Source organism: Manacus vitellinus, unplaced genomic scaffold, assembly GCF_001715985.3.
Source record: "Manacus vitellinus isolate BGI_N305 unplaced genomic scaffold, ASM171598v3 scaffold_1_pilon, whole genome shotgun sequence".
Taxonomy (NCBI): domain Eukaryota; kingdom Metazoa; phylum Chordata; class Aves; order Passeriformes; family Pipridae; genus Manacus; species Manacus vitellinus.
The window spans coordinates 43,368,621-43,424,505 of NW_021939396.1; the positions used below are offsets into that span (position 1 = coordinate 43,368,621).

The 55,885-nt window shown below is 37.9% G+C and overlaps 3 protein-coding genes across 5 annotated transcripts; 1 reads left to right on the forward strand and 2 right to left on the reverse strand.

Moving 5' to 3' along the window:
• Positions 1-2,435: 2,435 nt before the first annotated feature.
• B4GALT6 (beta-1,4-galactosyltransferase 6) lies at positions 2,436-34,205 on the forward strand. 3 transcript variants are annotated; one of them, XM_029959234.1, is made up of 9 exons: positions 2,436-2,504; positions 3,392-3,508; positions 3,861-3,974; positions 9,858-9,982; positions 10,533-10,649; positions 11,456-11,643; positions 13,890-14,012; positions 15,020-15,121; positions 34,041-34,205. In XM_029959234.1, the coding sequence occupies exons 2-9, from the start codon at positions 3,409-3,411 to the stop codon at positions 34,093-34,095; spliced, it is 924 nt and encodes a 307-aa protein (XP_029815094.1). In that variant the 5' UTR covers positions 2,436-2,504; positions 3,392-3,408; the 3' UTR covers positions 34,096-34,205. The 3 variants fall into 3 exon arrangements, with proteins under 3 accessions (XP_029815094.1, XP_029815095.1, XP_029815093.1); XM_029959235.1 differs by lacking the exon at positions 34,041-34,205 and adding an exon at positions 32,151-32,186 and having other exon boundaries at positions 2,437-2,504; XM_029959233.1 differs by lacking the exon at positions 34,041-34,205 and adding an exon at positions 16,368-19,980 and having other exon boundaries at positions 2,438-2,504.
• TTR (transthyretin) lies at positions 20,872-27,509 on the reverse strand. The gene is made up of 4 exons (XM_008927758.3): positions 27,356-27,509; positions 25,510-25,640; positions 22,880-23,015; positions 20,872-21,252 (listed from the first exon to the last, which is right to left on the reverse strand). The coding sequence occupies exons 1-4, from the start codon at positions 27,425-27,427 to the stop codon at positions 21,145-21,147; spliced, it is 447 nt and encodes a 148-aa protein (XP_008926006.1). The 5' UTR covers positions 27,428-27,509; the 3' UTR covers positions 20,872-21,144.
• LOC103761181 (transthyretin) lies at positions 30,516-37,962 on the reverse strand. Its single transcript, XM_008927756.3, has 4 exons — positions 37,784-37,962; positions 36,869-37,008; positions 32,546-32,681; positions 30,516-30,798 (listed from the first exon to the last, which is right to left on the reverse strand). Exons 1-4 carry the CDS (start codon positions 37,850-37,852, stop codon positions 30,691-30,693), a joined length of 453 nt encoding a protein of 150 aa, XP_008926004.1. The 5' UTR covers positions 37,853-37,962; the 3' UTR covers positions 30,516-30,690.
• Positions 37,963-55,885: the final 17,923 nt, after the last annotated feature.

A 55,885-nucleotide genomic window follows, 5' to 3' on the forward strand; every position in this document is an offset into this window, starting at 1 on the left:
ATTCTTCCTAATGCATCCCAGAATGCTGTTGGCCGCCTTGGCAGCCCATTGCTGGCTCACGTTCTACTTGGTGTTCGCCAGGACCTCCAAGGTCTCTTCTGCCAAGCTGCTTTCCAGCTGGGTGCCCCTGAGCATATATTGGTGCGTAGGGTTGTTCCTCCCCATGTGCAGAAATTTGCACTGCTCCTTGTGGAACTTCATGAATTTCCTGTCAGCACATTTCTCCTGAGGTTGCTCTGGATGGCAGCATGGCCCTCTGGCATATCAGCTACTTACCCCTTTTTTGTGTGATAAATAAACTTTCTGAGGGTGCACTCTGCCTGTCATCCAGATAACTAATGAAGATGTTACACAAGACTGAACCAAGTATTGACCCATGAGGTACACCACTGGTCACTGACCTCACCCTTTGGGCTTGGTCAGTCAGTCAGCTTTTGATCTACCTCACTATTTGCTTGACCAGCCTGTACATCAACCAATTTTCTATGAGGATCTTATGGAATGCAGTGTGAAAGGCCTTACTGAGGTCCTGGCAGGCAATGTCCACTGCTCTTTCCTTATCTACCAGGCCAGTCATTTCATCATAGAAGGTTATTAAGTTGCTAGAGCATGACTTCTCCTTGGTGAAGCCATGCTGACTATTCCTGATAATTTTCTTGTTGTTCGTGTATCTGAAGAATGGTTTCCAGGTTTAGCTGCTTCATCACCTTCCCAGGAATAAAGTGGAAGCTGATCAGCCTGTACTTCCCTGGGCCCTCCTTCTTGAAAATACGAGTAACATTTGGTTTCCTCCAGCTGTCGGGCACTTCTTCCATTCACCATGATTGATTAAAAATTGCCAAGAGTGGCTCTGCAATGACATCTGTCAGCTCCCTCAGCATATGATACATGCCATCAGGGCCCATGTTTGGTTTGCTTAAGTGTTCTCTGACCCGATTGTCTTCCACCAAGGGCAAGGGTAAAACTTCCTTGCTCCAGCCTGGTCTCTGGGACTTGGGATTCCTGAAGATTAATCTTGCTAGCAAGACTAAGACAAAGGTGACATTCAGTACTGCAGACTTTGAGCACTGAGTTCACATTTTCCTTAGTTTTCTTCTTGTCACCTATGCACTTGTAGAAACCCTTTCGTTGCCTTTGACATCCCTGGCCAGATTCAGTTCCATTTGGGCTTCAGCTTTAGCTTTCCTAACTGCATCCCTGGATGCTCAGATATTGTTTCTGTATTCCTCCTGCATTACCTGTCCTTGCTTCTACCCTCTGTACTATTTTTGTGTTTGATTTTTTTCCAGGAGGTCCTTGTTCATCCACACAAGCCTCCTGGCTTACATAGTCCTCTTGACTTTGTTCTGGACTTGTTTGAAAGGCTTAGTCACAGTTCTGTACTTTATCAGGTTCTTAAGACCTTTGCCCTTCTGATTGTTTCCCCTGTCCCACTCCAGGGGAGTGAGCAAGCAAGTGGATGGGGGCTTACCTGTTAGCCAGATAAACCCACCACACTTCATATATGTGAATTAATATCATACTTCTATAAACCTGCTGTTCTGCAGAGATGGAAACTCAGGTGACTTTGGCTTTTGGTATCATGCTAAAAAGCAGAATATAGTGTACAGTCTCCAGAGGTTATCTCTGATATCAGTATTTGCTAAGTGGTTTATATTACAAAATAACATTATTTTAGTGTTGGAATAGGAAAATATAGAAGAGAAGAGCTGTACTTATGAGAGGGAACATACATGGGGAAAAGAAGGGGGATGATACCAATTTGAAATGTGTTAAAATTTGAAGAAAATAATTCTTTGGTAATTAGGAAATTTTTGTCCTATTTGAATGGCAAAAATCCACTTAGCCTCATCAGGCTAAGGTTGTAGTTTTCTTGTTTTCTTTTGTTTCTGTTTTAGTGGCCAGGAAGTGTTGAGACAACTTCAGGATCCTAGCAGCTGAATAACTTTTATACACATGTAAACTCTTGTTAACCAAAACAGGTAGTCATGCTGGCAACGGGTTTGATGGAATTACATGCCATGCATAGCACCTGGGCTATTCAGAGCCACTAATATTCCTTGTTTTGATAAGGAGTTTTTGAAAGTGAGAACCCCCCCTCAATTCTTTAAAAAAAACCCTATTATTGTAGGGCTTGCAAATAATATTCCTTGACAGATTATGTTGGTGTTTGTATCTCTTTAGGTGTCAGTAGGATTGTTTGCTACTGTGGTGGAATTAATCAATATATTTTCCTCTGGAAATGTCAGAGTCCTTTATATGCAGTACTCTAGAGCTCTGGTTTCTGTGTTGGGCTGTAAGAAGTTATCAGTTGATCTCTCATGCCACTGGTGCTGAGTCATCTGATGAAGTGGAGTTCCTGAGATAATATTCTAACTTTTTTTTTTCCCCTCTGGTATGTTTAGTTCTTTCCTCCAAAGACTCTGAGCACTTTTTTTCTGTTTTGTTAGGGTGATTACTAATTACAGCAAGCCAAGTATCCCTCAGACAACTGAGAGCTTAACGTAAGTGAAGTGACAGATGATCCCTTTGACCCTCTTTGCTACCCAGCGTAAAAACTGTTCCGTAAAGGAAATTTGTCCCTCCCTTTGCAATAGTTTCTGAGCTCTGTGAGTCCTGGATAGACATTTGCTTGCTCAGTTATAAATGCAGCTTCATTTCTACCTTACTTCTTTCTGTTTAAGACAAGGAAATGTCTTGAGATCAGATTTGGGGCTTTGGGTGCGTGGCTGACACAGAAGAATATTTCATGCTGTTGTTGGTAGTGAGTCATTTAATTACTCAGAATGTTGATTTACTCACCCTTGATGTCAATAATAAATATTTCATGTATAATTACCAAACATTAATACTTTGAGATTGGCAGTGATTTGTAGCAGTTGTATAACAGAACAGCTGTTGGGGGTGAATGAATAGCAGCACATTTTGGCTGAAAGTTGTGTTAACTAATGACTAAAAAGGGGGACCATTATATTGGACTAAAAGATTATCTAGACTTTTTTTTGGTCCTGTATTTCAATGATAGATGTGAAGATGTATATATGAGGGATGTATCTACATATGAAAACTTTTTTATTGGTAAATTAAATTGTTTCTTGTCCTTCTCAGTTGTTTTTTGTAAGTTAAAAAGAAATGAAAGTGTCATATCAAGTGTCTATTGACATTTTATAGTTTTGGGCTTTATACGGAAATGTGGTTATGAATCCATTTTATTCTTGTGTGTTGTTGCTGTTAGGTTTCACTCTGTGGACCTTCATGTTGAAGAATTAATGTTCACTAACCATGTGTTCAGGCATAGTAACCAATGTTGAACACATTATAAATGTATGTTATAATAATTTGGAAATACTTTCTTTTAATTCAAATTCAAAATTGCTTTTTTTTTTATCAGCAAACACGTATCTCTTTATGGTGCAAGCTCGTGGTATAATGTTGAGAGAAAATGTAAAAACAATAGGACACATGATCAGATTGTACACTAACAAAAATACTACACTGAATGGAACAGGTAAGAATATTTCTTATTTAATTTCATTTTTAAATGAACTTTTTAAAAAAATGCCAAACAGTAATGACATAGCTTGATTAGGAAAATTTGGATCTAAGTCCTACTTCTCTGTAACTGGAGTAAAGGTCAAATAGTTACTCTTTATCAGTGTAATTTTGAAAGAAATACTTGTCACAGCTGTAACAAAGATACTATCATTTAGTTATTCTTCCTTTAGTGCAGTAAAATGCTTTTTTAATCATGCTGCTATGAATTTACTGCTTACAAAGTTAATGCTCTCAGCTGCATGATGGTGTTACAAATTCAGTGGATAACTGAATTTTTTTACAAAAATCAACTCTTCCTTTTAAAGATTATCCTGAAGGAAACAATTCTAGTGACTGCGTTGCTCAAACAACAATGTATCTTCCAGAGAACTTCACCTACTCTCCTTACCAGGCTTGTCCGGAGAAGCTGCCTTATATGAGTAAGTTTTAAACTGACCTTGGTGTTTATCTGGTAAATTGAATTGTACTTTATACAAAATACAGTTATTTTAATAGAAAACGTAATTGCAAGGATGAATAAAATGCATCTGATAATGGACAATGATGCTTATCAGAAGTTTGCCTGTCACTAATGTGTTACTTTTGACCTCTTTACTAATCATAGAATCACAGAGTATCCCAAGTTGGAAGGGACCCACAAAGATCATTGGTCCAACTCAGCCCTGCACAGGACCATCCTCAAGAGTCACATCATGTGCCTAGTGTGACAGCTAATGTGTTTTAAATTTTATTTATAAATAATTTTAGTTTCTACAAATTAAAAAATAAATGTTTTTATTAATATGTAAGAATACTTGAACTTCATATTAAGTACTTATTCACAGTTGCATATATTGAGGAATAGTTAAAAATTTGCTTTTTTGAAATGGTATTCCTAATAGAAAGATTCCTGAGTCAGAAACCAATTCTCAAACCTTTATCAGGTAATCACAATTAGACCAATATGTAGGAAACTGAACAGGATGGTGTAGTGAAGTGAGAATTGATAGAGGTAAGAAAATGCCAAAGCCCTGCCATGAGGGATTAGTACTTACAAAACAAATGAAAAGTTGTGATCCTCAGGAAATTTTAAAATAAGACTTTCAAATGCAGATGTTTAAGATCCCAAGCTATTAAATAGGTTTAGTGGGTTGACCCTAGCTTGATGCCAGGTACCCACCACAGCCACTTTATCTCTCCCCTCTCCAATTGGACAGAAAAGAGGAACTATAACTAAGGATTGATGAGTTGAGATAAGGACGGGGAGATCACTGACTGATTACTGTCATGGGCAAAACAGACTTGAAATAGGGATATTAATTAAATTTATTACTAACAAAATCAGAGCGGGATAATGAGAAGTGAAATAAATCTTAAAAACACCTTTTCCACCCCTCCCTCCTTCTCAGGTTCTACCTCCTCTCCCCCAGCAGCACAGGGAGACAGGGAGTGAGGATTACTGTAAGTTCATCCAGGTTGTTTCTTCTGCTGCTCAGAGAGAGGAGTCCTTCCTTTGCTATAAAAAAAGTATAGCTTTGTATACCTTTGTTTGGGAATATTCTTAAAAGTTCTTGTTAAAAACTGTAAGCTATCATGTGAATTCCCCTTTCCTGCAAACTTGCCATTGTTCAGGTTCAGACAAAATTATGGACATTGTTTGCTCTCCTCCAGCTTGTAGAGAAAGCAATCCTTAAAAACCAGGAAGGGTTAGGTAGGTACCTAACAGCTGTTAAATACTGACCTCCTTAAAACACTAAAAAGAAAGAGGCAAATCAGTTCAGGTGCTGACTGCTTTACATTGACCTTCACCATTGATAGTTTGCTATTATAAATTGTTCTGATATTTGACCTCAATAAAATTGCAGTCCTTTGACTGAAACAAACTTCCTCCATAGAAACCACTACTGAGTTTTCAGTTTCTTTCTCTGTTAGGAACTGTTGTTAGATTATCGGAGTTGCTGTAGGAAGCAAAGGACAATTAAATACTTTTTTTTGGCCTCTGCATTTGGAAGAAATCAGAACTTGAGTCAGTAATCCATTGAATTACTTCAGTTCTGGTAAATGTTTTGTAGACAGACAGTATTTTTGAGTGAAGAACTAATGGTAGCATTAATAAATCTCTCTAAGATAATTACTTAAATAGAACTGTCTCATTTGGTGTCAGAATGTACCAGCTAGAGAAGAAGAATCAACAACTCTCTGTAAATAAGTGTAAATGTGTTACTAGAAGTGAGTTTGTTAGTAACCAGCAGTATCTGTTACACTAATGTGTTTATTTTACTTGCAGTATCTAAAATCAAATAATTAAACTACTGATCTGTAAGAGAGAAAATTTCAAATAGTTTCTGAAGCTATTTGTGATGCATTCCAGAATTCTAAACTCTTAGACTAACAGCTGACCTAATCTGTGGGTTGTCATTCAGCATGAACAAGTAATTAAGTATTTAATATAGCAGGTCAGATCCATATCATACCAACAATGTTGCTGACAGCCAAAAGGAATTGACTTATTTTTCTTCAAAGAAAAATAGTGGATTTTATTAGGATAATCTAGATTCCATGATAATTTTTTTTTATCTTGACTGAGAAGTTTATCTGTTGAAGAATACAGAAACAGTGTATGTTGTCTGTGTGTCTTTTCAATACTACCAGATTCTAAACTTTGTCTCTTAACATTTTAAATATACAGACATGGAGCCAAAAGTATAGATCAGTTACTGTTTCTTATGAAACAAAATCATATAGAAAACTGTCTTAAGCCACATAGTAATTAGCCCCACGGTGTGATAATATCCTTATTTCAGCCTGTTTCCCTCCAGACGTGGGGTTTGATTTTCAATATCACATTTTTATATAATATTTTACATATAAACAAATAATTGACAAATGCATATAAGTTAGTATTTTTAATGGCACTTTCAAGGGATTAAGCAGTTGGAATTCTATGAGATTAGTTCAAAACTACCGGTTCTACTTGTGTGTTAGTCTGTTGTCCAAGAGTGGAGGAATGAGGCAAGTCAGAAGGTACTTAGGTGCCTTATAGCTCAGCTTACTTACGGTGTGTTATCTTAAATCTTTGATGCAGTTTGTTTTAAACTGCCAGGTGTTCAGAATTGTCAGAGTAGGGAAGCATTGTGCTCTGCCATTGTTGCTATCAGCCATGTTTGCCATATGTAATTCTACTAGAATTTCTCTATAGGTCTCCTTGTTGCTGCTCTCCCTTTACCATCTTTTCTTTTTTTTTTTTTTTTTGTCAGTAATTGCTTTGTACTTATTCTTTCATGTTTAATTTAATAGAGAAATAATAATTTTAATAGAAAATAATTCACTGGATAAGTTGCTGTTCAACAAAGGGATATATGTTTCACCCGTTGGTTTTCATGTATACCTTTTTAATCATCATCTCTATGTTTAATTATAATCTAACTCAAACTTCTCTGAAGACCATTTAATGCAATGAAATGTTGTAGGTAGTCCTGAGATAGCCAGGGAAGAAGGATTCTTGGATCATGTATATTTTGACATGCTTAATAGTCTAAGATTATTATAGAAGTCAACTTCTCTTCTTTACATCAACTTGCCAAATTTGTATCATGAAAGGAGTATGGTAAAATCATGTTATGTCCCAAGTACATATGCTCTTAAAATAGGAACAACTATTGCATTTTGTGTGTGACTCAGTCTTTCAGGTTATAACCCACTGGTTGAGCACTGCTGTTGTAATTCATAAGCAAGACACCTCTACTTCAAGATAGAAGCAGTACAAGATGTCTTCCTTTGTAGATAAACTGATAATTGAAACCTTTCTAGACTACATAGTTTCTAAAGCTCTTGTCATCTTGATTTTTTTGTACTGTAGACTATTTCTAATTTGATTTCTTTTTAAAGCATTGTAACTGGGTAAAACCCTAGTTACAAAAGAGAGTAGTAATTACCTTCTCTGTCTTTCATGTAACAGCAGTTAACATATTCCAGGGTGAGATTTGCTATTTTTGTGCAATTGCATTTTATTGCATTAGCTCATATTAATAGGAAATGCATTATAAACTGTAAAAATATCTTTCTAGATACTGCAGCATAGCCAGGTATTTCCTGTTTTGTCTCTGTATGCTTCATTTCTCTTTCAGTAACAATCCATACTTTTTTTTTTAATTAATTTCACTCTATTGATTTCTGTATGTATCTGATTTGTTGAAATCATTTTGCTTTCTGATTCTCTTCTTCAAAATGCTTTTTGCTTCCTCAGCTTTCTTTTTTTGTGGGTTGTATAAATATGTCTTATTGCAGCTTGCTAGACACTAATGGAAGTAGTGAATACTAAGCCCAGATACTTACAGAGGTGCCTTCTCCTGCCTCCACCAATGACAGGGAAAAAGTGCTGAATTCTATTCACCCACCTTCTGTGTACTTTTGATAGTTAGTACAAATACTTCAGGTTTTACTATAGCTCCTTTTTAAACAGTCTAAAAGGAATTCCTTCATGTTGCATGAAGTTAGAAGCACCTCCCTTATCTAAATACTGTTTTACCATTTGATTTTTTTTTTAATTTTAAATTTAAACTCTGTAAGCAGCTAGATCACATCTAAACTTTTCTCAGGAGACTAAGCCATCTGAGTCACATCATATTGTATGTCATTGTCTTCCTTTTCTGGTGTAGTAATTGACTTTTGTTTATCTTTCTTTTCCTATTAGATTCTGTACATAAACTGAAAGGCTCTTTTTGCTTCTCTATCTCTTGGTAGTTGAAATTGATTTAGTGATTTTTATTTTTTTCATTTACTTCATTGATTGACCTTGATTCTACATTTTGTAAGATTTCTTTTTCAGGTTATTGAAGTGTTTCAGACACAACAAAAATGGTCATCCAAGCTTTTTCTTTTATGATTATTTTTAATTCTTTTCAAATTTTTATGTAAATCTCTGTAGGATTAGCTTGTTCTGTTATATATTTATACAGGTTTCTATAGTGAGTGCCAGGTTAACATTTTCTTCTAAAATAATTATATAAATGTGGGTTTCTTTAAATCTGCACTTGAAAGATTTCCATTTTATACTGTTCTTGATACTTTCCCCCCTATAATTTTACTTTAAAAAGTTACCTTCTTCATTTACAAGAAGTACTATATTTAATCATATCCAAAACTAAAATGGCTCTTGCAGTATCTTCTGCCTTCTTCTGAAAACCATAGTTATTCCTAGTATGTTCCTAAAATTTCCATTTTTCAATAAGATTTAGATAGCTAGTCAATTCAGTGACACGAAGCAATCTTTTGACACAAATAGGATCTTTTTGGTATGGGCACGGGAGAAAATGGGAGTGATTTCTTTGACTGACTTTGAAACACCAACCCTCACCAAAATATTTAAATTTTTAGACAAAAATAAGTAGGATATTTTATAGTGTTTTGTCAGATAGTTATTGCAAGATTTTTGTTTGATGATCTAGAGCATAGTAGTTGCTGAAGAACAACTTGAGTTTCTGGTTAATGAGTGTTACACTACTCTTCTCCCCAATCTATTTTCTTGATTCCTTCTACTGCTTTTGAGGGTATTTACTGTAAGTCATTATTTCCGGTTTTGAAATTTTTGCACATACATAAGCTAATGATTGACAACTTTTAGCTATCAAGTAACTAAGTGTTCGTATTTTCTCATAATAAGGACTAACCTGATTTTTTAAAAACCATATTGTGGTCTTTATTCAATAACTTACTGAATTCCACTCTCATCAATAGCCTTTTGTGAATGCTTTTCTCATTGGACTCACTAGTTCTAGTGGTGGTAATTTTCAAATCTAGTCAGCTGCTATGAATTGGTTTGATGAAGACAGTGGTGAGTTAGTGGATGAAGATTATACATGAAATGTGCATAATCATCTAGAATTTAAATTGAGGAAGTTTGTTTAGTGTAGTGATGATGCATTTTCTTTTAATGTGGAAGTGCAGTAGGAAGGCACACAGAATTTGAGTAAAGGTTCGGTAGTGCAGATAATGTAGAATTGTTCAGAGTGGTACTTGAAATGAAAGGTGACCCTAATTTTCTGTAATAGGTACAGAATTCAAATTACTTTGCTTGTTCTGTGTCCTCTGATAAGAGTATTTTGTTTATAGTCTTATGGAAGGACTGTTTTTACTGGGAAACACTGAAATTCATTCTGTAAAAATCGAATATTAGGAGGACAGTATAAATCGTCCTCCAGTGTAATACATAGGCAGTGTAACTACAAATTTTAGATGCCATTTGTCTATGGTGTAACATGTAGTGTTACATCAGTTGTCTTAATTGAAATGAATAAATAATAGGGTTTTTGTCCTCTCTTTAGGAGGCCTTATTGATGTCAATATGAGTGAAATTAGTTTTGATGAAATTCAACAACTCTTTTCAAAAGATTTAGACATTGAACCAGGGGGGCACTGGAAACCAAAAGACTGTAAACCACGGTGGAAGGTGAGATGCTGATTTTTGGTTTTGTCTTATTTTTTCTTCTTGGTACATGAGAACAGTTTACCATTGCAAGCACTTAGTCTTTTGCTGACATATATTTATTTATTTATGTATATAAATAAATAAATTATATACTATGTTATAGTATAAGTATTATGCCATCTGTGCTCTAGAAGAAACTATAACTCTGGGAAAAATTTGAAATGAATTATCAGGGACTTTTAAAGGCTCATTAACTGTGGTTACTAAACATTTCATCATATGGAGGCAAACCTGTCCTGTGTCTGTTGCTTGAAGTATAACTAGAAGAAAGGTAACATAAAAGGAAAATCTTATTTATACTTTATTCAGATTTTTTTCTTAATTGTTTGAGCAAATTTCCAACACGCTTTCCTAGCAGAAACCAAAGTGTAAAACACCCAACCAATTTAAATGTGAAAGTTGAAAAGCCTATGTAAGCCACGGGAAACTTGATCTGTATTGAAATATTAAAATTTTAAAATGCTGATATAATAGCTTTATATATATATATATATATATGTAATTTTTTAAGGTGGCAATCCTTATTCCTTTTCGGAATCGCCATGAGCATCTTCCAATTTTTTTCCGTCATCTGATACCTATGTTGCAGAAACAACGTCTGGAATTTGCCTTCTATGTTGTTGAACAGGTAACAGCATTTACTTGAAAAGTGACTTCTCAAGATCCCTTACTGAAAGGGATATGATATTCTTACCAAGAGTTGGATGAATCTCGAATTTAGAAATTGTTACTCAACTGTTCTACTCCTTTAAATGAAAAAGGAAAGTTCATCTCCATTCCCCAGTTTAAGCAGTGGCCAGATATATCGTGCTTTTCTTCAAATATGGGCTGATATTTTATAGGGGTAACATGGCCTCTTAGAATGTGTTGTCATTGGAAGTTTTCAAGGGGAAAAAAAATAGGTCGCTAGCAGTGTTCCTCAGGGCTCAGTTCTAGGGTCAGTTCTGTTCAGTGGATGCAGGAGCTGAGCGCACCATTAGCAAGTTTGGTGATGATATGAAACTGAGAGGTACTGTTGACTTTTGAGGGATGGGATGCAGAGGGATCTAGATAAATTGGAGCATTGGTCAGTGATTAATGGGATGAAATTTAAAAAGGCAAAATGCTGGATTCTGCACCTAGGACAAAGTAAAGCCAGGCACAAGTGTAAACTGGGAGAGGAGTGACTGGAGAGCAGCCCTGCTTAGAGACGTAGGGGGATGCTGTTTGGCAGGAGGTTCAACATGAGCCAGCAGTGTGTGCCAGGAGGGCAAACCCCATTCTGGGGTGCATCAAACCCAGCATTACCAGCTGGTCAAAAGAGGCATCTTTGTCAATACTTCTGTGTGTGTGTGTGCTGGGGGAGGGGGGTTGGTTAGAATATGTGTTTCTCACAGTATTGAAATTTTGTCCCTTCTCGATTTTTACAATATCTCCTTTGTTTTCTGTTTGAAGACAGGTACACAACCTTTTAACCGTGCAATGCTCTTTAATGTTGGCTTCAAAGAGGCTATGAAGGATGCTGTCTGGGACTGCATAATATTTCATGACGTGGATCACTTACCTGAAAATGACAGAAATTATTATGGATGTGGAGAAATGCCACGCCATTTTGCAGCAAAGCTGGACAAATACATGTACATGTATGTAACGCTTTATTCATGCTGTTTCTTAAATGCACAGAAATATTTTTAAGACAGGTATGAATTTTGGGACAATAAGTGCAGGAGGAGAAAACAATAAAACATCCTCCTACCATGCTATTTACAGAAATTAATATTTAGTTATTAAAAGGAAGATTTAAGTTTAATGTCTACATTTGATATATTACTAATTAGAAGGCATTATTTATAATTTCTGGTGTTGAACTTTTTGCAGTGAGGTTGATCTTGAAAAAAAAGAAAAGATTTGTGTGTCAAGGGGGAAAAGCTTACCTAACTTACTAGAAATCTTTTCTGGCTATATAAGCCCTTGTACTGGCTGTTACAAAAGACAAGCAGATAATCTGCATCAAAATACCACAGGAAAAAGGTCTTTCTTAATTTTCTCATAACTGGTATTTATTTCTGCTTCGTACTGCTTTTTAAGCAGGAGATTTTCTTACTGCTAGACCATTATGTTTATTGTATTCTGTCTCTATTGACATTCGATGAATGTAATGGGACCTGCAGTTTTGTTACTTCCTTTCCTTCTACCATTTTACATTAATGATGTGTCACTTGCTTTTTAACACTTTGCTATCTCATGACATTCTTTGAATCACTTCACATAAAACTGTAGCTTATTGCTTGCTACATGCATGTTTTTGCTATCCTGAACTTTATTGGTGAAGTTAATCGAGTTGACAACCTGGTCAACTAACAGATGAAAACAAGTGCATTGAAACCACGGCTCTGTCTGTGGACTTGAGGCTGTCAGCCAATCAGCAGTCAAATGTTTAAAGATTTCATATGTATTTAAAAATATATAAATTAACATATATAAATATAGAAGAGATGTCATCTATCTTTATATGTGTTTACAAAACACCTTATATATTTATATATACATTTATAAAATGTCTAAATAGGTATTTACAAAATTGATAAATGTATAAATAAATCCAGATTTATAAAATACAAACATAAATATGTTTATGTATATATACAAAAAAAGTGCATGTGTACTGCACACACATACATACATATGAATAAAAACCTCAAACAGTGCCATTAACTGTCATACTCCAGTTGGTTCTGGTTTTGGGTTGATGGTGCTTTTTTATTGGTTGTTTTGGAGGTATGTGTAGGGGTTTTTTTCTGAGGAGTGGGTTAGAACAACTGTTATTTCAGTTAAATGTTGAAAGAGATTATAATAGCAACCTTCCCCAAAAGCTATTAAGATTTGGTTCAATCCTGTGTTACCAGAGAGATCAGAAGTTACATGACTCTATTTCTTTTTTTTCCCCCTTGCATTCTGGAGTTATTTGTCCTTCAGTGTGGCAATTGTGTCCTGAGCAATGGTAAATCTTTTTGTAGATAGTCTTAACTCCTTGAAGGTTCCAGATTTGGAAGCATCTCCTGAGAGACTTTTATTTTATGAAGCGGCGTGCTGCTTGTGAAAGAGGAACACACTTTACTGTAACAGCTTCTGGGTTAAGGATGCAAGTCAATATTGATGGTAGTAAATATAGATACTTAAATATTCTATTTTTTTTTTAGATTGACAAAGTGTTTTGAGGACTGGAAATCACATTGACTGGGGCTTAGTATGTTAATAGGTACAGTGGCTGTTCATGTTGCCCAACTGCTTATTACTTAATAGTATGTGCTAGCAGTTACTGTTGCTTACAGAAAAGCCTGCAGATCCCTTTGATTTAAAAGTTTATCTTCTAAAATCTGGAAAATGTTTTTAAATAAGTATGTCATTCACTGTAGTTGAATATGTACTGTTAAACTGTTTCAAGTTTTAACAGTTCTGTAGAATATAGTGATGAATTAAAATTATTTAATTGATGCGTTACTGATGTGTAATTTTTCAGTTGATTAAAGAGGTGCGGTTTGAGTTGAATAGTGTCAAAATGCAAATAGTTTCAGGACTTCACTTAACACTTCAGCTATGAGTCTAAATCAACCATCTGAAATACGGATAGATTTTTGTTTCATCTGATGATACTAAAGTGTAAGAGCACCTTTTATGCAAATCAGACTTTATTGCAAACCTTTTGTTCATCTTGGTGTATGTTACTTAATGCCAGCAATTTCCAGCAACTAGTGTCCCATAGTGAATACATGCAGCATCTGTTCATGTCCTTAGTTTGGAGTTCTTGTTTTTTGGAAAGGTATTGTTCAAAGACAGGGCTACCTATCAAAGTTCAGCTAATAATATAGAGTTTGTCTTTTGTTTTCAGCCTTCCATACAATGAGTTCTTCGGTGGTGTAAGTGGCCTGACAGTGGAACAATTCAAGAAGATCAATGGTTTTCCAAATGCCTTTTGGGGGTGGGGTGGAGAGGATGATGATCTTTGGAACAGGTGAGTGTTCAACGCTTAGATCTTTCTCGCTGTTCTGTAGTATCCACCCTTCGAGACCAATTAGGTGCTTTTTTTCTGTCACTTGCTACCTTTTTGTAATTTGTTTTAAATGAGTAAATTCTAATTCTAAAGAGTTTACTTCAGAAATATCAGACTATACCATTTGAAGGCATAAGTATGATGTTCTTTTTCTTGACCTGGGGACAGTTAGCAGGTTTTTAAGAGATAGGTCTTGTAACAGTTAACAATACTAAGCATATTTAATCCCATTCCTTCTAGTCTTCTGTGTGTTACCTTTAATTTACATCTTCCTTGCTGCTAGCATTATGGAATACTGTCCCAGAGACATGTAGATGAGTTTCCTATCTTAGGAGCAGTGTTTGAGAGAGAGGTTAATTTGTGAATATATTGATAGTCCCAGACTGGACAATGGACAGCAATGCTCATGGACAGCGAACTGCTCCCAGTAAATATATTTAAAATGTTCAAATTGATCTGTTGAAATGAAGTGTCTGCATGAGTTTATATATAAAGAGGTATCTTTTAAAGGACAGATTTGTTTTTATTCTTTTTTTCTTGCAGTTTTAATGTTTTTATGCTGTTGAGCTTTAAGAACAAGCAGGAAATACCAAATATGAAATAATAATAATAATATAATTATTATTATTTATTATTATTATATAATTATATAATTATAGGTAATAATATAATATAATTATTATAATATATTATAATATTAATATATAATTATTATTATTATTATTATTATTATTATTTATTATTATTATTATTATTATTATTATTATTATTATTATTATTATTTTGTGCTTTGTTTTACCAGCTTTTTTAGCTGTTGGTTTAGGATTGTTATGAGGTTTTTAGGATGAGAATGTCACTGAATGCAAAGACTTGACTCTAAAATAGTTGATGCGTATTTTTCACTTTTGCTATAACTTGTATGAAGAGTTTTAAGATGTTTTTACAAATGTTAATGTATTATACTACAGGGTTCACTATGCTGGATACAATGTAACAAGACCAGAGGGAGATTTAGGGAAGTACAAATCCATTCCTCATCATCACAGAGGTGAAGTCCAGTTTTTAGGACGGTAAGAATAACAGAGAAATGTTCAAATACTACCTCTAAACATGTAAATTTTTTTCTTATATCCATGCATATGAATAAGCAGTCAGTGCTTATCAGTGTTATTTGGTGCTAAACTGTATACTTTCTTAGACACATTATGTTTGCTGTTCAGATATTTCTTATTTAACCGTGCAAGAGACTGGCTTTATGTGTCAGAAGATATTATCATCCTAATCTCTGATGCCGAATGTTATTGTTCATAATAGTTTGGGCATTAGTGCTGGCAGGACTCCATCAGTTGGTTAATTTGGATATTTTTCAAAAGGAAAGAGTACAGCTAGGGCAAGCGACTCCTGCATGAAAACAGACTTTAAAACTCCTCAAGGATTGGTTTCTTCCATCATCTTTCATTATTTTCTGAGATGTGGGTCTTCTCATTTCCTACATACGTTGACATAAATTTTCCTTTTGAGATTCCTTTCTTTTGCCACAAACATGCAAAACACTTGAGGTGGCCAGTAGGTTCTGGCTGCCCTAGACTGGAATAGCAACCAGAATGCAGCAGATGAGCTGAATGTAAAAATTAGAACGTGAAACATAAAATAGAGGGTTTATGATGTGTGTTCTCAGGTAATTAGAAGTACTGCTCAATTCTGTTTTCAGTGGGTGTCTCTTTCTGGGAACATCTTTTTTCTGTTTTATTCATAATTTTAAAATAGACATGTACAGTAGACATGAGTAAATCTGTTATATGAAACTAAAATGTATAAATTGGTAATTTGGTGGAGGGGAACCAGTTTTTTTAATCACCTCAAATTTAGATGTTTGCAAATGCGGGAGTCTTAAGAATGAAATGAAAAACAATTTAGGCATTTAAATGTGTAATGATGACCAGTGAAGGTTTCTAAATATTTCACTGAGCTCCCCAGTTGAGTTTTATTACAAAACAACATGAAGAAATTGAATAATCTTTAAAAATCTGCTTAGTTTGGGACCATAAAAAGTATACATATTAAATACCTCCTTTGTTATTTAGTCTTAATATTGACTTGTGTATGTGACCATAAAATCTAAATGTATTAAAAATCTTTAAAATCTTGCTTTCAAAGCTTAGGTAGGTAATTTGGTAATTTCAAAGGGCAGAAAGGTAGTTTGAGAACTTCAGATGTATTTCAAAATGAAATGACTGTCACAGTGTCGTGTCTGACATAATTAAATTGTTTCTTGCAAATCTTTCTCATATTTTCTTCTTCCAACTCCCTCTGCAGATATAAACTTCTGAGGTATTCCAGAGAACGTCAGTATATTGATGGATTGAACAATTTAGTATATACTCCTAAAATACTTGTCAGTAGGTTGTATAAAAATATAACTGTTAATCTCATACCAGAACTTGCTCCTGTTAGAGACTATTGATGGAAGTGGAATGACAAGCTACCTTACCAGAATAAACTTTTAACACTGGAAGCTACTAATAGACACTGTAAACCAAACCAAAACAAAACCAACAAACAGCAGTTTAGAATTAGAGTTCTTTGACCATTTGATAATGCATATTTGAGATGAGAAATTATTGTATGTACCATGCATTTTGTTCTGAAAGAAAAGCCAGCAGCTACCACTCAGATGTTTACAGCATGAGACTACTGTTCAAGCCTTCACTCTTCATATTCTCTATCTTAACCATTCAACTAAATAGACTGTAGGAAACAGACTTGTAGCTTCTCTGGAAGTAAGGACAGAAGCCTCTTCCAGGAATTTTTTTATACTAAACTGCCACCCCCCTCGTATTTAAATGAATGCTCTTGTTTCTTTTTAAATGTGTTTTGTAAATATGTGATGTAAATGAATGTGTGTACATTGCTTTTCAATTGTTCAATATTTTATGCTTCAGTATGTATTTGAGTGTGTTCTTGTTTGAATTCTATAGGAATGTTTTTATTAGCATGAAAGAACAAGTGTAAAATGTAAGTATGCTTGTAAAAAGGTTATACCTTATGTAAAATGAAGGAAATATTAATTGTTGGCCAGCTATGACTGTAAACTGTTATACTAGTTTTGAGCTCTAGGCCTCCTGCATATCTATATAGAAAAATCAATTTCATATATGAACTTGCTAGGAAAAAAGCTTTTAATTTTATTTATTGCCAACAAAATTGTACGATACCCTGCCTGCCATCTAAAGTCTATTTATATGCATATTGCATGTGTATTACAGAAGATCTTGCGCTTGTTGCATATTATGATCTAAGGAACTCTAACTGTTTCCAAGTGTGCCACTTGTGTCAATGTCAGGGATTTTAATGCCTAAAACAATGTGTCTGAATGCGTACAGTATTTTGGTATTGTTCTTTTTCAAAAAAAAAGAATCCTAGTAAACAGCACTTTTATTCCTCCAAAATCAGAAGAACCAAAAATGTGTCTTCATTGGAAGAATATCAAAGTTAGATTTTTAAGAGAATAATAAAACATAGTTCTAATAGTTCTAATGCTTGCAGTGTGGGATTTTCAGAACCACGGTGTTGGTCACACTGTTCTGCTGATGGGGACGATGATGCCGAAAGCGGAACTGAAAGCAGGCCAATCCCAAGTGCTTTTTAAAATTCCACTCATAATACATTATTCAATATAGCTATTTGAGGGCCTATTCTGGCAGGGTGCTTCGTGCTTCTGTGATGCACTAAGTATCCTCGAGTCGATGACTGTCAATGAGATTGAGGTTGTGCAGTCCTGCTAAGGATTGGTCCTGTCTGTTTCTCTATTTTTGTGGTGTTATATGTATGAGTAACTATGAGCCTCTCTCCTCAACTTAAAATGAAAAATGTATCTTCTTATTTTCTCTTTGCTTGTATTGTTATGCTACAGAAAATTTTTCCACTGCTAAGCATTATTATCTTTTCCTAATATTTTTTTACATCCCTTATTGATACTAAGGGAAAGGACCAGGTGATTTATTTTCTATGTTAATGCAAAGATATTGACCAAGATCTACTAAAGTGTTTTGTTTGTCAAGGTTACTCAACTCCTTAGGAACCAAAGACTGACTTCTGCTCCCATGAAGAATGGGAAACAGTATATATAATAAGGATTGTTTATCCATAGAGTGTTCTTCAAGAGTGTTGACAAAGAATACTAACTTTAAGTCATTACTATGTGTTGGTTTCCTGAATTGCTGCCACAGATGGTGTGGTGCTTTGTATATTTTAAGTTTGCCTTAAACATCTTTTATTACTTTGACATCACAGCAGCAAATTCTGCCCTTAGCCATTCTTCAGTGAAGTTATGAGCTTAGTTGTAGACGTCCCGAATATTTAGTAGAAATACAATTATTTAATTTAAGTAGTTGAGAACAATCGTAAGGGATATTTTATACCATATTGGAATTACCTTAAAATCTGCCAGTTAATCTAATATGCTTTAGGAATGAGGTAATACAGTGAAAATATCTAAAAGCATAAAGTGAAGAAAACATCCTTCAAAAGCATGCTGAAGTGGTTCAATCACCTCCTAATAGATTTTTCTATAACTGATTATATAGAACATTTTGAAGCATATGGAGAAAGGGGAGATAATACAGTGTATGAACAATTATATCTTCAAAATAAAATTAGTCATTTCATAGCAGACTAATACTATTCTTTAAGAACAGTCGAATAAATTTTTAAATCCTTGATGTAATTTTGATGTGATTTCTGGTTTTCAGTACAATTTCACCTTCAGTTTCACACCTATGATTATGAAGCATCTTTTGGTACCATAGGTCTGTACTGTTTTCTGAAGCATGCTTTTGTGCCCATTTGTTAGGCATTCTGTGAAATTTATGTGCAATTTTAAAAAAAATCTAATTCATATATATGTATATATACTTACATATATACATACTATATTACACATTTGCTGTGGCTGAACTAATGTAACTTTACAGCTTTAAGTGATTGATCATGTATGGTCCTAGAAAAATGTGATTTAAACCAGTACGTGAATGAATTGTGACATATAGCTGAGTTCTTAAAACGTTTACATTTTGGTGCCCAAAGTGATGGATGTTAAATTATGAATTGCTGACCAACACTATTCCCTAAGTACCTTTTATCATTTTGTTGGGAAGTTTTAAAAGTTGCCATCTTAAATTACATCACAATAGTGTTTGTATACTACCTGCTTGAACTCAGTACTATTCTGTAGTGAATTTTAACATAGACAGTGCCTTCAAACAAAATAAATATGATGCAGAACTAAGAGTTGTGCACATTCCTTTTGATATTTTCATGATTCTTGTAAAATGTAGAAAGAAGCCAATCACATTGGCTTTTGCATTGCTGACAGTGCAAATTAAGGACATCTCTTCAAGGAGGGAACGTGGAGGGAGAGGAAAAAGGGTGTCTTTTACAAGATTCTAAAGGTCTTGCAAACTAACAAGTAAAACCATTAGAGAAGTATTAAGATTGGAATCTGGTTGATATGCTAAGATACTCTTAAGCCCATTTTCTATATTTTAAATTTAAGTCAGAGCTTATAAAACATAAAGTCCATTTTGCAATAGACAGTATATTGAAAAGCAAGTGCAAAATGCCCTTTTTTGGATCTTGACAGTCTATTTTTCTATTGTTATGTTTACTGATGACTGTGTTGTAGTGGGTCACTAATGAGCCAGTTCTTCAAAAAAACTGAAAGGATCCATTGCATATCAGCAAGAGGAAGTGTACCTGAGATTATTTTATTTGTAAAGGTATATAAGATAGGCTTAATGAGAAATGCACTGAAACAAATGCTGGGAATTTCCTGTGTACTATCATAGCTTTTTTTTTTTTATTTTTGTTGTTCATGAAAATGTTTGTACTTTTTTATCATTGTCTTTTATGAAATATAATGTTCTAAAGATTGTGTTGGTTTGTTTATTCTGAGGTTCTGTGGAAAACATATCATCTTTGTGTTTTGTTTCTAGACAAAGTGCTCATTTTTCTAGTGCTCAGAACCCTAAAGTAACAGAAAAAGGAAGGATTACACCTGTCTAATATATCAGGTTGGGCTGGGACAGGATGAAGTTCTAGACTAGCAAAGTGTTTTCCCTTTTTTTGGTATTTATATGCTTTCAGCTTTTGATTTTGTTAGGCTAAATGACTCAATATCTTTGCATACTTTCCCAAGACAGAGTTGCTATTCTGTTGAATATCGTAATGTTTCTTCCTTATATATGGATTACTAGAATGGGAATAGAAGGATTCATCCATATTTCTCCTGACATTAAATAGGAAATTGGTTTTCTCAGGAATCATCAGTTATCCTTATTTTTATTTGTACCTTACAGCTATTAAAGTGTCAGATGGTTAGAGGTATGCAAGTAATTTTGGGGGGTACTTCAGCTGGAGACAAATTATTTTTCAGAATTTTCTGGAAGTAAATGAATAAACTTCTTCAGGTATGTTTGATCGATATGCTTTTCTGAAACACTGGCTATGGACTCTCCTTGGAAGTGTCACCAGGTATGATATACTGGAAAACAGGAAAGAAGGCCTTTTAAGTATGTGTAGCATAGTTTAAATCCTTAAACGCTGTTCCACCTTGCTGTTACTTTTAAGCTGCTTTTGCTTCTATATCTCAAAAATCAGAATTGAGAGGTGACTTTATCTGATAATTATGTGGGGCCCTGAGTAAGTAATCCCGTGTGACTTCATCTGTTGTGGGCTTCAGTGACAAAGTATAGGAGATGGTAGTTGTGGATTGTATTTGCTTACTTTTCATGAGACACCTTTCAGATGTGTTTTATTCACCTCCTTTGCAAAAAGAAATGTAGTTTATTAACTTCATGCAAGACTTTGGTTTATTCTCAGAGTTTCAGTAATGGAATTTCAATACATTTTTTCCTGAGCTTATTTTGTTTTTCAAACCCTAAACTTTTGTTCTGAAGGGCAATACTGACAGAATACAGAAATACAGTGATTTACTGTGAAATCTTATAGCTGTTGATACAATCAGATACTAAGTTCTTATCATTTATGGAAGTTTTAATTCTCACATCTCCATTTTCATGCTTAATATCAGCTTCTATTCCACTGGCTCACTAACTACTGCTGTAGTTGAGGAAGAAAAGGGACTAAGGACAAAAACAACGGAGTAATGTCGATAACCAGCATCATTAGCTGTGAACACCACCTGGAAAAAGAAAAAGCAAATATAAGACAAATGAGAAGTGATCTCTAGATACAAGCCTAAATGGAACCATTGTGACCGTTTTATGTAACTTCACACAACACTTCAGAAATATTCTCACTCTGAACTGTGACTCTTGTAACATAGAGTTTTTCCACCGGTTAAATATTCTTTATTAAAAGTGTGAATATCACATTATTTAAAATGTAAAATATATTTATTATCCAAATTGTCTTTATTTAAAAAAAAAACAAAAACGAAAATGGAATGCCCATTCTTTCAAGTGTTTGAATATTTGTGTTGCTCTTATGAAGTCTGAACTTCGAGGAACAGAAATAAACACTGTGACAGTAATTATTGTTAGGCCAAAGTATGAAACAATGAGTTTCTTTAGTTCTACTTCCAAATGTACTAGTTAGAGAAGGACTGCATTAGTTCTTTGGCCACAGTATGAGAATAACCTTACATATGAATGATTTACCACAGCCCCATTAACATCTCCCCGATCAGCACGTCCTGTTCTTTGATTTTTCACTCTACATAGTACATTATTTTGTGTTGTGAGATGAGAGGTGTCAACTTTTAAAATAGACACAGTTTGATACAGTCTGTGTATCAATTTGTGCTCCCTTCAACATTAGTAGAAAAGATGCATATGAAAAGAACAGTGAACTGAGCAAAACATGATCCCTACTGAGGCTTATTTTTAAGAAAGAAGACTCTTGTAATCTAGATTAAATTAATTTCTAATCTCAAATGTAGACTTAAACATCATCTTGATATATAATCAGTTTATTTGCATGCTGTAAATCTTTTATCTTCCCTCTTTTAGTTCAGTTATCACAGTAGGCAAGGCTATCCAGCATTAACCTTCATTATTGTCAGGTGTAAGAATTTAATCTTTTATCTGTTTCAGGGAGGCAGAAACCAAACCCAGATGTTTTTCAGCATTTCTCCAAGGAGATGAGGAATGACTGAGCAGATCTGTCACAGTCCGCCAAACAACTAATTTAGAACTGCTACTGCTACTCCTGAAAGGTCATAGGAAAGCCCTGGTGCTGTGGAGGGGAAGGGGACAGTCCCCAAGGAGTCCCAAATCCTGCAGCAGACCTCCCTTGGTACCTAGTTTGGACCACCTTCCTCTAACCAATTTATTTGTCCCACGCAAATCAAAAAGGCATGTTATACTTTTTCTTTCTGTTGTAAACTGAGGATCCAAGCATCCAGAACACAGTATATACTTCCATTATCTTTAAAAATCTAAATTAGAAACTTTTTCTGTAGCCGTACAAATACTGGGTCCAAAAGGCAGACAAATTCTTTTCCCAGGAGCCTTAACAGAGCACTCTACCTGTTCTCTCTCAAGTGTTTAGAGTAGTCACAAAAAGAATCTCAGGCATAAGCAGAGGTAGAACGATGGAAATCCTCTTCATAAGTAATGCATCTAAGAGCTTATTTGAGTAACTAGGCTCTGTCATGAGTACGTTGTTACAAAGCTTTGAGACTGTGGATTTGAAGTGTCAACATGAAAATACTTTATAATCAATGTGTGCGCTTAGTAACTAAAGCATAGACATATTAAGTAGCTTTATTCTTTGCAACTGAAGTACAGGAGAAAATGAATACTCACATCAACATGGTGGTGGAAGGCATTCAAACCCATATTCTTCCAGTAAGAGGTCGTGTCTAACTCAACCTTGTATATTCCTGCTCCGAATTGTTCTTTAGTTGTAAGCTCAGGGAGACCTCCCTTGTCATTGGTTTGTCTGTGTGGTGGTAGAAGAACACACTTTTATATTTTGGTCAAAACCCGAGAAAGATGCAGTTTTTAGCAATTGAACTTGAGCGATGCCTAGCTTAAGTAATATGATGAATACTTCTATTGATCTGGAATGGCTTACGTCCATCTGTATTATGGATGCTTCAGAGCTTATCTTGGCATTTGCTACTTCCACAATGACCACAGCAGATGGCTGCCTGCCATGTCACTACTCTGCATGGTTTGGGAGTGAGCCAAAAACTGGCATTGTTCACACTCTTGGCAGAGTCTTGGAGTTAATTAAATGAACCTGCTCAGAGGGAAAACACTGCTGTAAGCAATGTGGAAGCTCTGTGATGCACTTACTGTACAACCAAGTAGGGTCAACTCTCCTGATTTTTCCATAGTTTTCTTTCTTATTTAAATATATTGAGTTGTTTTATCAGTATAAATATTTTTTGCAGTTGGCTATTAGAAATTTGAGACCTGCTGTTTGAAATGAATGACCTTAGGTCAGCTAACAGTGTAGCCTTATGGAATTCCCTACAGTTTGTATTGTCCAGTTAGTTTTCCATGCTCAACAAACAGATGGGTTTGTTTGGTTTGCAGATACTATCAGTGCTATCCAAAGCCCTACTACTGGCTTGAAGCTGTACGTTTTTGAACCCATTTAGGGTTCCAGAAGCAATATTGCAATTATGCTGTCTCTCAATCATGTCTCTTTGTTTGAAACCTATTTCTGTGAAATAAATTTTATAATACTAGTTTTTTATTAGATAGGTTATCTGCAAATATCAGAGCTGCCAGCATCTGACTTTAGTAGCTACTACCACTGTTTTGTGTTATAGCTGCCAGATCTTTTTCTGAACATATTTGATTCAAATTGCATGCAGAGGGAAAAAATAAGTCATTGTCCATAGCATTACTTAGGATTTGTTCTTTAATGTAGCTTATAATTACAAAGTGATAGAACACCATTTGTATTTTACAAGATGCTCTGTAGTCAGTTATCAGAATGTTTTTATCCATTCAGTTGTCACTATTTTTCTTTGTCAAAGATGGATCATTGCTAGATAACCGGTCACTTCTCTAATAAGCTTTCTCAGATAATACCAAATATGTCTTTAATTGTGAACATTTATTTCAGAACCTCTTGCTAGCATTCAATTATTTACCAATTATTAAGGCTGGAGGGGTTGATTTAGTATTAGCATGACTGTTGCTTAGCTTATCTTGACATTACTTTGCTCTTTGTTTCAGATATTAAGGCTTCAGTCAACATCCAGCTGTTTAGATGAGTGTCTTCCTATAAAGTCTCTAAGCTCAAATTTGAAGATAAGTAAACTGAACACTCTCTTACTGGAAAATATCAGGCACTTCCAGTGACAGAATATGTGTGAAGTTGTCTTCTCACTTGAGGGGTGTGGGGCAATTTAAGTAGGACAACGTAAATAGATTGCTTTCCCCGCCTTGTACAATTAATTATGTGTGACCTTCACTGTAGCTATATTTTTCAAGGACGCATATAGGAGCAGTGTTGCGTCTGCCAGCCCACTGCTCCATGACACCAAAGAACCACTTATGTACAGTTTCTTATGGAATTTCTAGAAATGCATCTGAGTCTGGGATCCCACTTTTGAAATTCCTGTGCAATGCCAGCTTTAGCCCTTTAGGAACCCTTTCTCACTTTTTTTCCCCTGTGAAATAGACTGTTAACATACCTGGAAAGGTCTCTGTTGAGACTTTGCAACTATCTTGATGAAGTAAGTGTGGAAGTGGAATATTGCTTGTTGAATAAAGAATGTTCATTCTGTGTATCCCCTAAGAATTTTTCCAATTTCATTTCAGATTATACTTGAAATGAAAATAGCTTTTGAGTTTTTAAAGTGTTAATATATACACTTGAAATTCTACAATTAAATTCTTTTAAAGACATGGCAATATTTAAATATCTGGAGATTCTTTTTGTTATTTGAGATGTGATTGCTTCTTTGTGGGGGAGGAGGTGAGAAAGCTTTATCCCCAAATGTTCTCCTTTTGTCCGAGTCCTTTGTCTTGAAGTCAAGAAGGCTATCAAATATGATGTGGGAAATGTTCAAAACAGTTCCTTTTTAAAGCTGTGATGTTGTAAGAAGTGTGAATCCATTTAGAAAGAAGGAAAACAGACAGTAAAGGCAGGATTTCCAACCAGAGTCTTGGTTTCAAACTATAAGTAATATAAACCTTTGTAATGAAATGGAAGAAGAAGCAATGATAGAATTAAAGGGTAGTTTACTTCCTTGTGCTCATAGGAATTATAAAGTATTATAAACCCATTTTGGTAGTTGAAGCTGTAGTACATTTAAAAGGCAGTCTGCAGCAAGCTAATTTGATAGTACATAATCTTTCCTCTGAGCAAAAAAGACATCTCACGTTAAGAGAATGTGGAACTGGTCTTTCAACTATTTTGCGTCTTCCCACTGCCTTTCCCGTCTTTCACTCATTATTTTAGTATGACTTACTTTGAATTTAACAGTTCCCAAGATCCATCTGCAGCTTCTTTATATAACTTAACTGGAACATTTGGAGCTGGAGTTCCTCGGAGTGAATCCAGAACTCTTACGTAAAGAGGATGCTTGTAGTCAGGAGAGTCCTTCAATAGGAAGAGAGAATTTTTATGTTGCAAGAAGGGTATGCGATGGTGCATCGTAAAGCAGTAATGAGTATTATTCTTCAGATCTACAGCAGAGACCATATTTTTAACAACAAGATCACTGTATACTGCAGAAACATAACCTGAATCTTTCTGGGGACTGGATACGGTGGAGCCGGGGAGGAAGATGTCAGGAACCGTTGTGCGTGTAGCCATGTACACTAGGGAGGCACTGCTGCTGTGAGATACATTTCTGTTTTCTCTTTGGCTTCTCTAGCATGAAGTTGTAACTAAACTGTGGCCTCAACAGGAAATAAACCATCAAAGGTAGTAGGACTGTTTAAAAATCTGTCAAGTCTTCCTCTGTATTTTGAAGTGGGAATTTGAGCACAGCTTTCTGCAGTTGAGATACCTCTTGTTGCCATTTTCTTAATTCTGCTGTAAACTTGATAAGCACCACATACAGACTCTTCCCTAACAGCATGTTGAATCAGATTTGTCAGCCCTGGCACCTATACAGGGATAGGAGAGGAAAACCTTCCTTCGAAGATTACATGTTTCACTCCCAACATGTTCATCACAAGTAGTGATTATGCCCTGATGTTTTAGCTATTCAAAGACAGAGTTGAATCAGGGCTTTGACTTTCCATTACCTGATTCTACAGCTGAAAAGTGAGAAAATAGAGCTTTGTAGAAGGTGCTAATCAGGGATGGTCTCAAAATAGCAGTCACTGATATCCATGTAATCGTTGCAAAATGAATCGTGATGTAGATTGTTAAAAACTAAGAGCCCTCTCTTTCACCCCGTCTTATGGTCTGGGATGTACTGAACATCCCATTGACCTGTATCCCTGCCTTGTATCCCACCAGTGTATCAGCATGTATCTATAGTGCCTGTATACCTAGACTCCTCACACTCCCTTTCTGGAATGCAGGGACTCACTAGTGTTTCTTGTGAGACCTTGGCAAGGAGGGCTGCACTGCTACCACTGATTTTCCTGGCTTTTACGCCCTGGGAGCTCAATGAAAGTCTTAATTCCTCAACAAGCTTGGTCAGGTATTAATTTTCCCAAAGATCAGAACTTGAGAGGAAACCTGAGTAGTTGACAAGAGAGAGACGAGGCTGCTGTAGGAGAATTTCAGACTGAGGCATCTGTGTTGCTAGCTTAATTTGCTGGAATAAATGAGCCCTCTGGAAGAAGATCCTGACTTTGGCTCTGTTCTTTCCTTGCCTCAATGAGTCTTGAGATCCCTTTTTGCTTACATCAGGTTGAGCTGTATTGGATAGAGCAGTAAGGCAGAAGTCTAGAGAAGGCCTTTCTGCAGCAACGGTCTCGCAACTGGAAATGACATCCCTCATGACACAGCTTGCTCATCATGTTATGAAGGCTATTAGTTACTTTTCAACAGGCTTGAGGTTTTTTGTGTAGTGAATATGATAGTTTTTCCCTTTTTTGTTTTTCATTGGGTTTTGTATAGTTGCTATGTCTAATGACAAGTGCTACTTCTGTAACCATAAAGTCCTCTCGCTAGTCACTAGAGGAGAAAGGAGAACCAGAAAAGAGCAGCAGCAGAGAACTACAGCCAGCATATACTATGAAATCAAAATAATTGCAATAAAATAGAATATTCTATTTTTTTGCCTGTACTAATTAAAGTAAAATGAAAAAGCTGGGTCTACATCATTAGAAGGACTTAAATCCTGAGACACTTACCGCTGGTGAAGCTTCGGAGCAGCAAAATGTCAGGCCAGCTAAGAAAACAAGAAATACAGAAGAAAAAGCCATTTTGCCTACCACTAGGAAGTCTCAGGGCCAGGAGGCAGAAACTGATGGGATCTCTGATTTTTATATCAAAGCTTCTAAAATGAAGTTACTTATCAGAAAACCCATATGACTTGTAACATGCAGATTCATATTGTTTACTTAGTAAACAATGAGAAAATAAGTAACCCATACAAACATGAACCTTGTCTGCAAACATAAGTCTGTTTTATCCTTGGTTGTGGAAATACTGTGAATATTGCCTAGTTCAACTACAGTGATCAATGTTTTTGGAAACAGTGTCTATTCTGGTATATTTTTCTCTTTTTTATTGAGGAATAGTGCTGTATTGATCTCATATAGTTGAGGGAAATACAAATTTTGTGTCAACTTAACAATTTCACAGAATCACAGAATATGGTGGGATGGGACCAGTTGGATAGGACCAAGAAGAATCATTAAGTCCAACCCTTAGACCTGCACAAGACCATCCCCAAAAGTCACACCATGTGCCTGAGAGTATCATCCAGACACTTCTGGAACTCTAGTAGGCTTGGTGCTGTGACCACTTCCCAGGGGAACCTGTTCCAATACACAACCACCCTCTCGGTGAAGAACCTTCTTCTAATATCCAACCTAAACCTCCCCTGACACAACTTCAGGCCATTCCCTTGGGTCCTGTCACTGGTCACCACAGAGAAGAGATCAGTGCCTTTCCCTTCTCTTCCCCTCATGAGGAAGTCGTAGAGTACGATGAGGTCTCCCATCAGTCTCCTCTTCTCCAGGCTGAACAGACCAAGTGACCTGAGCTGCTCCTCATATGGCTTCCTCTCAAGGCCCTTCACCATCTTTGTTGCTCTCCTTTGAACACTCTATGATAGCTTAATATCTTTCTTATCTTGTGGTGCCCAAAACTGCACACAATATTCAAGGTGAGGCCGCACCAGTGCAGAGCAAAGTGGGACAATCCCCTCCCTCAGCTGGCCGGCGATGCTTTACCTGATGACCCCCAGGACAGAGTTGGCCCTCCTGGCTGCCAGGGCACTGCTGACTCATATTCAACTTGCCATTGACCAGGACCCCCAGATCACTTTCTGTGGCACTGCTTTCCAGCCTCTCATTGCCTAGTCTGTATGTACATGTGGGGTTGCCCCATCCCAGGTGCAAAATCCAACACTTTCCCTTGTTGAACTTCATATGGTTGCTGATTGCCCAGTCCTCTAAATTGTCAAGGTCTCTCTGCAGGGCCTCCCTGCCTTCAAGGGAGGCAACAGCTCCTCCCAGTTTTGTGTCATCTGCAAACTTGCTTAGTATGCCTTCCAATCCTGTGTCCAAGTAATTTATGGAGAGGCTGAAGAGGACAGGGGCTGAGATGGAGCCCTGCAGAACCCCACTAGTGATGGGTTACCAACCTGATGTTACCCTGTTCACTATTACCCTCTGTTTCAGTGAGAAATTATCTGTTTATGGTTTGTCTTAACTGAGTCTCCCATATTTGCCTATTAAGAGGTTTGTTTCTGTGATGGCCTTCTTCCCACCTCTAATAAAAGGTAAGTGGGTAGTGTCTGGGCTATCTAGTTATCTTATGCATCCCCCATGGAGGAAAAATATTTTGGTTTCCAGCATTATAACTAGATACCTACACAACCATTTCTGAAGCACAGTTAAACTGTTTTAAGTCCTATCACTTTATTTGTCCCTTAGGTCACTAAAAGTTCAGGACTTTCCCTGTACAACTGCAAGTCAGTTCCTCTCAGAAGTATCTGCTTCATTTTAGGGAAATGCTACTTCTTGAAATTAAACTTTGTCTTTCTTTGATCTTTGGTTAGACACATATACGTATACATACACTCTTACTAGGTCTATCCTGTCATCAGATGGATGACTACACACAGTATTTGTTTTATTTTGTTTTGTTTTTTGATGACTACGCCTATATGAATATATTTAGGTCCTATTTTGAGGGCTTGACATAGCCCACTGCAAATCCAGCCTACTGGTTTTCAAGCTCCAGGAACATCAGGATCCTGTGAAATCTCCATGCTTCAAGATGGGTGCTGTTTTGAAACTATTTGTACTGTTTACAAGTGTTATGTAATTATGGTAGTGTCCAGAAATCCAGGGAAAAAGCAACCAAATAATGAAATGTTAAAGGTAAGCTTTTGTAACTTGCAAATTCACTTGGTATGCCAACATCCCAGCAAGCTCTGGATGTAGGGGTAAACTCCAAGGTCAGTGGCTAATGAGTGGTGATCGTGATTTCAGTATCTTTCTCTGTAATTTGTGTAATACATTTAAAACCCAATTCCTCTGCTTCAGGATATTTTAAATACAATAGGCCACGAGTCTACAGAAATCACTGCTAAAGCTCTCAAAGTCTTTGGTCAGTTTATCAGCAACATTATTTGAATTACAGTCACTCTACAGCTTTTTCCTATTTCTGAAAATATGAAGAGAATATTAAAATGATGCTTCTATTTTAGGACTTCTTTTTAATGATGGCTTGAGATTTGACTTGTTAGAGATTTAATTGGAATGCACCAGAGTAGGGTAGCCCACTGGGTTATATCAAATAATCACTTTAATATCAAAGCTGTTAGAAACAGTGCTAATTGAAATTACTTCAGAACTTCCTAGATTGACTGAGCAGCAAACTTTCCTCTTGAAACACGAGAGTGTTGAGGTTTACGTGAAGTTTTAAATAAAGGTACACAGATTTTAACTCTTTCAGTTCTCTGGACATACATATTTGAACAGCTTCTTCATTGTTGTTCTACTGCTCAGAATTCAGTATGCACACCCCTTTTTATCTAGTGACCTAGTTGAGAATGGGACCATCTCTTCCGTGTGTAAACTAGGAGTAGCATGGATGACTTTCTTATTTTGATGACATATATTTGGTAAATTTTTTAAGGTAGCAGAACTCTGTAAACTTCTTATTTTGAGCCAGTGTATTTGATGAGACTTTTTTAAGGCGGTGGAGGAAGGTAACAGAGTTAAATCAAGTGCCATCTGGCATGTATTTTTCAGATGTCCTTTGCATTTCAATGCAAATATAAAATTAATTATGATACCTTAGAACACAATAAAACTGCACCAATAGAGTCAAAACTGTTTTAAAGAAGTAATATTTTATTGACTTGTCTGAAGTTTGCCAGGTTACAAAATGAAAAAAAATACAATCTAATGTAGCAAAACATTATGCATTAGCAGTAGGAAAGCCCTTCCTCCTAAAAGCCTATGATAGTTCTAGTGGAGGAGAGTTTTTGTGTAAGGACAATACATGTTTATTCCTGGGGATCAGTGACAACAGCAGTGGTTGAATAGGAGAAAGGACTGAGGAGAGCGGCAATGGTATAGTGGCGGTGACCGGAATCATTAGCAGTGAAGACCACCTGGAAAAGAGAAAACTTGTGATCAGATGTTCAAAACTACCATATTAAGAATAAAGAAGCACATGCCATTTCATCTGCAGAGTACTTTGCCAGTTCTGTTCAGTGATTTTACCTTTCTGAAGGGTAATGCTCCCCTTTACTTTGTGATGCTTGCTGAGGACTGAGGAATTTGTGAGATTTGAACCGAGGTCCACAGAGCCTTGGCTGCAGTGAAGCTAGGTGGAGATACCTATAGCTGAGCCAGGCAACTACTCTGTGGATGTGGAGAGGGAGAACGAGGGGGAGGTATCTCAAGTGACCAATAAGAAAGACTGGGGTGAAATTCCGCCTGGTGAATTTAAATAGAACCTCTGTGTGAGGAGGCCAAGCAAGGTACAAGTTGGAGCCCAAAGCTGCTTTCTGTACTTCAGTGCCCCCTCCTGTTTTTAGCACTACTGGTGATGGGTTAGTTCTTGCATTGAGAACTGAATGACTGGACTTGCCAGAACAAAGAGAAAACCCTTGCCCTAAGGCAATTCTAATTTGCTGCTCTCCAAATCAGTCCCTCGAGCTTGAGACACCCAGTTGCCAGGAAGATGTCATTACCTGGGTCAAGCTCAAGCTTTCTTTGGCTCTCATTAGCCTATTATTTGATCTATTTTCTAGACCATGATGTACTTTCTACAAGAGGACTAGTGAGTTCTCTCCTACGTCCCAGTCCTGACAAAGGACTAAGCTCCTGGGATGTGAGGACTGTAGGCTTCAGTTACCTTGTACACAGACCCAGAGTTACTGAACTCTACACGCTTCCCAAGCTAGTTTGCTGACCTGTAGGGTATTATGTTAAGGAAAATCTTATTCAACAGCCTGGCTGGAACAGTCTCAACCAGGCACTTTTAAGCACCTTATGAGGCAAAGCAGTTACAACTTTCAGACACCCAAATGGTTAGGGAATATTTTTGAGGTTTGTTTATTTGACCTAAATCACCCAAACTACACCTCAGACTTTTATGGACCTGGGCCTCAGTCCTTTGTTTTAATTTTCCTCAGAGCTTCATAAACTTGTGGTTTAAAATGTTCTACAACACTACCAGTAGCTATTCCAGACTACTTAAATTAGGGAAACTCAAGTTTAATGACAGATTAAGCCGCAAGAATTTAAACAGATTTTTGGAAGTGCTATGTAAATGTAGTAGAATAGAGCACAAAATAAATCAGTGTAGGTCTGAAAGCAAAAGGAGGGACAGGACATGATTATATTGCTGGCCTGCTTATGAAATATGAGTATGATGAAATAACTAACTTTTTCTTTCCCATTATGCTTATTTCTTTATATTTGTATGCCTTCTTTTGTTTTTAATTGCATATTTTAGTACTGAACATCATTAAAAAAATGACACACCAGAAAGAATTGGTTTTTTTCCCCATAATTACAGGTCTGTACCTTTTTTATTTTCTTGTTTGCTTTGATAAATCCTGTCTGCTTTTGAATAATGTAGCTCTTTTTGAACAAAGATCCCTACTGGTATGTCTGGGTGAATGGGCACAGCTCCACTTTGGAAAAGCTGTATCAGTATTTGCAGGGAAGTTGGCTACTTCCTTTGGCTGAGTTTTTACTGCCTTTATTTGTCCAATGTTGTGTGGCAGCAAACCATTTCACTGAATGATGCTGCTCCTTTGGTATTAAAGGACTGTATTTGTTCTTTCCAGCTGATTCTGCTACACAGTCCGTGTATACAGGCTATTAAGTTTATTTGTAACTACTTACATCAGCGTATTCATGGAACGGAGAAAGCCCAAGCCCCTTCCAGTAAGAGCTGGTGTCAAACTTAACCATGTATACTCCTTCTACAAACTGTTCTTCTGTTGTGAGCTCATGGATTTCCCCATACTCAGTAGTTTTCCTGTAATTATAAAATATCTGCATAAATATTTTATACTTTTATTTAGATGCTATTCAGAAACAGTCGATGTGGAATAATCAATAGCAGATGTACCAAATTCTGCATTGATCAGTTTTCAATCATCTGAAATAATCCCCGTACTACTTCTATGTAGTGTATGTTTCCATATTGCAGAGTCTGCCATTGCTACCAACTCATCCATCTACATCACAAATCAAAACTGCCTGGTTTAAGGTCCCTCTTTTAGTAACATGTACCAAGTGCCCTCTGAAACAAAATGTTAGAGTCTTAGGAAGAAGATTGTCATGATGAGAGGCAAGATGCCAAATCTCAAAATATAATTAAGGAGAAAAGAGAAATTTTAGTGGAAAGTTATTTTGTTCTCTAGTTATTAGCACTGAGGCTATAGGTCGTATGCTTATACACTGATGTGATTTTATGTGACCCTGAGTGGTAGTGTCTTGAAAAAGCAATTTAACATCACAAGATTTTATTAATTTGAATTGTAATGCCTTGGTTGAAGAGCAAGGGCCTTTTCCACTGGGTACCATATAAATGAGGAATTCCCAGCTCAGAGATTATATACTCATAACAAAAAACTGTGGGGGAAGGAAGTCCAGAAGTAAGAGGGAAGTATAGCTGGCATTGTACACTATTTGTTTTAAAAGGAAGATTTTCAAGCTTTGTATGACAGCTATTTAAATATTTACATACTTAGCTCCTAAACACTGTTTATCTCTTTTCCATTTTTCCATTTTTTTTAACCTTTGTTTGTTTGTTTGTTTGTTTTTGTTGGGGTCTTTTTTCTGCTGGAAATATTTATTTGATATTTATAGCATTTCATAACCACATGATGTAATTGAAGGAAAAATGAAGAAAGTCTTGACTGGAAGAACTAGTAGAACTTTCTTGTCTTATGGCAAGGAGTAACTGTCTAGACAGCAAACAAAAAAGCTTGAGGAGGAAGAGAGGATGTGAAGAAAGCACTGCTTATCCAAGACAGAATCAGGGACATTATTGGAGATTTTCTTTCCCAGTCACTGCCTCCTCTTTCATCTTATTTGTTATTTTTGGTTAATGATGGTGAATGAAAAAGACTGAATGCCAGACCTTTTGCTTAAATTAAGAGGGAGCAGGATTGAAAAAATCCCATGATAATTTTCATATTTTCTTATATGTCAAGACTGACAAAAGTCTCACTGATCCAAGTGTAATCAACTGTACTCAGGGCAGACCAAAACCAGCAGAGAATCCAAGCCCTATTTGAAACATGTCTCACAGGCAATTTGTGAAGTGTACACTTCTGTTTTCTTTTGGTTTAATTAGTAATTCCTGGTTTCATCTATATTGCTTTAATAGAAAGAGGAAGAATTCATTGGCAAGTGTCCTTGAAACTGTGAAACAGAATTGCTGAGATACTGCAGAAGTGTTCAGAGAACAAGTGACCAATCCACGTACTTCTGCTTGCAAGTTGGATAGTCCAGACAAAAACCAGTTAAAAGGGAAAATGGTGCCAGTCTCAAAATCTTTGTCCAGAAAAACAAATAAATTTTAGTTGGAAAAAAGTGTGGATGTAGCTTGAATGGTGCTTTCCCTAATGGGTACTAAACTAGAGCTGCAGATGCTCCCCATACAGAACAGCTGGGAAACTGGAAACAAGAGTTCACTTCAAAACACATGCCCACTACCAGAAGTTAATGGCACTTTCTTTATTTCTGTTATTAAGTGGTAGCCATTCAATGCAAGTGGTCTCACAAGGAAACCCTTCAGAATTACTGATGCATTGACTGTCAACAGGACAGTGTGTGATTCAGAGCCAGGAGGGGATTAGCACAAGGCAGAGGATGCTCTGCATTCAGTGCTGGTAGCAAAATGCTGCAAGTGATTCCTTCTGAACAGCGCTTGTCTCTGAACACTCTGTCTGAGTGGGGGAATAAATATACTATGGTTGCTTATTCCTAATGGGATGTGGACTGCCAGCATCTGCTGTAAGATGGACAGTTAAGTTAAAAAAGCTGTGCTTTTCCAGTTAAGTTACTACAGCCAGTTAAGTTACTACAGCACCAGCCTAGACTGCAACCCTGATCCTCTTTTTCACTGTCTAGACCTTAGTTGTATATTGTGTACAGGTTAAATCTACACTGTCTGTACAATGATGTTTACGAACTCCTAGGACACATACTGCACTGAGATAAACTATGCTCTGAGATGCAGACTTTTGAAGAAATATCTAAGGAACACGAACTATTATTGTGAAGTTAAAAAAAAAAAAGAGGGTTGGGGAACCACTTCAAATATGCTGCAGTCTTTTCTTTTTCATTATTTACAACCTCTGTTGCATAAAAGCTATGTTTGGTGACTGCAACTCTTGAACTACATGATAAGACCTAGATTTCCAAAAACTTGTGAGGAGTGAAAAGGTCAAAGCTAGTCATGGGAGCAGCTCATATAGAATACAAATCACATGCTTCCCAGGTCTCTGTGCCCTGAAGTCTTCCTCAGTATGTGTCTCAGCTCAAGTTATCTCTTCCTGCGTATTTTTAGCTGGTATCTCTTCTTGAGTATTTTTAGCTAGAGTCATTTTGAAATAAGCCTCTTAATAAAGGTAGCTATTGCTATGCTAGCTCTCCCCTGCCCCTTAAATATTGCAAATTCAACAGTTGCTAGTTGCATTTGCTTAATTCCATAAAGTGTGTTAGCAAAGTAAAAGTAAGCAAACAAAAAGGTAAGGAAAACCTTTTATAAACATTTGTACAAAATGTAATATATACATGTAATATATATTTTCCATATATATCTGCTAGGTACTGTAACTTCAAAATATTGTTCACCTGATGGGAGTATTTACAGGTGGTGTTTTTGAACTGCATTCATATTTTCTCTTGGTCTAACACAGGGAAATTCTGGCTTCCCCAAAAGAATAAAATTGCAATCTCATATGAAAACCCAGTTCAAAGAAGTGTCATCAGCTAGTGTCAATGGTATCACTGAAAGCAGCCTTTGTTAAGGTGCAAGTCAAGGGAAAGGTCAAAATCTTTATCTGCAATACAAATTATGGTTTCATGTTCCTTTACTGCCATCCCCCAGCAAAATGGTTCTCACCTAAGCCTAGGGTTAATCTTCTCAATTTATGTTTAAGAAGAAGTGATTTGATTTTCTTGGGTGTACTTACAGAAAGTGTCAACAGAAGTTAACTGTGAACTGTGAGATTTGTCTCCTTAGGCTTACTGTGAGCACCATTGCAAACTGAACAAATAACACTGTTATGCCCTAAAAGAGAGGGCATTTAACAATAATGTTACACCTATCTTATTCTTCTGTAAATTGTATTTTGTATGAGATGCTAAAGAGCACTTGATGAAACATTTGAAATAATTTGGTTTTCCAATAATGACAGAAATACTCACTAGGGATAGGACATTATCCTTTTCTCTGATTTCCTTGAAAACAATGTGTTATTTTTTCATGGAGTTTCTCTATTTTTTAAAGTATAAAAATCTTTTTTTAGAGTTATTTCTTCCTAGATTAACACTCAGCATTTGGGAGTGGAGATGTTTGTTTCTCCTTCAATATTGTAATCTTTCTTCTTACTTTTCAATGGGGAAAAATATTTTTTGTTTTGAATTTTATAAAAAGGAACAATTCAGCTGGGGAGAAAGGTGTCTCTCTCCTTATAGTCTTCTCTAGGTCTTTTCTTTTTTTTCTGTAGCTTTTATGTAAATCATGCTATAAAAAAATCCTAGAAAAGACAGTTGAATGTTCTGGTGACTCCTGTCCATGCTTGTGCTTGTCATTCAGTGCTTGAATATTCTGCTGTTACTAGAGATTTCTCTTGACTTATTCAAAAGTTTGATTTAACGAGTTGTTGCAACAAAAGTTAAATGTCTGAATGCCTCCTCTATTTGAATTTTAGTAAACTGTATTCTTTACCCATACATTTCTCACAGACTGAAGGTATCAGCATCATTGCCTGATCCTCAGTGGTGTTCTAAGTGTGCTTTGTAGGTATTAACCTGTCCCACTTGAATCTGATGGATTTTAGACCAGAATTTGTGTGCTGTTAACAGTGATGGTGTGGCATATGTGTTAGAAAACATAAAGCTTTTTTGATCAGAGCTCCATTCCCTTTTTTTCCTCAATTGTTTGCCCAAAGACTCTTGAAAAGTCCATAAGACCACACAACTTACCCAGTAGCAAAGTCCTGCCAGCTTCCATCTTCAGCCTGTTTGAAAACTTTAACAGCTACGTTGGATGCAGGACTTCCTCTGACTGCATCCAGCACTTTCACCATAAGAGGGCATTTGGAATCAACAGAGCCATGGGAGACCTTGGGGAAAGGAGGAGAAGTTGAATAGGAACTGTTCACCAGCCTGCAAAAACCTTCTCTCAAAGAAAAGATGGGTTCTAATTGCAGAATAACTGTTTACTTAAAAGTAGTTCTTTGGCAAATGCCGTTCAAAGCTAGTTCACAAACATCTATTTCTTAAGCAGAGTATCTTAGAGCTTTATACTGATAACGTTATTACACACACACATGTAGATTGCTTGATAAATATTTAGAGTTGCATATGACCTTAGGAAAATGTTATAAAGTATGCCTTTATAATGAGATCACAAATAAGAAAATAGTAAATTCTTATAAGTGCAGACAGAGTATGTTAGCCAGAGAAACCAATGAAGAAATACTTATGACATCCTAAGGTTGAAAGAACATCCCTTTCTTAATCTTCATTATACTATAACGAATCCTTAGTCATACTTCAAAAATAATTTTTAGTGCTTTAGAGCACTTGTTTGGCAAAGAAAGTAAAGCTATCTCTTTATTGAAAATATGGGATGTGAGTCATGAACAGACAAAAACAGAAAAAAAAAGGTCACATCTCCTAGATCCCTCACCCTTCCATAATATCTTAAAATAAATGAGTAAATGGCAAAAAGAGGAAATTTTAAGAATTCTGAAGATGCTACTTAAAAAACAAAATAACATTCCAGCAAAGCCTAGTGGTTACAGAATTTCATGGATGATGATGAGGATGCTAGTCATCTAGAAAATCTAGATTATCATTCTTGTAATGACTGAGTTTGAATACAAAGAGACTCACCAGTGGTGCAGCTTCAGAGAAAAATACCAGTCCAGCTAAGAAAACAAAGAGCACAGACTGAAAGGCCATTCTGTTTGCTTTAGTGAGCCTTGGTGCCAGCAGCTAGGAGCTGAGGGGATTTGGGATTTTATAGCCAATCCGACAACAAAACAGGCTGCTTATTGGGTGCCCATATGACTCCAAAACTGCTGATTCTGATTATTTGCTTAGTAAATAGCCCAGTCCTAGAGTCAGTCCATGAATAGCACTGCCATTGAAGTCAATGGAAGGACTGCAGGATCACTAGAGCAAAGAAAATAAGTAACGGGATACAAACATGACCCTTGCCTGGGGAGATTAGACTCGTAGAAAGCCCTCCACAGAATAACACAAATGACCTTTGTTTGCCCAAAAATCCATCCAGTTCTAGGACATCTTCCTTATCTTGCCCTCAGGTTGTGCACAATAATGCCCCAAGGGCTTCTCTGCACCTGCACTTGTTTCTTCTCAATGTATTCAGTGCTTTCTGAAGATCAGATCCCACATATGGATGCAGGCTCGGTATATGTGTGATGGAGTTTGTTCATTGTCTGGCTCAAGCAGTGCTAATGGTCCCTGATGGAGGACAGATTCCCAAACAGTCCCCCTGCTTATTGGAAAGGAGCAATGTTTATTTTTTGAGACCCAATTTAGATAGGATCTGACAAAATCTGCCACTCAGTGGAAGTTCCTAATGATTCGTCTTTCCTCATCTTCAGGTAGATATTGAGGTCTCCTCTTAGTCGCTGGGATCTGTCCCCTTGGGATGCTAAAGGTATCAGAGAAGTGAAATGAGTCCTCTCATGCACCATGTACCCCAGAAGAAGCCAAGGCAGCTAGCATAGGCTGATAGCTTATGTTAACATCTGGCTAACGTTCTAGTTGCCAAACCCTTATTGTGCTGGAAATGTTATTGTTATGCACCGAAATGTACATTTCAGAGCTTTTTCAGGGGCAAACTTAGCCCTGGGAGAAGTCAGATGGGGGAGTTGGCATGGTATATAGCTAGGTTTCTTCAGGTGCATCACATAAAAATTGTCCATTCTGTACCTTGTGTTAGTTCAGACACAAAGAAACAGCCCTGTTTGGCATTTCCTCCTCCCAGTGGCCTAAACAACCCTCAGACTACACTACTCAGGAGCTGGCACACTTATTTTTTACTGATTTCACAGTATTCTAATAAAAAGCAGTTTTGCCCCTTAACTTGAATAAGATTATGATGAAGGTTTTAAAGAGAAATCATGGATGGTATTCTCCAGGGGCTCTCATGCCTTCAGACTGCTTTATGCAGTTGTTCTCTTTAGGCAAAGTTGATTTTTGAAAAAAAATCTCTAGTACAGTAATCTCCTGAACTGGGATCAAAGTGCCCTTTGTCCTTACAGCAAAGCAGGCTGATATGTAGGTACCATTCTACACACACTTTGCCTGCATGGAAAAGTCAGTGCAAGGTGCCCAGCAGTAACAAAGCATGTGTGTTGTATTCAGATCTTATAAAGTTAAATACTGCTCTTAGATCTGTACACCAACACTTTACTTTGCTATTTTGCTCTCATTGTTTGTAAATATTTCTCTGAAGCAATACAGCTTTGTATGTCTGGAAATTATCTGTATTCTAGGGAAAGTAGGATATCCTGTGTTTTGCTATCAGCTGTTCTGCAAGGAAATAATGCCAAGGAGTTAATTATATTGGCACTTGTCTGCATGAGAAATTGCTCTCCTATGGGAGAATTACTTTAAAAAATAATGATTTTCTCCTAGGTTTTCCTGCAAAGTAGCAGTTTCTGAAAAATCAGGTCTACGGGGATAGTACCTTTCAGCTGTCCATATTATCTATTTTGCTTCCCACTTTAATAACATTGACCTTTTGTCAGCTCTTTTTTAAAGTGCATAAGGAACATGAAAAATTCTCACCCCAACATGAATTTTTTCCTTATTCTTCATTTGCTGGTGGGTTTTTTTTTAGTTCTCACCATCCCATACATAACCTAGGTAGGGATACTTAGACTATTAGCAGGGGCACCAGTATGAGTGGAAATTATACTTTGTGTATTTGTGAATCTCCATTCACACATTTTGTACATAACTAGATTATTTCTGTAAGTTCTAAGATACAGGTGGACTCAGTGAGAAGGTAAAAAAAAAGTATCTTTTATATCTCTGATCATTAAGAGTCTAGAATTTATAAATAATTCTATTAAAATCCCATGTGAACCTAATTTAAAATTACTATGGACTAGTGAAAGCAATGCTAGATAGATCTTCCTCCTTCCATTGTTAGTCTCAACGTAGCATCACCATATGGTAATGTCTTCCATAAAATATATGTGAGGGGTAGGAATTTGGAACAACTGGCTGAGAAGGATGATTCTCCCTTGATGGAGAATCAAAACACGATTGTGGGAGGGAAAAGGAGAAAGGGGTGGGTAACTGCTGAGTGTCCACCAAGTACTGATTGGCTGTTGTCTGTTGTTGTTAAACCTTTTCTGTGCATTGGCATTCTGAAGTTGTAAACTAAATAACTTATCCCAGGCTAAAAAATATGAGGTGAAATGAAAAGGGGCTGAACACTGAGATGTAAGTGGGGCTGGGAAACTGGGCCTTCAGAAGGAGCAGGGAAGCTACCATGAAGAGCAGGAAGCAGTACAGATCCCAGAGACTAGCAAGACATGTGCCACAAGGAAAGTGGTGCAACACAGAGCCTTAGCACAGAGCAGTAGCATAAAAGTCCTTTCATATGAAAAAAGTAGACAGAGTCACTGAAAACTCATCAGAAAGAGATATTTAGGAAGGAGCAGTAGGGTTCAAAAGCTAATCCAGAGATAGTGTAAAGCTATCCGGGGGCTAGGTGTCATGGTTTGAGGGTATATACAAAATCTAGGAGAAGAGGTGCTCACCCAGCATACAGGGTGATTAGGGGGCCAGAAAAGAGAATGGCAAAGAGTCCCTGGTGTGCACAGTAACCTCAGCTTTATGGAAGCCAAGAAGTATGAGACCCCCAGTTATGGAAAAATTTAGATAATCCTCAAATATGTGAATGCTTTAAGGCTTATCTGAATTCCAAATCAGTTGAAGTTCATCTCTGAAGAATTAGGATTAATGTCTATTTCTAATGAAAGCATGTTCCCTGCTTGGAAGCATTATAGTGTTCAGGTCAAGAGCAAACATGTCCTGCTAATACTCTTGTTTGTGTCAAGGATTTTTCCCACTGTGCTACAGTATTTTTCTCTCTCTTCCACACACTTAGGCTTGTTCTGCATAGATAAGCTCCTTATTCTCTGCTGCATTCCCTTCTATTTGACTTTATTTAGAAAGCAACTGCTTCTACATGACAAAATGCTCAGACAGGCTGGAATACCCGACTTTGACCATAAAAACCTGTAAGCTCCTCCTGTGACATTGGAATGAAAGGGACTGATAGATGGTAAGCCATTCAGTAATCTGGGTAGAATTCCCTAGTACTGTTCAAAGAATTAATGAATTCCTGGGCTCTGAAAAAATCCTTTCTATAATATAGAGGCCTAAATGTGACACCTTCTTTCACTTCTCTGGAGTAACATTCCATAGGGGCTTACAGGAAAAGACCTGAAATTTACCTCTCAAAGAAGTTTGCCTGAATTTTCTGAACTAGAGTCACGAATTCTTCGAGTTTTACTCCAGGTATCTGCCAACTGAGTTGCTGTGGCAGAGCTCTGGCTCGTCAGTAGAGTGCTCAACACAGTAACTGCTTGAAGCCAGTGAGAAATATTCTGTTGCTTTCACTATTTGCTAATTATATAATATTTCCTGTCTCTGCAAAGCCAGGGCTAATGCTTTTCTAATTAATAAGTGTGCCCAGGGAGGTTCATGTTTGAGTGTGAATTTCAATTTGTAAAGAATAGCAATAAAAAATGGTAGTATTTCAGGTATGTGTGGTGTTTACATGTTTGTCAGCCTGCTGCTGCCATTTTCATTTTCTATGAGCAGTATGTCTGTATTTAGAGTTTTAATGGTCATTCTCAGAATTTATTCATAGGATTAACTGCCTATTTCAATGGGAAGTAAGGAAACACTACTTATTTTAAACAGAAAAATAAGACTATCATCCTTGTTTTGTGTCCTAAATCAAATCCAGTGAGAAATTATATACTGTTAGGAAACAATTTTGAAGATAGATGGGTTGGGTTCGTCTTGACGTATAAAATCACAGTTTGTTTTATCATTTGAAGATTATGTACAGGGGGCATCCTCGGACATAGCCCAAAGTCCATATAAAAACCCCATCTAAACAGATGATTGTTGGTTTAGGGCATTTGTAGTGTATGAATCCACCTGGCACCTGCTCATCTCAGCAGGCTTTTGCTCTAAAGTGTTTAAACTCCAAGGTCACTGGGCACTGAATATTACTACTTCATTAGATACCCTTATAGTCCCTGTGATCCCTTGAAAACAAACTTCTATTATTCAACTTTATATGTATTCATGTCTATATACTAATCTATCAGTCTAGACAAGTGACACAAAGCTAACAGAATAGCCTTGTGCCAGCCCTGATGCTGTAACATTTTCTGTGGCTGAAAGATACTGGAACTTGCCTTGAGATCAATGTTTTTAAAGGTCAATCTATTCATTAGTAAAATGATTAGGTGGTTCATATCATAAATTTATTTTTTGTGCCCCTTTTACAGTAAGACGTACACAGTAAATCTACAACATGATGGAAATGTTTCTGATGGCAAAAAAGCATTAACAGAGATCACTATTTTCATAGGGTCTTGACTACACTCTTTTGGTAGTGTAAGACATTTTTAAAGTGAATTTCTGTAAACCATCAATTTATTCTTAGCAGACTGCAGATGTCAAAGGATTAATTAGATCGGATATGACAATTAAAATCTTCCTCTAGCTATAATGGCCAAAAAAGGTCCTGCAGGGTTAAATTATAATCTTTTCTTAGGTTACATATGTTTGCTAAGCTATTGCAGCTATGTACTTTGCTCTGCATCTTGCTGTTTAAGGTTGTAAAATGCCGAGTCTAAGGCACTTCATTTTGGTACATGAATACAAATAGGTGTGAGGAAATGCCTGTTTTTCCATCATGCAGGGCTGCCGGGGTAGGCTCTTCAAAAGCTTCTTCAAATTTGCACAAGGCCAAATTAGCCATTGGTTAATGGGTTATCATCCTATAATGTTATCTGAATTGCTCAAGTCTTTCTTTAGTGGAGATCAGTGTAGACATAGGTAGATCACTGCATGAACTCATTGGATGCAGCTTTGATGTGAACTGTTGCTGGTGTATCTGTAAGTACCTTTGCATTCTGTTGTGTCCTGGGCTAGCCAGACCATATATCCCTCCTGTCGATCTGGCCCATCTTGGAATGATATCTTCATCTGCCCCGAAATAAAACCCCTTGGGCATGCTGTTGAGCAGGAAGATTCCAAGTTACAGTGACACATTTATGCCTTTCTTTTTATTAATTGGACTGGTGCCTGCTTCCTGCCAAAAGCTCTGAGGAAATGCTGTACTAATCATTTTATCTCATAAACAGGGTTCCTGTATCTACCACAGACTTCACTGAACTTTTGCATCAACTTCCAAGTACATTTACCAATGTCACTGGTCTGTCAAAAACAAACGTGTACTGCATGAAAATTGAACTGACAGGAAATAACTTTGTATTTTTTGAGGGATAAAAAAAGATAGGTGTTTCAAAAGGGCAGGAACAGAGCAGATTATGACCCTTATGTGCAATACATGAATACATTAATAACATCTGGATTTTTTTGTTTTTGTTTTTTTTTATTTTGCTCTTCCTCAACTTTTAAGAACAAGAATGAAGTATACTACAACATATCAAAGACAAAGCCCTTGAAGAAGGGCTAAACACTTCTATGCCATGGAACCAGCAGTGTGATGCATAAGCAGAAGAGTTAATAGCTATTGTAGACCAGCCACTGCTCTTAGACTAGCTTCCCTGAGCCAAAAGCTCTTGCTAGTAATACCTGTAGCAGATGTGAAAGCTAGCTCTGTGACCAAGATAGGAAATACTTGATGAAAGCATACTATAAAAATATGAGTGACTTTGAGATTCCTAGTGCTTCTCCCCATATTGCCCATAAATTGAGCTAGTTTTGTACTATGTGGGACAAAACCAATTTGTACGCTTTGAAATTCAGTGGGATATCTGAGTCAATAGAAGATTAACTGGCAGTCATTCAGTAATATATTGTAAGGAAAAATCTAGCTTCTGTATGCTTTCATATATGTAAATACACAAACTCTCCAGTGTGCTTTCTGCCTGAACTCCTATCTGCCATGCATAATTGCAAACACAGATTGCTGCTTTAAATGGATGAACAAAGGCAACGTGTGTATACTTTTCCATGATTAAGCCTCTGTGGTTATATCCCTCTTTACCTACTGTGAGCCAAGCTGGGAGACTGAATTCTAATCACATAACAGATACATGCTCAGGTTTATAGAGCGCAAGCTTATGAATAGTTCAATGCAACACTTGCTCCAGATAAAAATAGCAATGTCTTTCCTCACTGTCTCTGAACTAGGTTCAAACCACCTCCTGTAGCATGAAAGTAGAATAAATATCAGCTGAGCCTACAATTTAGCTGTATCTATGACCATTGTGCCACTGTTCTAGATCTAAAATCATAGCTATTACAAAATCTGCTTTTTGCAGTTGAGGTGTGCATTTTATCCCAGCCCTGTTTCTGTCTGTGTTCTTCCTCAGGAGCATATGGCTTCTCTTTCTTGATCTGCATAGTATTTTGGCCCACCACACACCATTGCTGAGAAATTGTTCAGTCTCAGGACTGTTCAGGACTTTTTCTGCATCCAGGCATGCTTTATCAATAACAGTAACAAAGCAGAGGCCTATTGTGTCTTTAGGACAAACTCAAGCAGAACAACAACCACCTTATCCAACAGACCCTCTATGTGTTCTCCAGTATGTAGTGTCCAGGGGGTGAAACAGTAGCTGGCTTACAGCAGCCTGTCAGGTCTCTGCTAGAGTTAAGAAAAATGATTATTGCCTGTATTCAAGTCAAACACATAGGAAGTTTGACTTCCTGACTAGCAGCAGTTTGTGTCACAAACCTGGAGTTCACATAGTGATTTTAAATATTTTATAAAAAAACACTGTGCAAGCGGAGTGATTCCCAGTGCGGGATGAGCATGGAGCTATTGGGGAATTATTCCCACTGCTCACTGTTACAAGATGTGGAGGTCAAGCAACTTTTTATGAAGAATCATTTTTCTTGCTCGCAGCAGTTCCAACTCGTAGCAGAACCATCCAAAGAATGCCCTGATGCTGGATGTTTGTCCACTCTATGCTATATATCAATGACTCAGCTTCAATAGAAGCTCATAAGTCTTTCATATTCAGGCACTTAGTCTAAACTCTTCTTGCTTCACTCTAAAATCTATAAATTCTATAATGCAGATTATAGTACAGATTGTACCCGTAAAACATACCTAGGTTTTGTTTTAACTTTTGGGTCATTTTTTCCTCCAGAGGTTGAGTTTGTGTTCTTCAAATCTCTGAGGAATTCAGTGTAGTTTGACTAAAGTAATCCAAGAAAATCTGCAGTCCTTATAGTATGAACTGTGATTGCTGTACTGGCCTTCTAACACCAGTTCCCCAAGCAGAGCTCATGGACCTCTCTTACTCCTCATTATCCCAATATTCATGCAAAGCTGATCTGGGGGCTGCATGAGGCCAAGTGGTGCCCTAAGGAGGCCAGGTTGTGCCCTCCCTGTTTGTAGGGCAGCACTATGATCTCTTTGCTACTACATGATGCAGTGCACAGCATCCCATGTCTTCCTGAAAGTGCATTACAGCCCATAAAATTGGAGCCACTGGAAACCAGCTTAGGGAAATACGTACTGGTAAACTAAATTAATTTAATCCTCTTCATCTCTGTGATTTTCTCCTCTAAGCATGATTCAAAAGAATTTTAATCCCTTTCATGTAGGCCAGAGAAGGCACTGAGGCCAGCAGCTTGTCCACACCTAGCAGAACAGTTGCCACACTTTATGTTCTACCTAACAAACTCTCAAGTGTGGTCAAATAGACAAGTCCTTAGAGTTGCTTGGCCAGCCTCAAAGGCTTTGAAATGTCAGATCAATGCTAACTAGCATTCTCCCTCAACAGAGGGCAAAAGACTTATGCACTCTGAATTACTTTCTTTACCCTGCTTTCCTTCAGACAATTTAAAAGATTCCCTCTGTCCCCAGTATTAGACTTCACTACACTGTTGGCTACTGCTTTGTACTGGTGATTTCCAATGAGCTTGACATTATTAGCTATTGGGGTCCTGGTGATAGGAAAAAAATAAATTTTATTTTTTTCTTTAAAGATGATGATCAGGAAGTAGGTGCTTTAGTCTTTGAAAAATGGTGAAAGAAGCATAACCTCAGGTGGGAAAAACCAGCAAATAACTCCAGCCCACGACTATTATCTGGGGAATATTTGACTATAGACAGAATTGTAGATCTTTTATTAGTATCATCTTGAGTCTATTGAAGCTCTTCCACAAAGTACAAAAAGTGACATAAAAAGAGGAACACATACTAATTTTGCTCCTTCTTTGTACCATTATGCGAGGAAGGCTGTAAATAGCAGAAGTGTGTAATTGCTAGTCACACTCCTTTCTGTTGAGCAATTTGTCTTTTTTTACACCCAGTGTTGGCATGCAGAAGTTGGGAAAATCTCAGGGCATGAAAGCACTGAGCTATACATGTCTCAGGAGACTTTTTCCCCCCTCTGCCTGCAGTGCTTGCACAACTCCATGCTGCACAAATCCAGCTGACTCATGGACGGTGGGTTTATTTCCTGCAGAGGTCCATAGGTACTCTAGTAACACCTACCAACACAGGTGTAATTAAACAGGTGTAATTGCTTGTAGAAATCATCCCCTGGGCTCTTTTGAAAGCAGAATTCCTTGTTTGTTCCTCTCACTCAGCCACCCAAAACAGTAGAAGAGGTAGCAGAGTGCCATACCCTGCCATTCCTCTTCGCCTCTCCATCAAGTCCTTCTTGAGGGGACCCTGTCCTGCAGTCCATATCAAGGCATCCAGCAGTCATGGAGCTCAGTAGCCCCCTTGGACACACCGATGCCACCATAGTTGGTTTGGCTTGGGAATAAAGAGCTCCAGCAATCTGGAGCAAAGTCATGTTGTGGTACAAAGGCACCCTCTTAAACAGAGTTCACGTGTCTGGCATGGGCAGGTCTTTGCTCCTCAGTTTCAGAGAAAACATTACTGTAAAAACAAAACAAAAAAAAAGGGCCGTGTCCTTGGCTGAAGATAAACCCAGGAAAGCAAAGCTAGTCTTTTTAAAATGTAAATATTAATTCAAACATTCATTTTAACAGCACCCTTGGGTCTATCGCCCTTTGGCTGGAATACCTCCTCTCTCTCCTCTGCTGATGGGCAGCAGTACTGGGATGGGAGCCCATTCTTTCCACAGTACGGGAAACAAATTCCTCAAGGTGAGAGGAAGCTGTTGCTGTTGGAGTCTTGTCTCTGAGGATCATGACACGTGCAAAGGAAAAGGCATCCGAACTGGACTGTGGGGAAGAACCTGCTGAATGTCAAGCAGGGCATGCAGCCTCACCAGCCACTCCAAGATGCGGCTGAGCCTGACTGTTAAGCAGCTTATAGGACGTCTTTTAGCTGCCTCTCTACCCCCAGACTCATTGTGAAAGATGGTATCTTATCTGACTGCTCGACTCTGTAGTCAAAAAGCACAGGAAAAGAAAAAAAGGTAAGAAGAAGTAGAAAAATAAAAGGTAAGAAGGAGACAGAAAGAAGAGAGGCACCTAAATCTAACACTTTTTGTGATGTTTATGAAAATAGCTGAACCGAGGAGAGGGCTGAGGTAGGCTGGCTCTGTTTGGGTGTAGAGCGTCTCTTGAAGATGAAACAATGATGGCCAGTGAATCTGGATAGGGATCATTGCAGTAGGATAACACCCTCCTGCATTACTCTCTGAGCATCTCTGTGATACTGTGGATACCCAAAAAGTATGATGACTGGTGTCTGACCCATCAGTTAAGAGTAATTTCCAGTGCAGCAGTTTTGGCCCACTGGTCCCTTTTTCCACATTCCCCCTTCTTATGATGTATGATTTTAATGAAGTCTGTGGATGTGTGTGTTTGGATTAATCCTGTGTTTCTGTGAGTAAAATTTGCTAATTCTTATAAACAACTTTGTTTGCCTAACTGAGCTGGACTTTGGGCAACTTGAAATTCAGGTTGTCTGCATTTTAGTGCTAAAAGGCACAACATAACCAGTACCTGGAAAACCTGCTATGCCTGCGCAGAAAGGGACCTTTTCTCATCTCTGCCCTGCAAAGAGAGGAATTTTAAGTCAACATGGCTTTCCATCATCAGTTTGGAATTCTGTTGCTAAGTGGCAATGAAAGAAGATTATCGGATCACAGATTAACAGAAACCTCTATTCAGTGCTCTTGTGTAATTATACATTTCAGTTTCTTGTTTGAGAACTGAGTTTTAGCTACTGTGCTTCTATCTCAGCCTCACCCTTCAATAGATTTTTATCTTCAGGGGCTTGTCAGGATCCTGATTAACTGGTCCCTTCCTTTCCACACTCAGCCTCTGCACCCCAGAGTGGCTCTGCCTACTGGGTACCCTGAGGGTCTCTGCTGTTAGGGCATCTCAGAAACTAAAGTCCTACCCTAGTCCTTCTGAAGTATTTATTTTGGGAGAGCAGAAAGTGTATATAAAATTGTTTAAAGACTTCAGATCTTTCAGAGCTCACACATTTGCTTCCTTCATTGAAAAATTCCCTATTTTTTTTCTCTTTTCCCAGTGCATATGTTCCACTGTCTCAGGCAAAAATGGTCAAGGAGCTTCAGAAAATGGAGGAAGACACAAGCCTGAGTGGCTGAGATAATTATTAAATGTTAAGGGTGAACTTCTGGAACAAATTAAGTGGGGTTGCAGAGGAACACTGAAAAGGGCACAGAAAAATCAGGAAACAGCATAGCTGGCTAGTGCTGGGAATGCAGACAGAAAGGGAAAGAGAAGCCTGGGAAGAAGATGTAGTTTGTCAGCTGGGAGGAGAAGGTGGTAGTACACAGCATGTGCATCCACAGAAGCATGAGGAGCAAAGGCCCCCTTATGTAGGAAAACTGCTTAGATTATTTTAAGTAGAAAAGCTGTGCCAAGGAGAACCATGCAAGGAAGAGCAGAGAGAAAGAAAGGCGGCGCTGCGTGGGGACCCATCCCTGAGACTGAGGGGGAGGAGGGAACACGAGCTGAGCATTTAATAGGAGACAGGAAGCCAGTGGGGAGAGGAATTGCCTGGCTAAAAGGGAAGTAAAAGGTAGGATTGGCATGGAGGGATGGTGAGAAACAAGAGCTGCAAAAACAACGGAAGGGAAGGCTGTGTGGTGGGAGAGAGGATACACTTTCAGGAGGTGATGGACACAGATTGTTGTGCAAATCAAACACAGAAACGGAAAGCAGTGTATAGAAAAGCAAATCTGTGGGAAGTTCAATATACTTGCTTTTCAGGGGACTGGTATTTTTCACCTGATTAGGCTTAAGTCTCCCAGGGAAGCAGTAACTCAAGAAAAAACAAGGCTGAAATAACATTTTCTGGGTCAGTCTCTGTGTTTTAAACTGTAGCTGACATTAGACATGTGCTGCCCCTCTGCCTGCTCAAGGCTTTGTGTTTGTTGGACATCCTGCTTTACAGAGCTCCTTGCAAAGGAGACTCTGGAGGTTTTTTGTTTCAAATTTTAGAAGAAACAAATACACACTGTCCTTTTTTTCTAAAGAGCTTTTGTAATGCTCCTGTCACCCCACTCTGCTGCAGCTTTGCATGTAATTTCTCTTTGGAAGTAACCGCTGTTTTCAAATAGGACACTGCTTGCTGAGATTGGTTTTAGCTCAGTGGCCACATCAGGGTAGCTAGTGCCTAGAGAGGTGGGTCCAAAAATGGAACTCCTCTTGCTGGGATGAATCAGCTGTTCAAACATAAGGTGAACATTCACTTTGCAGTTCCTATCCCAGAACAAATTTTTCCCATGTATGTTATGGGTCTCCTTTGGACTCAAAGAAGAGAATTGACAAGCTGCAGGAGGTGTTTGCTGCCCTTGAGGTTCTTCTGTTCTCTCACAGCACCCTTGATGAGGACAGGATGTTACTACCTTTCTTTTCTTCTCATTTGAATCCATTAGGATCCGAGGCACAGGTTTTTTGGGATTTCAGTCTGAAAAGGTAGCATTCACTTCATCATGGCAGTGCCCCGAGACCACTCCAGAAGTAAGGGCCTGGGAGAGCTTTCCATGTGGACATAGTGGAAATTAGAGAAATGAGCAGGTGGAGGGACCAGTGTGTACTTCTGAGCAGTAATACACACAGCCCCTGGTTTTGATTGTTAACCCCATGAGCAGGCAGCTTTTGGGGAAAAAAAAAAAAGATTTTACCTACGATCAGGTAGGGCCCCTTCTTCTGAAGTCGTTCTGGAAGGAAGAAAAATACTCTTCAAAAATTAAGAGCACTCTCTTTTCACTCCTACAAACATCCTACTGTTTTTGTGATTAATCATCTGCAGTCTGAAGTCCATCTTTGACCACAGTTATCAAAAAGTATATTGCTTGCACCTATGAAAACTAAATTATAAGGACTAGGGCAGCCTCACTATTTGTCAGAATATTCACTTATGACATTGTGACTAATTTATCCCTTACCTTGTAATTACATATATCCCCCTATATTATTGCTCTGATTTACAGAAACTCCTGTTAGAACTACAATTGCCTCTCATCCCAGGCTGAGCGCTGCTCAGCAGGAAAAGAGATTTCTGGACCCTCTAGTGGTGCCCTTGCCTAGATGCTGAGGAAACTACCAAGAGAACCCTAATGAACCAAACACAATAGTACCTTTGTGGCAAATAGGGTCTAGTCTTGACCCTAGGCCAAGTTTATTCTCCTCTTGCAAATCTTCCAGAACAGTGAGATGGAAAAAGAATGGATGGTTTTCTGTGGAAAACCTCTGAAGAAGGGAGAGAGAAAAGGGGTGGAAAAACATATCATATTGCATAGCACATAACAAGGCTCTTCTCTTTCCAAGGGGACATCCTGTGCTGTTTTATGTAATAGTTTTTTTCAATCCCTTCTTAATTTTTGCTGTTATGAAAAAAAATCAACATCCATAACAAGTCCCTTTCTAGAGGTGTCACTGATAGGTTGTTCCTTTTGACTTAGGGTGACAGCCAAACAGAAACCACCACACAGTGAACTGCAACGCTGGGATGTTTTTTTTTCTTTCCCTTGTAGCTTGACTCATCCCCTGTATAAGGCCGGCACATGGGTAGAGCTGTCTCAGGTTAAAGCTCTGCAAAGATGAGAGGAAGAAAAGCGAAGGATATGGGCATGGAGGTGTGCTGCTAAAGACTTTGCTCTGGTATTACTTGACTATAAGACCAATAAGGAAATGTACTACTCCTTCAGGTCACCTTTTGTTAGCTGCAGTTCTGTTAATTAGGTTATTTTTTCTCTTTTCATTACAGAATGCAGCAAAACTTTTCAAAGAAAAATGCTGTAAGTTCTTCCTAAGTTCTTCCTCCTCTTTTGAAAGCAGGAGAGTGTTAGTATGCTGCCAGAGAACATCTTATTTAAGAGATCGATGACAAAGCTGGAAAAATCATTATTATTTAGAAGGATTTGTTACCTACACAAAACAGAGTACTAGAAAAGAGAGGCTGTATTGCAGTCCAGGACCTTGTCCTTCAAACCCATGGGCTTTACTGAGCAGTGGTTATGTTTTAATGCCACCAATGATGTCTTTCTATCCAAACCGAAAGCCTTTCAGACGCAACGAGGCTAGAAAGCCCTCACCGACTGTTGTGTGGCTCTGCGGGGTGTGAGGACGCCTTTGCCACCCGCTCCATTGCCCGTCCCTTGAAATCTGTGACACCGCGGTTCGGGTGTGACCCTCCCGCACCCGGCTCGGCTGCGCCTCTCGCATCCCGGCGTCGCCGGCAGGCAGGGACAGGCGCGGTCCCGGGCTGCCACCTGGTGGCCTCAGGCACCACTCGCCTCCTCCTCCCACCCCTGGGTGGGTGTTCTTCGGTTCCGGGAAAAATATCTTTTTTTTTTTTTTTTTTTTTTTTTTTTTTCCCGTTTGCTTTGTTTTCCGAGGCTTCCCTACACAGATGGAGGGACAATGGTATCCTGGGATGCACTGGGAAGAGTGTGGCCAGCAGATCGAGGGAGGTGATTCTCCCCCTCTACTCGGCACCAGTGAGGCCACATTTGGAGTACTGTGTCCAGTTCTGGGCTCCTCGATACAAGAAAGACAAGGAGCTACTTGAGAGGGTCCTGCAGAGGGCCACAAAGAGGATTAGGGGCCTGGATCATCTCTCTTATGAAGCGAGACTGAGGGAGCTGGGTGTGCTTAGTCTAGAGAAGAGAAGACTGAGAGGGGATCCCATTAATGCATAAAAATATCCCAAAGACAGATGCCAAGATGATGGTGCCAGACTCTTTTCAGTGGTGCCCAGCAATGGGATGAGGGACAATGGCCACAAACTAAACCATAAGAAGTTCCACTTCATCATGAGGAAGAACTTTACATTGAGGGTGGTGGAGCACTGGAACAGGCTGCCCAGTGATGTCATGGAGTCTCCCTCTGCAGACATTCAAAACCCATCTGGACCTGTTCGTGTGTCACATGCTCTCTGGGTGAGCCTGCCTTGGCAGCGGGGGTTGGACTGCATGGTCTCCTAGAGGTCCTTTTCAACCCTAAAAATTCTGTGATTTTTTGAAGGAAAGATTAAATGGTTCTGCTTTGTGAAATGCATTACACCTTTGGTGCCTCCTGGGAAGCAGCTAGTCATCTGTTGGTAATAAAGATAACAAACCAATTCTCTTATTCTTTTCAACAACACCAGGAAAAATGTCAACCATTTCTCTGTCACTGTGATTCAGAAGCTTATCTGTGGTGGCAGACAGAGCCAGACATAAAAAAAAATAAATCCCCTAAAAAAATCATTCTGTCATCAAAGTAAACAAAGAAAAAATGCTGAAAGCAGATTTCCCTTCCCTTTGAAAGCCTGGATTTCTTTTCTAATGCTTCGCAGACAAACTTATGCACTCAGATAGATACTGTCAAACTCCAACTCCTCTAAACAAAAAAGAACTCAGTCTGCTGGATGAGTAGGCAACACTGTGGAGTATTTCAATTCCTATTGATCCTTTAATCTGGCCGTAGAGCACATATTGATCCTTTAATCTGGCCGTAGAGCATGGCAGGAAAAGGTAGACGTGAGAGAGAAACAAAGAGGGGTTATCTGAGGGACAGCACTTTCCAAAGAAGGCTCTCTCTGAAATGAACCCTAGTGGTCCTAATTGCTCATTTGTATGTGGTACAAATTCCTTTCAGTGCAGAAAACATTCCTCACAGGGTATTTATCCCTGAGACACAGCAGATGATTTTGTAAACTTGGAGTGAGTGGTACATTCAGCACACTCTCTCCCAGAAACAATTTTAAAAATAATAGCTTCTCTCCTTCTTCCACACCATCATATATTGTTTCATACTCTCTTTCTCTGCTAATCTCAAACTTCAGCTGATGCAATAAGAGAGTCTAAAATCATCTTTATGGTAGAATTTTACTGCTCATAAGCTTGGAAGCTTTCTTCCTCATATTATTTTCTTGCTTCTCACACCACATCACATCAAGAATATTTCTTCCACTCAGGTTCTTCAAAAGCATTATTTTTTTTCTTTGGCTTAGGACAGAATACTCCTTCTGAGTGAAAAACCTGAATAGGATATCTGAGAAATAAGTAAAGACACTCTGAAACAGTACCGTGTTCTGCCCTTCTCTTTGGAGTTTGCACTGTGGATGTAGTGTCCCAGTTCTCTCCCTTCCCAAATACTTGCCTTGCCCACCCCCAGCCTTCTTGCTGACAGGGCAATGTGAGAATCAGAAAAGGCCTCGACACTTTGCAAGCACTGTTCAGCAATAACCAACTCATCCCTGTGTTAGCAACACTGCTCTGGTCCCAAATGAAAAATGTAGCACCATGTAGCTATGAGAAAAATTAACTCTATCCTAGATAAAACCAGTACAGTGGGATGTCAGACTACAAGTTATCAGTGGGATTTGTAGGAAGGGAATCACAACAAAGTGGTGAGATCTTTGACAAACAATACACTGAAATACCTCTTATAAAGGGGTTAGTTGGTGTCTTAAAAGTTTAGGATTTTTTAGCAGAATGTTTGTTTAAATATCTCTTTCAAAAGACATCCTTAATCCCTGAACAGTTAACTCTATACTGACCTGGATTAATTTACGAGTCCAGTTTTACTGTAGTTGCTTTCTCAGCTCTTATTACTCTATTATGCTCAACAGGTGCAAGGTACTTGTATCTTCTTTTAATTTTAAACTACTTTGCAGGAATTTTGTTGGATTTGAAAGGATGAAAACAATGGGAAGGGATGAGGATTTAAAGGCAGATAAGATTTTTTTCTTTTAACTCTATCTTTTGAAAAAAAATATTCTTTGTGTCTCACAAGTACTTTGAACTAATCTTATGAAGTAACATGAGCAGAGTGAGCCAGGAAATGTAGCAGAGTTTATAATGATGGTTGACTATATTCAAGTTGTAAGGGAAATTTTCTTGTGAGAGAAGACCTGTGTTCAGTTCCATTCTGTCTTCTCTTTCTTTGATAAGAGCATCCTAACTAACGTCTTCAAGGGTGCTACCTGGACTTGCTTCACATGGTATCAAATATTTAAATGCTCATTAATTCAAAGAACTGGGGTGTGAGAATGATCCTGTGCTCCTTGTTTAGGACATGTCCTTGAGATCCATCCCGCTTGTTTACCTGCTCTAGTCTGGGCTTCATCTGCTCCAGCTGACAGCCACTTGCCCCAAATGCAGTAAGTTCAACTACTAACCAATTCCACTAACACACCCTGGAAAAGAGTATTTGGGGCATTTAGGGGACAACCACTCTTTTACCCACCTGACACTAAGTCTAATTTGCTTGTTTGTTTAAAGAGATGCCTGACAAACTTCACATCTCAGAACTCTGATTGAAATGGTTTGGTTTGTTTGTGTTAGGGAAAAATACTTTATTCCAGTAAAGGAAGAGTGTAGGGAGTTCCAAGTTATGAGGACTATGAAAAATTAAAAACTGTTATGAATCTGTATTTGATCTCACAAGAAAAGTATGGATGACAAGGAAGATTTTCTTTAACAGATCTATTATTTTGACAGTACCTCTCTGGGGTTCTGATTCAAAAAGAGTGTGAGAGGCTATCTGTCTTTCCTGCTGTTGCAAAAGTCAAGCTTGCTGGTTACAGTAGTGATGTAAAACAGGATGATAAATGGCAAAATGGTGAGCATCCTTGCACACAGAGCAAATCTGCCCCTGTCAGTACTAGCTGTGTGTTGTCAGGTGTGCATTTTATCAGGTGCAGTGCATCATCTGGGAGATGGGATTTGGCTCCATCTAAAAGCTGATGCCGTAAGTACATAATTCCTTCTACTTGTAAGCTCTGGTTTTAGTTTTCTTTTCAAGAAAGGATAAAAGAAGTAATTGGTAATATCTACAGATTAAAAAAAAAAAAAGTAAATCTGCCTTATGTTAGAAAGACAATGCTGAGAGATTTTCATGAGGGGAAGAAATCAAGGGAAGCAAGGAAAGCGTAGTGGGTGGCCAGAGAATGTGGTGAAGGCACCCAGCTAGGCTGGAGGTTGCCCTGGGCTATTGTAGCCCTGCCCCTGGCACCCAGCCCAGGGATTGGGCCCTCCTGCTGCCCAATGCCATGTCACTGCCACTCAGCTACTCCCAGGAGCTCAGTATCTGCCACCATCCTGTGTTCCACAGCTGCTCCCAGATGCCCCATCCTCAGCAGGAGAAGGGTAGCTGGCTGCTCCCAGAGGCTGGATTCAAGGCCCGACAGAGACCTGTGAGCTGTTTCAGTGGTACTAGCACTGTCTACTCAAACTCCTGCTCTCCCCCCCCGGGTTTAAACTTTAGTCACTCTCCAAAGATCTTGGATAATCATTAGCCAGGGAATCAACCGACGCAGTTTGTTGCTTA

Excerpts from the sequence above, each read along its gene's own strand:
- B4GALT6 (XM_029959233.1), top strand. The coding sequence starts at position 3,409 with ATGGTGCAAGCTCGTGGTATAATGTTGAGAGAAAATGTAAAAACAATA. Across the intron at positions 3,509-3,860 it reads TACTACACTGAATGGAACAG|ATTATCCTGAAGGAAACAAT; the intron begins GTAAGAATATTT and ends TTCCTTTTAAAG. Across the intron at positions 14,013-15,019 it reads GATGATGATCTTTGGAACAG|GGTTCACTATGCTGGATACA; the intron begins GTGAGTGTTCAA and ends ATTATACTACAG.
- TTR (XM_008927758.3), bottom strand. The coding sequence starts at position 27,427 with ATGGCTTTTTCTTCTGTATTTCTTGTTTTCTTAGCTGGCCTGACATTT. Across the intron at positions 25,641-27,355 it reads GCTCCGAAGCTTCACCAGCG|GACTCTCCTGACTACAAGCA; the intron begins GTAAGTGTCTCA and ends TTCCTATTGAAG. Across the intron at positions 23,016-25,509 it reads TGGGAACTGTTAAATTCAAA|ACAAACCAATGACAAGGGAG; the intron begins GTAAGTCATACT and ends ACCACCACACAG.
- LOC103761181 (XM_008927756.3), bottom strand. The coding sequence starts at position 37,852 with ATGGCCTTTCAGTCTGTGCTCTTTGTTTTCTTAGCTGGACTGGTATTT. Across the intron at positions 37,009-37,783 it reads TCTCTGAAGCTGCACCACTG|GTCTCCCATGGCTCTGTTGA; the intron begins GTGAGTCTCTTT and ends CCTTTCCCCAAG. Across the intron at positions 32,682-36,868 it reads TGGCAGGACTTTGCTACTGG|GAAAACTACTGAGTATGGGG; the intron begins GTAAGTTGTGTG and ends TTATAATTACAG.